This window comes from Eretmochelys imbricata, chromosome 24, assembly GCF_965152235.1.
Source record: "Eretmochelys imbricata isolate rEreImb1 chromosome 24, rEreImb1.hap1, whole genome shotgun sequence".
In the NCBI taxonomy this organism is placed as follows: domain Eukaryota; kingdom Metazoa; phylum Chordata; order Testudines; family Cheloniidae; genus Eretmochelys; species Eretmochelys imbricata.
Window position 1 is genome coordinate 9,593,374 of NC_135595.1, and position 70,247 is coordinate 9,663,620.

Here is a 70,247-nt window from a genome sequence, read left to right on the forward strand (position 1 = left end):
CAGAGGGAGTGTGGTTTAGTGGTTAGATCAGGCAATGAGCTAGGACTCCTGGGTTCTGCCCCCTGCTTTGGGAGGCAAGTGTGGGCTAGTGCTTAGATCTGGGAGCTAGGACTCCTGGGTTCTATTTGCAGCTCAGTCACTGACTTGCTGTGTGATCCTTAAGCCAAGTCTCTGCCCTCTTGTGACTCAGTTTCCCCCTCTGTGATACAGGGTTATTTATACCTGACTCCATATTGGATTTAGACCTGACCCCTGGGTGTTTTTTAAGCATCTTTAGGGTGACTGAAGGATAGAATTAGGGGTCAAAAGCCCCAACCCCCAGCTAGAGTTGAAGGAGAATCCCCGTTAGCAGTGACGGGAATTTGACACACAGGCGAGCAGTTCTGTTTCCATCCAGCAGAGGGAGATGGTGTGCCCATTACATCTCCTCCACCTCTCTCTGGCCCTGGGGTCTGAGCAGATTTTGTTTCCTAGCGCTGCAGCCCAGAGCATAGCTGAGACCAGCGGCCCTGGTTCTCCTGGCCCCTGGAGGGAGGCTGCAGCGGGGGTGTGTGGGGAGGGGGAACTCTCACTGCCTTTGCCAGCAGGAACATGCTTAATGGCAAGTGCTGTTTGTGAGAGGGGCTTTGGGGATAACAGCCTCGCAGACATGAGGGGCACTGACCCCTCGCTCCCTGCGCTTGTCTCCAGCCTGCAACACTGAGCTGCCGAGCGTCAGAGCCTTGATCTGTAAATAGGAACATTAAAAAGCTTTATTTCTTCTTTTCACACAGCGTTAAAGTGAGATGGGAATTGAACCCAGGAGACCTGGCTCCCAGCCTGTCCCCATTGCAGCAACTAGATGCCCCCCCCCCCGCAGAACTGGGGGTAGAACCCAGGAGCCCTGACTCCCAGCCCCACCCAGCAGTCTCCCCCCTCCCAGCCAGGGTAGAGGCTGCTGAGAAGTAGGTCTGCATTCTCGACCCTTTTTATGCCCTAGTGACAGGTGCCCATCAAATGCCCCTCCTCCACACCCCTCCCTTCACGCTGGGCCCCACCTGCACTAAGGCCGTGGCATCCCCTGCTCTCCTGGCACCGGCCCAAGGCTGCTTGGCGTGTCCTCGTGGGCTGCTGGCAGCGTTAGGCAACCCCGCCTTGCCCCTCTCCCCTGGCGCTGTGCCCCGCCCGGCTGGGTCGGCATGAGGCCACGGTGCTGAACGGCGGTTTGTTCCTGGAAAAGCCCTGGACACTGGGAAGTCAAGCGGCCTCTGGAGGGCTTGGCTGGGTCCCAGCTGCTGCGCAATAGCTGGGAAGGAGGCGGCGGGCAACAGGCTGGAGAGCGGGGAATGGGAGGGATCTGTGGGGTGGCCTGATAGGGAAGGATGGCACCCTGAGGCAGCAGGTTGGCACAGAGACCCAGACCGGGTTCCCTAGTGCTCACCCCGCTGGGCTGAGACACCAGGGCTGGCAGCTGGGATCCCCTTGGGCACGGAAATCCTCCCACCGTGGGGGAGCCCTCTCCCTCCTTGGCCCAAAGGCAGAGTTCCCAGCCCCACCCCGTGCCCAGCCCAGAGTGCCCCAGAGGCCGTGCTAGCCACAGGCAAGCTAGGCAGCTGCCCGGGGCTGCGGATTTCTGGGCCGCTGCCTAGGGTGGCAGATTTAGCCCGGCTACCCAGCCATCCTCAGTGGCGCGGTGTCCTCGTGTGCCAGGTCACCAGGCCCCTGGCTCAGAGCTGAAGGGGTGGCACATTGCAGCCTTGCCTTGAGCAGCCTCTCTGCAGGCTGGGCACATGCACCCCTCTGTGCCCACCTTGGAGGCATCAGTGCTGCCCAGCCCGGTGGGTGCATGATGCTCATCGCAATGCCCAGCGGCACACGGCGGGTGCGGGTGCCCACTGGGCCTGAGGATTTTCTTCCGTCATCCGGAGAGAGCCTGGGGATGGGAGGAATCGCAGCACCGGGGACACAGCCCCATAGAGGGAATGGGGGAGGGGCTTGCAGGATTCTCAGAAATGGGGCTCCCAAGCCAAACCCTTGGCCGAGACCAGCCTGCACCCACCGGCCTGCTGGGGGGAAGTGGAGGCCGGTCCCACCTTCACTCCATGCCGGGGAGGGCGGCTTGTGTCTTCCTCCCCTGGGGGGATAGCGATGACAGAAGAATAAACCACAGCACAGCTGTGGTGGGTGGGGGGGGAGGTGCTTAGTCCCCTGGCCCAGGGCTCCCCCCCGCTCCCCAATCCTGGCAGGGCAGTTTGAGAGGCTCCTTGGCCACATCTGGGAGCAGCCGATGAGGCCACAGGCTGCTGCGGTCTGCAAAACACAGGGTGATACGTGTCTTTCCAGCCCCAGCCTCTTGGGCCAGGGGGCTGCGTCCCGGCTCGTTCTTTTTGTCACTGAGGAGATGCTAAGGGCCGTGGGAACCGGGGATCAATGGGGCAGGGTTAGAGCCAGGGGGAGCTGCTGTGCTTGCCAGCTCCAGCCCAGACACAGGGGTCCCTGCTGGTTCATTGATGGGTCGTCCGTTGTGACCCTCGGGCAGGATTTAAACCCAGGTCTGCGGAGTGGAACGACCATTGCTTTAGCTCAAACTACAGCTAAACCCCTGCTCTCCCCACCTCTACCCTATAGGCTGCCCCACAGCCTCTACGCTAAGCCAGAGGTGGGATCTCCCCAGGTCTGGCATCTCCATAACCCGGACTGGGCAGCCCAACTTCAGACCCTCTCAGCTCACCCCTCAGCTGACCCCTGGATGCTTTTTGGTCATTTCCGCTCCCAGAGGCCTCGCTGGCCTAATGCTGTGATGTCTTGGAAGGCCAACCCGTAGAAAAGGCAATGCGGCCTACCAGGCAGGGTGCTAGGCAGGACACCTGGGTTCTTTTCCCGCCTCTTTTCTTTTCTTTTCCTGCCTTTGCTCAAGATCACCGGCTCTGTGATCTTGAGCAAAGCACTTTCCCTCTTGGTGCCTCCATTTCCCTTCCCGCCCTGAGGATCCTCTGTCTCTCACTATATGCTTGTCCAGCGCCTCGCGCCCTAGGGCCTGGATCGTCACAGATTCCAAGGCCAGAGGGGACCATTGTGATCATTTACTCTGACGTCTTGGATAGCTCGGGCCAGAGAGCTACCCCAAAGGAATTCCTAGCGCAGAGCTGTTAGAGAAACAGCCAGTCTTGATCAGTGACGGCGAATCCACCACGACCCTTGGGAAATTGTTTTGATGGTTAATTACCCACCTGTTAAAAACGTGCACCTTATTTCCAGTCTGAATGTGTCTAGCTTCAGCTGCCAGCCATTGGATCGTGTTTGACCTTTCTCAGCTAGACTGAAGAGCCCGTTATTAAATATTTGTTCCCCATCTAGGTACTTATAGACTGTGATCAAGTCACCCCTCAGCATTCTCTTTGTTAAGCTAAATAGAATCACCTCCTGGAGTCTGTCACTCTAAGGCAGGTTTTCTAACCTTTTAATCATCTTTGGGGGTCTTCTCTGACCCCTCTGCAATTTATCAACATCCTTGAACTGTGGGCACCAGAACTGGACCCAGGATCGCACCAGCGCCAGATACGGAGGTCAAATCACCTCTTTGCTCCTACTCCCGATTCCCCTGTTTATACATCCCAGGGTTAGCCCATTTGGCCACAGCATCGCACTGGGAGTTCACGTTCAGCTGATTATCCACCAGGACCCCCCTTCCCTCACCCCCGAACTTGTTCAGAGTCCCTGCTTCCTAGGACAGAGTCCCCGTCCTGTAAGTACGGTTTGTGTTCTTTGTTCCTAGATGTATGCGTGTGCCCTCAGTTTAGCCAGCGATCCAGATCACTCTGTATTAGTGACCCGCCCTCTTCATTAATCACCACTTCCCCAATTTTTGCATCATCTGCAAGCTTCATCAGTGAGGATTTTTTGTTTTCTTCATTCATAAAAATGTTCAATAGGGTGAAGCCAAGAACCGATCCCTGCGGGACCCCACTAGAAACACACCCCCTCAATGGTTTGAATTACATCTGGAGACCTATCAGTTAGCCAGCTTTTAATCCATTTCATCTGTGCCATATTAATTTGATATCTTTCCACTTTTTTAATCAAAATGCCGTGCAGTACCAAGTCAAATGCCGTACAGAAGTTTGTCTATTACATCGACACTATTACTTTTATCAATCAATCTTGTAATCACATCAAAAAAAGATCATGTTAGACCAGATTTATTTTCCATAAACCCATGTTGATTGGCATTAATTATATTACCCTCCTTTAATTCTTTATTAATCGAGTGCCATGTCAGCCACTGCATTGTCTTGCAGGGGGCAGTGTCAGACCGACAGGCCTATAATTACCCGGTCATTCCATTTACCATTTTTAAATACTGGCACATCAGCAGCTTTCTTCTAGTCTTCTGGAACTTCCCCAGTGTTCCAGGATGTATTGAAAAGCAATATTAATGGTCCAGCGAGCTCCTGAGCCAGATCTGTTAAAACTCTTGGATGCAAGTTATCCAGACCTGCCGATTTAAAAATGTCTAACTTTAGCAGCTGCTGTTTATCCTCCTGAGATACTAGTGGAAATAAAAGAGTCTTATCTTTTGTTTTTCTCCTAAATACAGAATAGAAATATTAGTTGAACACTTCTTCCTTGTCTGGATTGTTCTTGATAATTCTACCATTTCAATCTACTGATGGACCAGTATCATTGTTAAGATTCTTTTTTTCCCTATATACTCTAAAAAACTCGTTATGGTCCTTAACTCTGCTGGACATAGCAGTCTCCTTGTGTCCTTTGCTTCCCTTATCAATTTTCTACAGTTCCTAGCTTCTGATTTATTTTTGTTACTATCAGCTTCCCCTCTTTTCCATTTTATATATATTATTTTTTTATTTTTATAGCTGTCTTCACTTCCCCTCTAAACCAGACTGTTGGCTTTTTTTTAACTAATACAGCCTTCTTCCTTGATTGTGAAATTGTGTTTTCTTGGGCATCCACTAAAACGTTCTTAAACAATTCCCAATGATTGTTCACATTTTTCTGATTAAATTATTCGTCCCAGCTGATTTGGCTTATAATTGTTTTCAACTTTGTGAAACTGGCCCTTGTAAAGCACCAAGTATATCTGTTGCTGGTCTGGACTTTATTCTGTGTGTACATTATAAATGTGATCAAGTCTTGATCACTTATACCTCAGTTACCATTAACTGTTAGTTCTGTGATCTGTCCCTCTTTATCTGTCAAGACAAGGTCTAATACAGAATTCCCCTGTGTTGGCTGCAACATGTTTTGAGTTAGGAAATTGCAATCTATAATATTCAGAAATTCCGAGGATGTTTCGCAGCTGGCAGCGTGAGACCTCCAGTTTGTGTCACTCAAACTGAAATCTCCCATGATCATGCAGTTCTTGTTTTTGTTTTTTTGCTACACATTTTAGACAGGTGTGTAAGGAGCTGGTTGCCCTGTTGCCTAGTGTGATCAGGGGGCTTTCAGTTGCACTGTAAACCAAAGTAGGAAAGGGGTAGCCTTGTTGGCAGGACACTTAACGGGGACCCAGGAGACCCACTTCTATTCCCACCTCCAAATACATATATATATTTTTTTAAATTGTGGTGTGCCTCAATTTCCCCACCAGTTAAATGGGGACTAATCCTTAGCAGATAAATCCCAGAACTCTCCACTTGTTTATTGCTGTAGCGCTGGGGCTCAGCACCCCACCCAGACATGCAGCCCATTTCTCTACCTGTGGCACACTGATTTCTCTACAAGTTCCCAGCCCAGGTGACGCATCTGCAGTTAGAGATGATATTTAAATTGCAGCAAAGCACCAATTTGAGGCTGACACAAATTACCACTGAACGGGCCTGCGGGAGCGGTTGTTACTGGCTGGATCCTCTTTGATGCAGAGCTTAATTGTCTGCCATTAAATTTGCATTAAACCACAAAATATTGCTGAATGAGAGATGAGGGTATGTGTGTGTGTGGGGGGGGCAATTCTCTGGCCTCTTTGCCCCACCCTGGCAGCATAAAAGGACCTTGGAGTGGGTGGAAACAGCCTCTCTGTGCACCAGCCCTGCTGCTAGTCCCTGCTCCCAGCCCCTTCCCGCCCCCCAGCATTGGGGGTGTGGTCAGAGCACACTGCGCTCTGGCTATTCTCTGCCCCCAAAGGGATCATGGGAAGTAGAGAGTAAGTTAGAGGCACCTCGGGACTGCTCTAACTTATACCCTGGCTGGGGACTGATCTGTTGCAATGTGGGGAAAGGACCCTAGAGAGCGTGTTTGTGTCTCAACAACCTTTGTTCGGTGGGAGAGGCGGGACAGAGAGAGGGAAGCAACTCACCTAGGGCCACACTGGCAGAGTGAGGAAATAGGACCCAGGAGTCCTGGCTATCCCCCACCCCCGCCGCCTGGCTCTAACCATTAGACCCCATTCCCCTCCCAGAGCTGGGAACAGAACCCAGGAATCCTGGCTCCCCCAACCTCCTTCCTCTAACCATTAGACCCCATTCCCCTCCCAGAGCTGGGAACAGAACCCAGGAATCCTGGCTCCCCCAACCTCCTTCCTCTAACCATTAGACCCCATTCCCCTCCCAGAGCTGGGAACAGAACCCAGGAATCTTGGCTCCCCCAACCTCCTTCCTCTAACCATTAGACCCCATTCCCCTCCCAGAGCTGGGAACAGAACCCAGGAATCCTGGCTCCCCCGGGCCCCGCTCTAATCATTAGTCCCCAGTCCCCTGCCAGAGCCTGGGAATAGACCCCAGTCCCTATCCCATAACCTCTAGCGGCCCAAAGCCTGCTCTCCATGCTCACACAGTGAGTTCCAGGAGTGCTGTTCCGTGCCGGCGAGGGGCTGGGGGCAGCCGGGGGGCGGGGGGAGGAGGCTGAGCCCAGCTTTCCAGCCGCAGTGTAATTAACCGCGCTAATGACGCGTGTGGCAGCAACATCAGCGCTGGGATCTTTCTTTAAAAATAATAGAGCGGAAAAAGAACTGATGGATTCAGAGGGAGAGAGAGGTGGGGGGAAGGGCAAGACCGGCCGTGGCGGGGTGGGCCCGGACTCCTGGGTTCTCTCCGCAGCTCCGACACAGTCACTGGCCTAGGGATCCCAGCCACTGGTTGCTGGAAAGCAGCTACGTCCGGGCAGCGGCAACGAGCAATAACTGGAGCTGGGGTGAGGCCAGAGCTACTGACTCCTCAGCCCCTGGAGGATTTCGATCCGTGGCCTCCTGTTTGGCCTCAACGGGGCAGAGCAGCCAAGCCAGCCGCACGGTGGCACCCCCAACCCAACCTGTCTGCGCAGCCTCCCTCCCTCCAGCTCTGATGCCTTCCCTGCCCCCCTGCCAGCTGCCTGGAGCCCCTCGCAGGACCACCTGGAAGGCAAGACTGCATCACAGGACGGCACCGGGCAAGCTGGCAGCTGTAGAGAGCTCAGGTTGGTGGGGGGGAGCAGGACCCACTCTGGGGGTGGGGGGGCACAGCCTCAGGGGCCTCATGCCAGCACCTGCACCCTCAGCAGATGGCAATGGAGCTTCGCCAGCTTACGCCAGCGGGGGCTGCAGCCCTGGCGGCGCCATCGGACATGGGGGAACCTGTCCAACGGGTCCTCTTTATAAAGGGTTCAGAAATGATCGTCCTCAGAAAGTTTAATCAATCCCTACAGAGCCGAGTGACCAATCGCCATAGGTCGTGTCTAGCCATCTACAACCCCGCAGTGCCTATAACACGCCTGTGACACACCCCGGCATGCCTGCGACATGCACACGCAGCCTCCGGCCCTCCCTCCTTCCCCGTTTAACCAGAGGCCTGAATTCCAAGGCCAGAAGGGACCGTTGGCACCATCTCGTCTGACCGCCAGCGTAACGCAGGGCTTGGTCCGCCCTGAATTAATGTGGCCAAGCTCAGGTGGGCCCAATCCAACCCTCCCGCTGTGGAAAGGCTGGCCCGCCGGCGCCCCCCAGGGGGCAGGGAAGAGCTCAGACCTCAAGTGTGTGGTGGGATTGTTGCACCCCTGTGGCTCTTCCCATGCGCTGCCAGGATGCAAAGGCTGTGTAACCCCTGAGGGGGGTGTGTGTGTGTTGCAGCTTCCCCCCTTTGTGCCTGGTCTGACACAGCTGTGTCTCTTCTCACCTCGCCTCGGGAGCCTTCGCTCAAGCATAGCGGCTCATGCGTTTTGCTTCGGTGGTCGCTGGTTCAAATCCCCAGCACGTTGGCCGAGAGGGTGAATATCTCCGTTGCCACAGGGGTCGCGGATTGTGCGGGGAGACACTGCATAACGCTTCGGGGCTGTGCAAATATCCCTGATAACGGAGACCAGCATTATTGTCATTGCTGTATGGCGGGCTGCCCTTGGAGTTCACTCCCCAGGAAGGGTTGCTCCAGGCCCGTCTCTCTAACCTGGCCCTGGGGGTTTGCTGGTTTCCGGCTCGGGCTGGGTGATCTGTGCTGGAAGATGGGGTGATGCTCATCTGGCTGGGCTGGGGTATATTGCGATATAGGCCCGGCTGGTGAAAAGACCCGATCGCGTGACGAGAATGGGTGGTAAACTACTGCCCGGTGGTGTGATTTGGTCAGGCAGCTCTTAGGAACCGTATGTGGGTCCTTTGAATGCCCTGGCTCTGCCCCAGCGGGTTGCCCTGTGATGCAGGGAGAGGAGCTCACACTCCGTGGCCCATTCCATCCTTGGCCTCTCTGCAGCGCCTGCCCACCAGGGGGCACAGTCAGAGCTGGGTTGTCACTGGTACTGCAGGGCCTTGTCATTGGTACTGCAGTAGCATCTTTGGGGGGTGGGGGGGAGTCATTTTGCCCAGCGCTGTACAAACACAGGGGCTGCCCTTGCCCTCGCTTGTAGTCAAAATAGACACAGGCCAGGAGAGGAAACTGAGGCACCGAGTGGGGGAGTGAGTGGCCCAAGATTGCAGGGCTGTGTCTGGAACTCACAGCTCCCACAACCTAACCTAGTGCCCCACCCACCAATACACACAGCCACCCTGATTCCTCTGCCAAGGGTGGGCCTCCATGGAAGAGGATGCCTGTGCCCCATCTAATCATTTCCATGGAAGGCAATGACCCACCCAGAGATAAAGTTTGCCTGCTACTGGGTTATTATTAATGTCTATTAGATGTATTACGGTAGCACTAGGAAGCCCCAGTCATGGATCAGACCCCATGGTGCTAGGCGCAGTACATTACCTATTAGGTGTATTACAGCAGCGCCTAGGCGCCCCAGTCATGGCCCAGACCCCATGGTACCAGGTGCTGTACATTATCTATTAGGTATACTACAGCAGTGCCTAGAAGCCCCAGTCATGGCCCAGACCCCATGGTGCTAGGTGCTGTACAAACCCAGAACAAACAGAGAGTCCCTGCCCCAAAGAGCTCACAATCTAAGACAAGAGACAGCAGATGCAGACAGACAGAGGAGCCCAAGGATCCAGTGGGCAATCTCCAGCCCTAGCCTTGGAGGTGAAAGGCCCCGTGAGCTGTCCCCATGTACCGGAGCCACCCTGTCCCCCTCCGCCGCTGTCTGGCAGCCCTCCCATTTATCACAGCAGCTCGCTGGCGCCTGCGCCAGGCTCATTCCTGGCCTATCTATAGTGCCACCCAGGCAGGTGTCTTTCTCCCAGACAGATGGCATGACGGCGCTGCCGTTTCGACAGTTTCTCAGCCTATCGGCGGGTCGTCCTTCACATTTGTGCTTTTCCCCGCCCTTCCCTTCCCTTCGGCTGGGCTTTAAAATTGTGACACGTTTTTATGGCACAACGGGGGGGAAAAAACCGAACACCTCCCCCGCCCTGCAGAGCTAGACTGAAATCGGTCCACGCTCCTCCCCGGGCACCATGGGGAAGAGCCAAAGCAGAGAGGCCTTTGCTTAGGAAAGAAAAACTGTCTCCGGTTCTGACTTGTGGGGGCAGGTTACCCTACCTCCTGGAGGGCTTGTTATGCCAGCCTTTTCCATCTGATGCCAGCCACTGGCAGATGCAGGCTCCCGGCTAGATTAAGCCCCTGAGCCAGCCTGGAAAATTGCTACAAAAGGTTCCAGCTTAACAACTCTGTTCATCCACGGGGGAGCTTGTTTATGATGGGAGCGCCTGGTTTCCAACCGAGAACAGGGCCTCCTTGTGCCAGGCGCTGTACGGACAAGACAGCCCCGCCCTAGACGAAATAGACAAGACAGCCACGGGCGAGGGGGGCAGGGAAGGGGTTGAACGTGCATGCAGAGCGAGCGGGCAGATGCCATGGTAACGCCAGGGATCTTTGGGCTCAGTCTTGTTATTTAAATCCCTTTGGTGGGGGAGAGGTTTGGCTGGATGGGCAGGGAGGGACTGGGAAGGGGAGGGGGGCTGGAGGCTGGGAGGAGGGGCAGCAGCAGAAGGGGAAGATTCTGCACTCGCCACCCCACGCCAGGGCCTCTCGTCTTGGACACGTCGACCCGCGGGCTGACCAGACCGTTCGGCTGCCGTGGACCATGTAGTCCATGGCCCCTCGGCTGACGCAGCCAATCAGGGGCTGGTAGAGTGATGAATCCCCTGGGAGCATTTGTGGCCCGAGGTCCCCGCTCCCCCAACTCATTTCACCCACTGGCGAGTTACAGGGACCAGAGACGGCGGAGCCTGATGGACCCTCTAGGGGCCGGGGCTGCTCCCGTGAAATGCAATAAGGGAAATGCAATGGGACGTTGGCCACGGATCAGGCCCACCAGGGTACGGATATGGCCCAGAATTGTTATGTCTGTCTATCCAGCGCTTTGTGCTGCCCAGTGTTGTACACCCCCCAAGCAATGGGGCTCCCCCCAGCAGCAGGCCTGTCCAGTGTGCTCTAAACTCAGAGGCATTTGGGGGGCTGGTTCCTCCCCCATTACTCAGCTTCTGGAATGGGGGTTAATGTTACACTGGGGCTGAGTGGCACAAAACTCTCTGAGGGAGCTGGTAGGACTGACATGAGTCCAACACCCTTAGGCTGCCCAGGAGGCTGTAGCGCAGAGGACTGGGAGCCAGGACTCCTGGGTTCTATTCCCTGCTCTGGGAGGGGAGTGAGGTGTAGTGGGTTAGAGGTACGATGGGATTGGGAGCCAGAACTCCTGGCTGTGGGATCTAGTGGGTTTGAGTAGGCAGGCCTGACCAGCAGGACTCCTGGGTTCTAATCCTAGATCTGGAAAGGCGTGTGGCCTAGTAGGTAGAGCAGGAGGAACCATGAATCAGGACTGCTAGTCTCTTCACACCTGTGAGAGGGGAGCGGAATCTAGTGGTCAGAGTAGGGTATACTGGGAGCCAGGACTCCTGGCTTCTATTCCCAGCCGTAGGAGGCAGTGTGATCTAGTAGTTAGCACAGGGGCTGGTGGCTCAAGACACCCAGCGCTGCTGCTTCCTTGCCGCGTGGGTCTGGGTAAGTCACTTCCCATCTCTCAGTCTCATTTATCTCCATCTGTCAAGTGTGACAAATGATCCTCGCCCACCTTTGCAATCCCCCGGCGTGTATCGCTCTGCAGCCCACAGCCTGGGCAAGCCGCAGCCGGGAGAGCTGAGCGCTGGCTACTCTCTGCCCTGGGGTAAAAAGAACCCTTCTCTCCACATGACTCACTGTCTATTTTTAAATGGTGTTGAAAACATAAAAGGGCCCCTTCCCCATCAGTCTAATTATAAATCGGCTGGAACGTCAAGTTTATCAAAGGAGACAAACGAGAGCTCGGAGCGTGCCCCGCTGGGATTCTGGGAATGGTGCCGATCCAGGCACGGAGTTTGCGGAAGAAATTAATTTTCGGTCTATATTAAAAATGTGGCTTTGTGGTCTGTTTCCCGCCGCGAAATTCCCAGCTTTTCATATATCGTGCTGGCTTCACGGCACCTGGTTTGGAGCCTCCCATCAGTATCGGCTCCTCATCGGAATGGGATCCAGGGAAGGGATCTGGCCAGCTCTGCAGAAGCAGATCTCACTGCCCGTCATGCTGGCCCAATATTGTCTCCTGGTTTCCTTGTTCTCCCCCGGCTGTCTCCACCTGCTGTCTCTTGTCTTATCCTAAGGCTATGGCGACACTGCAATCGTGGGGTGTGATTGCATCATGTGTAGACGTACCCCAGCTAGATTTCCTGGGGCTTGCTCAGGTGCTGGAGCAGAGAAGCCCTGGCAGCAGCTGTGCAAGTCCCCCCACCCGCTGGGAATTACTTGGGCAGCTAGCCCACGCTGAAATCCATCCTGCCACAGCTTCGCTAGAGTAAAGCTAGCTTGGGGGTGTCCATACACGCTGCAGTTACACCCGAGGCATCCTAGGCCTCAGCTCCTGTTTGTAAAATGAGGATAAAATTCCTGCCTTTCCCGTCCCTTGATGAGTTTGGGCTGGGAGCCCTCTGGAGCAGGGATGCTCCCTGCTCTGTCTGTGCAACGCCTGGCACATTGGGGCTCGCATCTCAGCTAGGGGCATTCCACACTACTGTCGTAGCTTCTTGTCAAAGAAATCAGACCGGATCCAGGGGGAGCTCTGGGCATTCTGACGCCCTTTAACAGCTCCCTCTTTTCCACAGATCTCAAAGCACTTTACGAAAGAGGTCAGTACGATTATCCCCATTTCACAGATGGGGAAATTGAGGCACCGGGTGCCCAAGGTCACCCCGCAGGCTAGTGGCAGAGGTGGGTCTAGAACTCAGGTCTCCTGAGTCCCAGGGTAGCGATCCACCCACTAGGCATCACTGCTCAAGGTTAACAGTAAAGCCGTCCTAACTGTACCAAGCTTCTACAGGATGTTAACCTAGGCGCTCGGCTGTCTCCAGGCAGTGACGTACGGCTAAGCTGGCAAGCCATGTCAATGGAGTGATTTGACTCCCCCCTCATTCAGTGCTGTCTGGAGGTTCATAACCAGCGTTCTCTGGTGTCCTGGCTGCTGACAGGCAGTGAGCTTGGCGGGGGGGAGGGGGCAAATTCTCATCTCAGTCACTCACGAGTGAAACATATGATCAACCCCGGCGCCGTGTGTATTTTCATTGTAACTCAATCACCAGGAACAAGCGCTGGGAGACAAGAAAAGCAAAATGCAGTGAGCCTCCCGCAGGACCCTGCTGAGACTTCCTGGAAAACGCCAATAAACGGCGGATTCCCAGCCGGGCCTGAGGTTTGCTGCAGCCATCTCCCCCTATTACGAGGGAGCAGTTTAGATGCAAACAGAGAAACCGTGTGGCTCAAGGGCTTGCCCAGCTGCTGCTGCTTATTCCTGGCTCTGAGACGGCAGCTGCTCCATTTCATTGGATGCAGGGCAATTAACAAGGTTCTGGAGAAATGGCAGCTGGTGGTTTAAGGGTGACTTAAACCAGGATTTCCTGGCTTTTATAATGGCTTAGTTACCTTACGGTAGCAACTGAGGTAGGGGTAGGGACCCCATTATGCTGGGCACTTGACAGATGTGGAGTGAGAGACAATCCCTGCCGCAAAGCCCTCCCGAGCTAAATAGATGCAGGGGAGGGGAAACTAAGGCACGGAGAGAGGAAGGGTTCTGCAGCCCAAAGTTATCCAGCAGGTGACTGAGCTGGGGATGAGAACCCAGGTCCCCTGCATCCATCGGGAGCCTGGGGCCTCTTGTTGGCTGTGGGGGGTGATAAGTGTGATTGAGCAACCAGACCTGGGCGTGAATGGAGTTTTTTGATGTGGCCTGGGTGTTTCCCCTATTGGCAAAGGGCTCCTGGCTGCGCTTCATGCCCCAGTGCGTCAGTTCAGCTTTCTTCATGCTCACGAGTCCAAGCCAACAGACTGTACCTCCCTCCACTCCAGAGTCCCGGTCCCCCCGCCCCAGTATGGGGGACTGTGCGTCGGATCCATTGAGTAAACGGCAAGGAATAGCGGGGCATGGCTGAGAATGGCGCCCAACATTGGGGGGCGTCTTCGGGGGCCAGGTTCTTCCCCCACCAGCCCCTCCCAGCTACTGCCCAAGAAAGCAACCTGCAGAGCCGCCTGGCAGCCTGTCTTTGTTCTAACCTGGTGCCTCATCACAATCAAATTACAGCTCCCAGCTAATCAGTCCCAACTTCCAATTAGCAGGTGATTGGGATGGCGCAGCTCGTCATAATTAGCAGTGCAGCAGGGAGCTCCGGCTGACGGGCGGGGATGGGGTGCTGGGACTAGCAAACCTGCTGGCGAGCTCAAATCATTCCCCTCTTCCCAGCCCCTGCTCTCCCTCCACGCACACCCCACCCCAGCTACCTATCTGAGCAAGAATTAGGTTGCTGTGAAGACACAGGGGCCAGATCCTGCTGCCTGTAGGTTCTCCAGGAAAACCCATTGGTAGAGAAGCTTGTAGGATAATAGGTGGATGGAGAGAGGCGCACGTATGGCACTGGATGGATGGATGGATGGATGGATGGATGGATAGGTAGACAGAAAAGCAGGTATCCTGAGAGGTGGGTTAGATGAGTGCATACGGGAATGGAGGGAGGGGTACGTGTCATGATGAATTGGTACATGTGACACTGGACGGACAGCGATGAAGGGAATGGAGCTGTATGTACAGAACAGGATGGATGGAGGGCAGGAGGGCATGTGTGTGCGGCATGGGACTGAAGGGAGAAAGCGAAGGCTGTGAGTCACAATAGGTGTATATATATAGGGTATTATGCCATTGGACAGATGGATGGAAGAACGGATGGAGGGGTGTGTAGGTGATGGAGGGGATGGATGGATACATGGAGGGGTGTGTAGGTGATGGAGGAATGGATACATGGAGGGGTGTGTAGGGGATGGAGAGATGGATGGATACATGGAGGGGTGTGTAGGGGAGGGAGAGATGGATGGATACATGGAGGGGAGTGTAGGGGATGGAGAGATGGATGGATACATGGAGGGGTGTGTAGGGGAGGGAGAGATGGATGGATACATGGAGGGGTGTGTAGGGGAGGGAGAGATGGATGGATACATGGAGGGGAGTGTAGGGGATGGAGAGACGGATGGATATATGGAGGGGTGTGTAGGGGATGGAGAGATGGATGGATACATGGAAGGGTGTGTAGGGGATGGAGAGATGGATGGATACATGGAGGGGTGTGTAGGGGAGGGAGAGATGGATGGATACATGGAGGGGTGTGTAGGGGAGGGAGAGATGGATGGATACATGGAGGGGTGTGTAGGGGATGGAGAGATGGATGGATACATGGAGGGGAGTGTAGGGGATGGAGAGATGGATGGATACATGGAGGGGTGTGTAGGGGATGGAGAGATGGATGGATACATGGAGGGGTGTGTAGGGGATGGAGAGATGGATGGATACATGGAGGGGTGTGTAGGGGAGGGAGAGATGGATGGATACATGGAGGGGTGTGTAGGGGAGGGAGAGATGGATGGATACATGGAGGGGTGTGTAGGGGAGGGAGAGATGGATGGATACATGGAGGGGTGTGTAGGGGAGGGAGAGATGGATGGATACATGGAGGGGTGTGTAGGGGATGGAGAGATGGATGGATACATGGAGGGGTGTGTAGGGGAGGGAGAGATGGATGGATACATGGAGGGGTGTGTAGGGGATGGAGAGATGGATGGATACATGGAGGGGTGTGTAGGGGATGGAGAGATGGATGGATACATGGAGGGGAGTGTAGGGGATGGAGAGATGGATGGATACATGGAGGGGTGTGTAGGGGATGGAGAGATGGATGGATACATGGAGGGGTGTGTAGGGGATGGAGAGATGGATGGATACATGGAGGGGTGTGTAGGGGATGGAGAGATGGATGGATACATGGAGGGGTGTGTAGGGGATGGAGAGATGGATGGATACATGGAGGGGTGTGTAGGGGATGGAGAGATGGATGGATACATGGAGGGGTGTGTAGGGGATGGAGAGATGGATGGATACATGGAGGGGAGTGTAGGGGATGGAGAGATGGATGGATACATGGAGGGGTGTGTAGGGGATGGAGAGATGGATGGATACATGGAGGGGTGTGTAGGGGAGGGAGAGATGGATGGATACATGGAGGGGTGTGTAGGGGATGGAGAGATGGATGGATACATGGAGGGGTGTGTAGGGGATGGAGGGGATAGATACATGGATGGGCGCGTAGGTGATGGATGGATGGATACATGGCAGGGGCGAGTAGGTGATGGGAATGACAGCTGTTGTCTGCACTCCCACACATGTTGCCTGCATCCAGGAGGTGCACAGCAACAGGAGGGTGGGGGGCTGACCCTAGGCCAAACCCCGGGCACCCAGGTGTGGTGGGTGCTGTGCTGCTCAGCTGCTAGTGGGCTCTGTGTGGGGGCAGATTCGCAGGGCAGGGGCAGTCTGGGGCCCGTGCCCAGGGGCGCTCTGGGATTCACAGCAAGAGGGAGGCCAGGGTTGGAGCCCAAGTGCTCTTCTCCAGGATCCAGGCCGGTGAGTGGCTCCAGCCCTTCCCACTCAGCGGGTGCTGCTGTCGGACTGCAGAGCCCACAGCCCGGGTGGCCCATCAGCACCGCGCCAGGACTGATCAGCCAGGGCCTGGCATCTAGACTGCAGACGCCATCCCAGCCCGGCCGCCCTAGCAGCCACTGAGGGCACAGGGGCTGGAGCGCCAGGACCCGGAGCTGGAGCTCGCGCATGGCTATGGGGCTGTGTCCTTGAAACGGTGTTCCATTCATCCCCCGCCCCCCCAGCTAGACCCCCCCCCATGCATTGCCCCCGCAGCTGCACACACACACACCATGCATTGCCCCTGCCTGACACACACACACAGGCATCACCCCGTCCCAGGTAATCCCCTCCATGCATTGTCCCTGCCCAGCTACTCACACACACCCCACGCCATGCATCCTGCTGCCTGGATATACACACACACACGCTCCTATTCCTACGTTCACTGACACACACCCACGCACGCTCTTGTTCTCACACACACTCTCATTCCCAGTCATTTCCATACTCACACCCCTCCCGGCTGAGCTCTCCCCCCTCAGCTCCGCTCCCTCTTTCTCTCCCTCTCCGTCCCTGGCACGCTCTGTCTCTCCCCCCTCTCCTCCTCTCTCTCAAGCTCAGCCCAGCCTCCCTCCATTTCTCTGTCCTTAGTGCCTTATCTTCTCCTCTTTTCTCTCCTTCCTCCCTCGTGGCTAACCCCCGCTGCACCAAGCCAGGATCCCAGCCCCACTGCCCCCCAGGTGACACTCCCTGTAACTCCGGCATAATCATGGCTAATCACTGCTCACCACTCCCGCCTGACCGCGTCAGGTTATTTATAAAGCCTGGCATTTGGCTCCCGGCTGGAAAACCGCCCTGGAACGGGTCCCCCCCAGCTCACCCCACAAGCCTCACTGTAACTGTCGTTTTCTGCCGTCATGTTGGGCATTAATTGGGCTTTGGCAGCGATTTCCCGCTCCCGGGGCAGGTCTCCAACTCCTCCCATGGCCCAAAGGGAAAAGGGCGCAGCGCCGAGATAGCAGGTGGCATGGAGCAGTGGTTAGGGCAGGTGACTGGCAATCAGGACTCCTGGGTTCCTATGGCCAGCTCTAGGAAGGGAATGGTTTCTCGTGGTTTGAGCAGGGAGAGGGAAGTGTCAGGACTCCTGGGTTCTATTTTCGGAGCTCAGGGCGGGTAGTTGGGTCTAGTGGTCAGAGCGGAGGGTGGGGTGGGGGGGGGGAGCTGGAAACACTCGTCCGGAAAAGAATTTGTTTTCATGTTTTTCCTTTTAAAACAAGTCTGTCTGTCCATCCATCTGGGGCTCTGCTCCAAACTGCTGCTGAGCTGGGCTTTGCAATAGCATCCCCATGTCTCCCCCCCCCCCCAGTTGGCTAGTCTCTATCCCCGCTTGCCTGTGGTCTGGGAAGCCCTCCGGGGGATGAGCCAACATCCTGCCTGCATGGGAACTGCCTCCTCCCTCCCGGAGGGTGGGGAATTGTCTCAGATTCACCCCGGTGACTTTCCGGGGACGCCGAGCTCCGTCCTGGAATAACCGGAGAGATTTCCTGAGGCTCCCGCAGGGCCCAACCCACGTCAGCCCCCGTCAGCGCCACGCTGAGCTGACGCCAACACCTGCCTCTGCTCCGGGGCATTGGCTGCCCGCGGCACCCATGGGGGGCCCTGTGGGCAGGGCCTGCTAATTAGCAGCCCAGAGGATGGCTCTCCTGGGGTGTGTAGCTGGGGAGAGTCACCACCACACCTCTCACACACACCCCTTGTACACACACCACTTTTACACCCTCATGCTCCTCACACACACAGTCCTTGTACACCCCCCACAGGCCGTACACCCCCCTTATACACTCCCACACTGCCTCTCACACACAGCCCTTATACACCTTCACATTCCCTCACACACAGCCCTTGTGTACCCTCCCCCACACACGCAGTCCTTGTACACCCCTCCACAGAGCCTATACACCCCCTTTATACACCCCCTCTCACACACAGCCCTTATACACCTTCACATGCATTCTCACACACAGTCCAGGTATACCCTCACACCCCTCACACGCCCCCTTGTACACACACCCCTTTTACACCCCAGACCCCGCACAAACACACACACAGCCCGTACACCCCCTTATATACTCCCACACCCCCTCACACACACAGCCCTTATACACCCTCACATCCCCTCTCACACACAGTCCTTGTACCCCCCCGTACCCCTCACACACACCGCCCATCTATGCCCCCTCACACACACACCCTCACACACACAGCCCTTATACACCCTCATAGACACCCACACCTCCCACACACACAGGCCATACATCCCCTCACACACACAGTCTGAACACACACCCCTTATACACCTCCCCTTATATGCCCTCACACACAGCCCTTATACACTCCCACATCCCCTCTCACACACAGCCCTTGTACACCTTCACATCCCCTCATACACAGCCCTTTACACTCCCACACCCCCTCACATACATCGCCTGTACAACTCCCTTTACACATCCCACACACACACAGCCCTTATACACCCTCATAGACACCCACACCTCCCACACACACCATTATACACCCCTCACTCACAGCCTGTACGCACACACTTATACATAGACTCACACACACCCCTTACACACCTGCCCACAGGTCTACACACACAATCTTTACACACATATAAACATAGACACACACATGCACACTCTTTATACACCTCACACACACCGTTTTACACCCCCTTACACACCTTCCACACCTGCTCACACACAGGCATGCACACACACAGGTATACACAACCATTACACACACACACACACACCCAGGGGTCTACATAGCACACACCCCTTACACATGCAGTCACACACACATGCGCCTTCCATGCGGCCCAGTATCAGTGGGGCTGGAACAAGTTTTCCAGTGGGGTTGTTGTATCTGGGCTGTTGTTAATACTTCATGCCGCAGCACCCTAGCATTCATCCTGCAGGGGGTTAGCCATGATCCAAAGGAAAGGGGATCGGGGAAGAGGTGTGGGTCACCTGGCATGGGGGGAAGGGGGAGAATGGGGTTACTTCCCTCCCTCCCTCCCCCCCCCCCGCGCGCTCTCCCCCCTCTGATCTCTCCCTTCCTCCCCTCACAGCCCAGATCTTAGGCTGCAGCTCCCACTGTAACTCGACCCCCTGCGCCAGCTGCTAGTCCCTAATGCTTGCCAGCCCCATGTGCGAGCCAGGCCGGGTCAGGGTCTGGTACCCGCTTTATAACCTGGCCTGGGGAGAGCTCCAGCCCGCAGGACAAAGTGGGGGTTGGGGGTGGGGGGGAGTGTCCATGCCCCTGCCTGTCCCTGCTGGGGCTGACCCCGCGCTCCCAGCGCACCCGTGTCGACCGGGTATTCTGGGTGCACCCTGGGCAGGGCTTTCTGTGCTCCTGCCTGGAACAGGCCTGAGTTTTCAGCAGTCCTCAGCATCCCCAAATCCCAGGTGGCTGCTTGTAGGGCCCCTTGGCATTGGGCGTGGTGTCTAGTGGTTAGAGCGGGGCTGTGGGTAGGCTGGGAAAGCCAGGGCAAAATGAAGAGGCCTTAAAGCAGGGGTAAATTAAGCTGATGCTCCCTTTATGGACCCTTTATGCTGCCAGAGGGGCATGAAGGAGTCTTAATGTAAATAAGAATCAGGCTACAAGGTCTGGGACTCCTGGGTTCTCTCTCCAGCTCTGGGAGGGGAGTGTAATCCAATGGTTAGAGCAAGGATGTAGGAGTCAGGGCTTCTGGGCTCTAGGGAAGGGGAGTGTGATCTAGTGGTTATGGATTCTTTCCCAATATTTGCAGCTGACCAGCTGTATGGCCTGGGGTAGTCACACACCCGCCTCCCACCTGCCTCAGTTTCCCCATATGTATAACAAGGAGGTGATGCCTTCGCAGGGATGCTGTGGGCTTTAGTGAGTCAATGCTGGCAAATCGCCTGTGTCTGCCTTTCCCTCCGATTGACCTTTTGGCTCTGCTGTTACAATAGACCCTTACATGAATTTTTTGTTGTGGGGGGGCGGAGGTTGTGGGTGCGGATTGACCACCTTGCTCCCATTTGGCCTTACGGCTTTTCTGGAGCCTGCCCAGCCTGGCTCACGGCACCCGTGTGCTTCCCATTCCCTCCCCCCTGTGCCCGGTTGGACCGACCAGTGCCAGCTGCCCTGCACCCCAGGCATAGGGAGCGGATGGTCCTCTCTGTCTGCACAGCACCCTCCTTTCAGAGCCATCTCCCTGGAGGGATTAACCCCCGTCGTTCCTGTGCCATGCCCCACTAGGCATCAACCAGCAGGAACCTCAGGGGGGCGCTAGCTTAAGTTGAGGCGCTAGCTTAAGTTGAGGGCGCTAGCTTAATCCCTGGAAGGCAGGACTGGAGCGCGTCGGCAGGGAGGCAGAGTGTGCGGGAAGCTCACCTGGCACAGCCCCTTTGTCCACCCCGCCCTGGCTCTGGGGTGGAGCGAGGGCTTGTGAGGTACGGTGGGGGCGCGCCTCAGTCTTCTGGAGAGGAAGAGGAGCTGAATGGAGCCAGCACCGTGGGCTCCGAGGCGGATGTGACAGTGACAGCCCCCCCCCCGTCTCCGCAGGGCCTGCTGATGGGCGAGCGAGCAATGGTCCAGTCCTAAGGCCCAGCCGGTTCCACTCTGCTCTCCGGCTGGGAAGGCCACGAGGATGCCCCCCTCCTGCCCTGCTGCGGCCGCTCTGCTCCTCCTGCTGGGCCGATGCCTGCTACCGTCCGCGCTCTCCTTCCCCAAGGACCTCACTCCCCTCAGCACCGTGGGCCTGCCGAGTAAGCCAGCCCAGTCGCTCCCTCCACGCTGCCCCCCGGAGCAGGGAACCCACGGCTGTCGAGCCACAGGCCTGGGCTGAGACCTGCCACGCTCGGGTCGCCCGAGGCAGCCGCCTGCAGGACAGGACACTGGGCGAGCCATGTAGTGGCCACAGCCGCTAGACCGCATGGCCTGTGGCTGGGACCCGCCCCCCGCGCCAGAGGGAGAGCAAATGGCATGTTCCCTGCCTGGGCTGGGGTGTCCAGCTGGGGGTGTCTCCCCAAGTCTGGAATGAACCCCTGGGAACGGAACAGGGTCTATCAGTGGGGGTTGATGTATGAAGGGCACTATGGGGTTCCCCTCAGCCGCTGTCCCCACTCCAATTACACCCCCCCCCCCAGTGTTGGGATGTCACTGGTGGCCATCGTGCCGGGGCGGGGACCCTGTGCCAGGGGAGGTGGAAGTGTATAATGGCCGCTCTTGCTCTCTGCCACCAGCGACATCCCCCTACCCCTGCTTCCGAGGCCTCGCCGGCGACAATGACACGGCCCAGCTCGGCCTGGACTTCCAGAGGATGCTGCGGCTCAACCAGACGTTCCTCATTGCCGCGCGGTGAGTGAGAGAGAGAGAGAGAGAGAGAGCCCCCATGGGGCATCACGCCGGCGCACCTCACGTGCAACGCGGGGCCCCTGCACTCCTCGCCCAGCCGCCGGTGTGCACAGGCCCCTCGCCCAGCCATGTGTGCACGCCCCTCGATCAGCTGTTTGCACGCCCCTCGATCAGTTCTGTGTACACGCCCCTCGGTCAGCCGTGTGCACGCCCCTCGATCAGCCGTGTGTGCACGCCCCTCGATCAGCTGTGTACACGCCCCTCGATCAGTTCTGTGTACACGCCTCTCGATCAGCTGTGTGCACGCCCCTCGATCAGCTGTTTGCACGCCCCTCGATCAGCCGTGTGTGCACGCCCCTCGATCAGCTGTGTACACGCCCCTCGATCAGTTCTGTGTACACGCCCCTCGATCAGCCGTGTGTACACGCCCCTCGATCAGTTCTGTGTACACGCCCCTCGATCAGCCGTGTGTACACGCCCCTCGATCAGTTCTGTGTACACGCCCCTCGATCAGCCGTGTGAAAGCCCCTCGATCAGCCGTGTGCACGCCCCTCGGTCAGCCGTGTGCACGCCCCTCGATCAGCCGTGTGCACGCCCCTCGATCAGCCGTGTGCACGCCCCTCGATCAGTTCTGTGTGCACGCCCCTCGATCAGCCGTGTGCACGCCCCTCGATCAGTTCTGTGTGCACGCCCCTCGATCAGCCGTGTGCACGCCCCTCGATCAGCCGTGTGCACGCCCCTCGATCAGCCGTGTGTAGACGCCCCTCGATCAGCCGTGTGCACGCCCCTCGATCAGCCGTGTGTAGACGCCCCTCGATCAGCCGTGTGCACGCCCCTCGATCAGTTCTGTGTACACGCCCCTCGATCAACCGTGTGCACGCCCCTCGATCAGCCGTGTGTGCACGCCCGTCGATCAGTTCTGTGTACACGCCCCTCGGTCAGCTGTGTGCACGCCCCTCGATCAGTTCTGTGTACACGCCCCTCGATCAGTTCTGTGTGCACGCCCCTCGATCAGTTCTGTGTGCACGCCCCTCGATCAGCCGTGTGTGCACGCCCCTCGATCAGTTCTGTGTACACGCCCCTCGGTCAGTCGTGTACACGCCCCTCGATCAGTTCTGTGTACACGCCCCTCGGTCAGTCGTGTACACGCCCCTCGATCAGTTCTGTGTACACGCCCCTCGGTCAGCCGTGTACACGCCCCTCGGTCAGCCGTGTGCACGCCCCTCGATCAGCCATGTGCACGCCCCTCGATCAGTTCTGCGTACATGCCTCTCGATCAACTGTGTGCACACGCCCCTTGATCAGCTGTGTGTACAAACACCCCTCTCCCAGCTGTGCCCACACCCCGTCACCCAGCTATGTGTGCACGCCCCCTCGCCCAGCTGGAGTCTGCACACCCCATCCTACACCCTCACAACTACAGCACAAACCTCCCCTGGCCCTCGCAGAACCACAGCGTGTGCACAGCCCTCCCACACGCCCCCAGCCATGGCACACGCCTCACGCGCCCCTTGCACAACCGCGTGTGCACACCCCGCCCCACACCCCACAGCCACGGCACACGCCTCACATGCCTCCCACACAACCACAGTTGTGCACGCGCCCCTCGCCCAGCCACAGTGCGTGCATCCCCTCCTACGCGCCCCCCCCAGCCACAGCGCACACCTCACCCAGCCCTCGCACAACCGCAGGGTGCCCATGGCCTCACCCCCCCCCCAGCCTCAGCGCACTCCTCTCCCATCCCACGCAGGGTCCCAGCACACAGCTTGCACTCCCCTCACACAACCAGAGCCCTCTCACACACCTTGCGCATGACACCGATGCTCAGACACCATCACAACCCCCCTCTGCCCCCAGCCGTGGTCCTTGTGCCTCCTCACGTGCTCGGGAGATGGTCACGTTCCCTGCTCTCTCTCCACAGGGACCACGTTTATGCCTTTGACCTCAGCCAGACCCCAGAGGAGTTCTATCCCGAGAGGGTAAGGAGGAAGGGGAGTCGCGGCCGTGGTACGAGGGTGGGTGGGAGGGACTGTTTGGCAATCTTCCCTCATGTCAGAATGGGGTGCAGTGGTTAGAGCAGGGGGCTGGGAGCCAGGACTCCTGGGTTCTGTTGTCAGCTCTGCAAAGAGAGTGTTCTTCTGCGGTGAGAGCAGGGGGCTGGGAGCCAGGACTCCTGGGTTCTGTTGTCAGCTCTGCAGAGAGAGTTTCAGAGTAACAGCCGTGTTAGTCTGTATTCGCGAAAAGAAAAGGAGGACTTGTGGCACCTTAGAGACTAACCCATTTATTTGAGCATAAGCTTTCGTGAGCTACAGCTCATTTCATCGGATGCATACTGTGGAAAGTGTAGAAGATCTTTTTACATGCTTTGTGTGTATATAAAAAGATCTTTTACACTTTCCACAGTATGCAGCCGATGAAGTGAGCTGTAGCTCACGAAAGCTTATGCTCAAATAAATTGGTTAGTCTCTAGGTGCCACAAGTCCTCCTTTTCTTTTTGCAGAGAGAGTGTTCTTCTGCGGTGAGAGCAGAAAGCTGGGAGCCAGGACTCCTGGGTTCTGTTGTCAGCTCTGCAGAGAGAGTGTTCTTCTGCGGTGAGAGCAGGGGGCTGGGAGCCAGGACTCCTGGGTTCTATTTCACTTCTGGGTCGAGGGGTTAGAACAGTGGCCTGGGCGTTCTTGGCCCACCCTGCTCAGAGTTAAAAGCTGCTGGCCAAGGCTGTCCACAGAGCAGCCTGTGACCTCAGCTGCCATCCTGCCCTGCCCTGCCCTTCCTTAGCCAGAGGCCTGCGTGGTCCCATGCTCCCCCCCAGAACACCTTTGTGCCCCTCCTAACCCCCTTCCTTTGCCCCCCACCCCTTCTCTAGCATCTCACCTGGAAGACCCAGGACATGAAGAACTGCGCCATGCGTGGGAAGCTGCGGGTAAGAAATGTGGCTCTGCCTCCAGATGTTCCTGTACAGATGTTCCCTCCTAGGCCACCCCAGGGAGAGGGGGGAGCTGGAGTCTGAAAATGCCCCTGTGCAAGTCCTGGAGCCTCTCTCTCGCCCATAAGAACGGCCATCCTGGGTCAGACCAAAGGTCCATCTAGCCCAGTATCCCGTCTTCCGGCAGTGGCCAGTGCCAGGTGCCCCAGAGGGAATGAACAGAGCAGGTGATCATCAAGTGATCCATCCCATCACCCATTCCCGATGGGTGTCTGAGCTCCTATAGCAGGGGGCAGCTCTGGGCACCTGGGAGATTCATCCCCCCCTTCCTGGGAGATGCGGTCTAAGGGCTCAGTCCAAAACCCATGACATCTACAGCTTCAGGGGGGTTTGGCTCGGGGCCCCACCCCCCAGCTTTGTGCCATGCCCCGTGTGCCCCTCAGATGTTGCCCTCCACCCCAGGGGTGGCTGCATTCCAGTGGTGCTCTAGGCACAAGCATCCAAAATGCTTTGAGATCCTCCAGGCTGGAAGGGGCTAGGGAAATGTGATATCTCCTTGTTCCAGTCTCTTTTCCTTCTCACTCATCACTTAACCCAGGTTCCTGTGCCGGGTGATGTACACACCTGTTCCACCCCAGGTGACTCACTCCTCATCCCCATCAGAGCCAGCTGACCACGCCGCCTTCTTTGCCCCTCCATGCCACCTGATCACACTTCCCCTATTCCAGGAAGCCCACAGCCACCCCATAGACCCCTCCTTCCCAGTGCTAGGCAAACCCATGCCTCCCCCCCCCCGATGCCAGGTGACCCCCACCCCTTCCCCAATCCCCTTTAATTTGGATCATGGCTACCTCCCCCACAGGACGAATGCTATAACTACATCAAGGTGCTGGTGCCCAAGAATGATCAGACCCTCTTCGCCTGTGGGACGAATTCCTTCAATCCCATGTGCCGGACCTACAAGGTGAGGACACCAGCCACCTGTCCCCCGCACTGGTCTGTCTGCAGCATCACAGAGCCCCATGGGGACCAAGCTGAGCTCATGCAGGGGCTGAGGTGGTGGGGCTTGGGGGGTGGATGGACACTGGTTGCTGGCTGGATCCCTTTCTCACTTTGCACCCTGCACACACTCGGGGCTGTTCCTGGTGGCCCACATGGCTGGACAAACCTTTTAGGCGTCAATGAACTTCCAGCGACCGTGCTGCAGGGGCTGGCCCAGCTCAGCAGGCTCTTAGATTCCAATCCAGGCTCAGGGCTCAAAGGCTGGGCTGGCAGGCGGCTGCTGGGTGACCCCCAGGTGAAATGAGTTTGCTAGGGCTCAGCCCAGGTGTCCAGGACTCAGAAACCACCCCCTTGTGGGCAGCCTCAGCGGAGAGGCCAAGGAGAGAGTGGGTCCCACAGACTGGAGTCTCCCCCAGGTCAGGTATGAGCGCGCCTTGTCCGATTCTCCCAGGGTCAGAGTGGGGCAATGCATGCTGGGAGCAGGAGGCCCCATGGGCCGCGTCTCCCTATCAAAGTTGATGGGTGGCCATCAGCTACGTGGGCAGCACTCAGGCCACCCAGGACCTGGGAGGGTCAGGCCAGCCCAGCCCTCCCTTGACGGGGCCCCATGCATCGCTGTGGCGTGCTCTCCTGTGGGGCCCTGGGGTGGTGTTTGCATGGCTCGTGAGTTCACCTTGGCCCTTGGTTCCCAGATCAGCAGCCTGGAGCAGGAAGGGGAGGAGCTGAACGGCCAGGCCCGCTGCCCCTTCGATGCCAAGCAGACCAACGTTGCCCTCTTTGCAGGTACGCTGCCACACCCTCGGTGGGTGGTGGGACACAGGCTGAGTGGTGCAGCCAGCCTCCAGATGCCGTGCCGGGATGGGGGGGTGACAATCAGGGTCCAGACACCCCATGGGGAGAACAGGGGGTCTGATCCCCACTGAATACGCAATTGCACAGGCAGAGGGGTCTCTCTGTGCGGGGAAAAAGCCGCTTCTCCCTTTGTTTGGTCACAGACTTTAAAGCGTAATGTCAGTGAGCAGCGTAGTCCTGTAACGTGCACCCTCAGCTGAGTCAATTGCTTATTCTCTGGGGTTCGGACCCCTGTTCTCCGCCAGGGTGTCCAGACCTGGGGGTCGTTCTGGGGCTGCGGGGGGCGGGGGGCGCACAGTTCTGACCCACACGGGGGTTTGCATTCTGACACCCTGACGTTGGGGGGTGTGGGGTCTGTCTATCTATCCCCATACACCCATCTATCTATCTATCTATCTATCTATCTATCTATCTATCTATCTGTCTGTCTATCCCATACACCCCCCTCTATCTATCTATCTATCTATCTATCTATCTATCTATCTATCTATCTATCTATCCCCGGTCAACCCCTCTATCTACCTATCTGTCTCCATACACCCCATCTATCTATCCATCCATCCATCCCCACACACTCCCTCTATTTATTTATCTATGTATCTAATCTTCCCTTTACTCTCCCTCCCTCCCTCTCCTCTCTCTTGTTCTTCCTCCCCTCTTCCAGATGGGAACCTGTACTCAGCCACCGTGGCAGACTTCCAGGCCAGTGACGCGGTGATTTACCGCAGCCTGGGCGAGAGGAGTCCCGTGCTCCGCACCATCAAGTACGACTCCAAGTGGCTGCGAGGTGAGGGGGCCGGAAGCTGCGGGGAAGCCCTGGATGGGGGCAGGGGAGCAGCAGGAATACATCGTATTTGGGAGCCTTGCCTCCAGGCCAGGATTTGCTTGGAGCTGTCCCAGGGAAGCAAATGACTCATATCAAGGGAACTAGCAGGAACCTTAGCTCTAGCAGGGAGCATAGATTAGTGGTTAGAGCAGGGGGCTGGGCACCAGGACTCCTGGGTTCTGTTCCCAGCTCTGGGAGGGGATTGGGGTCTAGTGGTTAGAAGGGCAGACAGGCAGTCAGGACTGCTGGTTTCTCTCCCCAGTTCTGGGAGGGGAGTGGGGTCTAGTGGTTAGAGCAGGTGAGACTGGACTTCTGGATTCTATCCCTGGCTCTGCTACTATCTCTGGCAAGCCCCTTCCCCACCTTTTGCCTCAGTTTCCCCCTGTGTAGTGGGGATAACATTGACCCAGCCCTCGGTGGGGCGGGGCTCTGAGGCTTGCTGAATTAATATCTGCAAAGTGCTTTGAGCTCCTTATGTGGCTCCTCCCGACTTCACCCCCCTGTCTCTGCCCCTCCGCCCAGAGCCCCACTTCCTCCACGCCCTGGAGTACGGGAACTATGTCTACTTCTTCTTCCGGGAGATCTCCATGGAATACACCACACTGGGCAGGGTGAGTGCTGAGCGGGGGCCGAGGGGACTCAGCGTAGCCAGGCCCCAAGGGGTGGGGTGCAACCATGGTGGGTAGGGGTTGGCATGCTGATGGTCGGGGACACCGTGCCCTCGGGGGCTGCCTCCTGGTGGCACCCACAGCCCAGTATGGCCATACCCCGGTCCCTGGATATGTTAGCACCCTGATGGCCAAAGGGGCCGATGCCCAGCACCTCCCAGCCTGGGCTTTGCAATGGGGTCAAAGGGAGCTGGGCATCTAAATCTCATAGACAGAAAAGATGAGGGGATCCCTGAACCCTTTAAGCCACTTTCTAAATCCCTGCCCCGTGGCTCTCCATGGGGGGATGGGCAGGATTCCCCGTTGCTGTCGATGGGGGATGGGAGGGATTTTTTATTGCTCTTGATGGGGGGATGGGAGGGATTCCCTGCTGCTCTCAATGAGGGGTTGGGAGGGATTCCCCGTTGCTCTCCATGGGGAATGGGAGGGATTCCCCATTGCTCTCCAAGGGGGCATTCTCAGTGGGAGCTGCTGGGTATTGAGCAGCTTTGAACAGTCCACCCCCTTAGGCTTGGAGCCCACTGTGTGCCCATCACTGTGGCCTCTGGCCAGGCCCTGCTTCAGTTGAGCCCCACAGCAAGAAGAGAACGCTCCCCCACCACCCTTAATCCGAGGCAGCGTAAACACTCAGCCCAAAGGCAAAGCCTGGCCCCAGCTGGGCCTGCCTCAGGGCACCTCAGCCTGGCTGGAGCGGGGTGTCAGCACCCCCGGCAAGGCCAGCCGGCCCCTCCCCGTAACCAGTGCCCTGCCCCAGCAGGTGATCTTCTCGCGCGTGGGCCGGGTGTGTAAGAACGACATGGGGGGTTCGCCCCGTGTGCTGGAGAAGTACTGGACCTCCTTCCTCAAGGCCCGGCTCAACTGCTCCGTGCCCGGAGATGCCTTCTTCTACTTCGACGTGCTGCAGGCCATCACCGACGTCTTCCAGGTCAACGGGCGCCCCGCTGTCTTCGGGGTGTTCACCACCCAGTCCAACAGGTACCGCAGCCCCCCTCCAGCCCTGCCAGCTTGCTCGGTGGGGCGGGGCCTCGTGGGCCCTCCTGCTAACGGCCCAGCAGCACCCAGAGTACCAGGCCCTGGAGCATGGCGCTGGGATGCCATATGCCTGCAAGGCACCGTGTGCCTTCAGGGTCCTCCTGGGGGTGCTGGGGCTGGGGGGGAGGAGTCTGAAGGTGTTGACAGGAGAGGATGAGTTGGGATCCACTCCCCAGTCTGGGGAGGAGGGAGCTGGCTCTACTGCTGGCTTCCCATGTGACTATGGATAAGTCACTTGATCGCACCGTACCTCAGTTTCCTCTTCAGTACAATGGGGATAAGGAAATGTCTCTGCCTCCCCGGGGGGAGGGAGGATCAATCCATTCCTGCCAGTGGTGGGCTCCGATATGGAGCAGAGGAGCCTGCTAGAAAAGGCTGAAAAGGGCAGGCGCAGAACTGTGGGAGGGGGCCCGGATGTATAAATCCCCCTGCTGTGCCTCCCCCATCACCCTGTCACTTCCTGCCTGCAAAGCCCTTTGGGATTCTTTATAAATGGCCCTGCGATAACAAGTGGTGTGCACAGCCCAGAGACCCTACAATAACAAACCAGTGTGCACAGCCCAGAGACCCTACGATAATAATCCAAGCTGGGCCCAGCAGCAGCTGAGTGGAGGTTGGAGCCACCAGCAGCCCCATTCAGGCCTCCCCTCATCTCTACCACCCCCACAGCATCACTGGCTCGGCCGTCTGCGCCTTCTACCTGGACGACATTGAGCGAGCGTTCACTGGGAAGTTCAAGGAGCAGAAGAACGCGGATTCCGCCTGGACCGCAGTGCCAGAGGAGAAGGTGCCTAAACCCAGGTAAACAGCCCCCTCGAAACGGAGCAGGACGTGTGTGGGCTGTTACTGGGCACAGTCCCTGGCCTGGCCTTTGAGGCAATGGGCCAGAAGCCAGGACTCCTGGGTTCTATTTCCAACAATGGGACTAGGGGCTAGAACAGTGGCCTGGGCATCAGAGCAGAGGGTTGGGAACCAGGACTCCTGCGTTCTTCTCCCGGCTCTTGGAGGGGAGTATGATCTAGTGGTTGGAGCATGGGCGGGAGCCTCTTCGGAGGGGGAGGGCGGGAAGTGGGGTCTAGGGGGCTCTACCCTGGCACCTTAATTATGTAGAGATGGACACGTGGTTTGGTTAACACAACATCGGCTCCCTTGGGGGCTCCCCAATCCAACCCTGAGGATGGGACTGGGAGCTAGGCATGTAGAGCAGCTGCAGGATGGGGGGCACTGCCCCCTACCCACAGCCAGCTGAGGTGCTACCCCTGGGCCGCCCACACCTGCAGCTGGATTCTCTCTGTCCCTACAGGCCAGGCAGCTGCGCCAGTGTTGGCCAAGCGGCTGGCTACAGAACCTCCAACGAGTTCCCCGACGAGACGCTGGCCTTCATCAAGTCCTACCCGCTGCTGGATGAGGCCGTGCCCTCCGCCACGGGAAGGCCCTGGTTCACCAAGACCACCAGCAGGTACCACGTGGGCGCTGGGGCTGGAGGGGCAGCCGAGGAAGAGCCGATGCTTCCTGGGCAGCCAGTAGGTGGGGAACCATCAAGCCCAGCCAGGTCCCACCTAACCCATTGCCCAGGGCTGGGTTCTCCTGTGCCGGATTCACTCCCATCTACCCCATCAAGATCGTCCTCTGCCCTCCAAGGCATTGTCTCATCCTATGGCGAAAGGACCGCGGGGAGGGGGCTCCCAGCCCTTCCCCTGGGAGCTGATGGTGTCCAGACGTTTTCCCTTCTAAATTGTCCTCTGGCTCCTTTTCAGCTAGGGTGACCAGACAGCAAATGTGAAAAACCGGGACGGGGGTGTGGGGGGGTAATAGGAGCCTATATAAGGAAAAGATCCCAAAATCGGGACTGTCCCCATAAAATTGGGACATCTGGTCACCCGAGTTTCAGCCCATCCGCCCCAGTCCCTGCTGGCTCACCCTAAACAGCCCCGTGCAGCCTGATCCTCCTGCCCACCAGGAGTCAGCGAAGGGGAAGTGCACCAGGCTCTGTGTGGGATTGAGGGGCAGCCATCAGTGGCAGAGGCAACCGACCCCGGTCTCTTGCGGCTGGATCCTTTGGGGCCAGTAAACTATTACCAGCAAATGGTCTTTGACCAGTGATCAGTGAGAATAAACCACCTGGGCCCTGGCAACAGACCGGCCTCTGCACATGTACCGATGTGTGCCGATGTGTACGTCTTCGCACTGGTGGGGTCACGTGTGTGCACAATGGTGTGCGTGCGTTTGCATGTGTGTGCGCCACGCCCAGATAGGGTTCTGTGCGTGCCCATCGTGCACGTGCATTTGCAGGTGTGATCACGTGTGCACAGGTATGTGCGTGTGTCTGTATGTTTCTCCCCTGGGCAATAGTGCTTGTGCGGGGACGTGCGTTGAAGTGCACACACGTGGCCATGTGGGTGCACATGCATGTTCATGTGTCTGTGTGTCCAATGGCTTCCAAGTCCCCTGGGCTGCCACACCAGGCTCGTGCCCTGAGCTGGCTCCCTGCCACCCCGCACAGGTACAAGCTGACCCAGCTGGCAGTCGACCCAGCCGCTGGCCCCCAAAGGAACTACACGGTGCTGTTCCTCGGCTCGGAGGACGGGAAGGTGCTGAAGGTTCTTACGGGGACTAAGGAGAACTCCAGCGTGGAGACCCTGCTCCTGGAGGAGATCAGCGTCTACAGCCCGGCCCAGTGAGTGCAGCTGGGGCACCATGTGCTCGGCCTGGAACGAGAGATGGAGACCAAGCAAAGCACTCGCTAGAGAGAGTGGGACCTAGTGGTTAGAGCAGGACTCCTGGGTTCTAGCCTCAGTTTTGGGGACGCAGGGTTGAGTGGATTAGAGCAGGACTCCTGGGTTCTAGCCTCAGTTTTGGGGATATGGGGTCTAGTGGTTAGAACGAGGGGGAGGGGGATCTCGGCTTCAGGGTTCTGTTCCTGGATGTGGCTGAGTGATTAGCAAAGGGACCTGGGAGTCTGGATTCCTGCGTTCTATTCCCCTGTGCCACTGACTAGCTGTTTAGCCTGGGAGTCTTGCCATGCCTCAGTTTCCCCACCTGTCAAACAGGGAGAGCCATTCTGCTGTACCTGTGCTCTCGTGGAAGGAGGGGCGCGGGGCGTGGGGGCGCGGGCTCGGTTTTGACTCTGGCTCTCTGTGCTTGGCCCCAGGTGCAATGTGAAGAGGGAGGACAGGCGGATTGTGGGCCTGGAGCTGGACACGGCCCACCAGGCCCTGTACGTGGCCTTCTCCAGCTGCGTGCTGCGTGTGCCGCTCAGCCGCTGTGACACCTATGGGAGCTGCCGGAAGTGAGTGGGGGATGGGCCGTGGGTTGGGCTGCTGCCTCCTGGCGTGGAGGGACCCTTCCCAGCAGGGTCCCGAAGGTCCGGCAGGGCCGGGGCTCCATTCACACAGTGCGGGTGCTGCGGGGGTGAGAGGGAAGGGAACTGTGTGTGTGCCAGGTGGGAGTGTGGGTGGGGGTGTGCGCACGCAGGGTGTACAGCGTGTGTGTGTGTTTCAGAGAAGTGTGTATCTGAGTGTCAGGGAAGTGTGCACGTGTGTGGGGGGAGTGTTGGGGGAAGTCTGCGTGTGTGTGTGGAGGGCATGGGGGGGTGTACAGCATGTGTAGGTGTGTTGGGGAAGTGTTTGTGTGTGTGTGTGGAGGGCATGGGGGGTGTACAGCATGTGTAGGTGTGTCGAGGGGAAGTGTGTGTGTAGGGGAAGTGTGTGTGTGTGTGTGTGTGTCGAGGGCAGGGGGTGTACAGCATGTGTATGTGTGTCGAGGGGGAGCGTGTGTGTGTGTGAGTAGGGTGTGTGTGTTAAGGAAGTGTGTGTGTGTGTGGGTAGGGTGGGGGGGTGTACAGCATGTGTGTGTGTCAAGGGAGTGTGTGTGTGTAGGGTGGGGGGGTGTACAGCATGTGTGTGTGTGTGTCGAGGGGGAGCGTGTGTGTCTGTGAGTAGGGTGTGTGTGTTAAGGAAGTGTGTGTGTGTGTGGGTAGGGTGGGGGGGTGTACAGCATGTGTGTGTGTCAAGGGAGTGTGTGTGTGTAGGGTGGGGGGGTGTACAGCATGTGTGTGTGTCAAGGGAGTGTGTGTGTGTAGGGTGGGGGGGTGTACAGCATGTGTGTGTGTGTCGAGGGGGAGCGTGTGTGTCTGTGAGTAGGGTGTGTGTGTTAAGGAAGTGTGTGTGTGTGTGGGTAGGGTGGGGGGGTGTACAGCATGTGTGTGTGTCAAGGGAGTGTGTGTGGGTAGGGTGGGGGGGTGTACAGCATGTGTGTGTGTCAAGGGAGTGTGTGTGTGTAGGGTGGGGGGGTGTACAGCATGTGTGTGTGTGTCGAGGGGGAGCGTGTGTGTCTGTGAGTAGGGTGTGTGTGTTAAGGAAGTGTGTGTGTGTGTGTGGGTAGGGTGGGGGGGTGTACAGCATGTGTGTGTGTCAAGGGAGTGTGTGTGTATAGGGTGAGGGGGCGTACAGAATGTGTGTGTGTGTTGAGGGGGAGCGTGTGTGTGTGTGTGTGTGTGTGTGTGGGTAGGGTGTGTTTGGACCATAAGCAGCCATTGGCTCTCCCAGTGCCCCTGCCTGGCCCGTGTCCCAGCCCCGACAGGTGTGAATGCCCGACCCGAGCCAGTTCCAAGAAACCCAGAGCCCCTGCAATCTCTCTCTGACCTTTCCATGTCCTTTATCAGGCAATTAAGATCACCTATAAAAAGCCCCCAGCGAAGCCCTGAGCAACCCCCCTCCAAGACATCAGGAGAAGGGATAACAGCACACGGAGCAGAACTGGGCTGGCATTAAAAGCATGGGGGCCTGTCTAGTGGTTGTGGAGGAGGAAGGGAGTCAGGACTCCTGGGTTCTATTCCCAGCTCCGGGAGGAGACTGGGGTCTAGTGGTTGGAGTGGAGGAGGGGGAAGGGAGCCAGGACTCCTGGGTTCTATTCCCAGCTCTGCCAGTGATTTGTGTGATCTCGAACAGGTCATTTCTGCTCTCTGAGCCCCATTTTCTACGTGGCTGAAACTGGCCCTCTGGGAGGGTGCTCGGGGGCGGGGGGTGATGAGTTTGTGTTTCTGCAGCACGTGTTACCAGCTGCATCATCTCTGCACGGGCTAGTCATTGCAGCTTGGTGCTCTAATCCTTAGCGCTTCTGAGCTGCCTCATCCCTGCAGCTCCCAGTACCGTTCACCTCATTGCACAGAGGGGGGTCGGGCAGATGGCGGGGCCGGGAGCAGAACCCAGGAGTTCCCTGCTGCCTTGCATTCGTAGTTCCCTCGCCCGGTGCAGCCTGCCCAACCCAGCAGCACCCCTCACCCTCTGGGTGGGAGGAGCTAAAGGAGCACACTGGACATCCTGACCCTGCTCTCATGCCCGCGTGTCCTAGGATCAATCCATCAGTGACACGGGCATCAAACCAAGGTCTGATCTGACACCTAGGGACGTCCCCCCACTGACTTCACTGGCCTTGGATCGGGCCGTAAGTGAAGGCAGAATCAGGCCCCAGAACGCACCAGTGATCCACGTTGACTGGTTTCCTGACAGTGTCCCATGCCAGTTATTTTGGAGGCAGGTAAACCACCCCACCCCCCATATGAGCGTTAACTACCCCTGGGGCCAGGAGTGGGGGATTACTTCCTGGCCCTCAGAGGATGATCTGATGCTGGCTAGCCCTGTCATAGACTCATAGAATATCAGGGTTGGAAGGGACCTCAGGAGATCATCTAGTCCAACCCCCTGCTCAGGGCAGGACCAATCCCCAATTTTTGCCCCAGATGGCCCCCTCAAGTATTGAACTCACAACCCTAGGTTGAGCAGGCCAATGCTCAAACCACTGAGCTATCCCTTGCCCCTGTCCAGGCTGCTACCATTCATATTACGTAAGCAGATGGCTGAAGAGATCTGGGAGCCGTTAGTGACTATCTTTGAGAACTCATGGAGGACGGGAGAGATCCCAGAGGGCTGGAAAAGGGCGAACATAGTAGCTAGCTGTGAAAAGGGGACTAAAGACAATCCAGGGAATTACAGACCAGTCAGCTTAACTGTGGGGTACCTGGAAAGATAATGGAGCAAATAATTAAACAGTCGAGTTGCAAACACCTAGAAGAAAATAAGATGATAAGTAACAGTCAAAATGGATTTGTCAAGACAGACCATGTCAAACCAACCTAATATCCCTCACTGACAGGGTAACAAGCCTTGTGGATGGGGGGAAGCGGTAGGTGCGGTGTAGCTCGACTTCAGTCAGGCTTTTTATACTGTCTCACGTGACCGTCTCGTAAATGAACTAGAGAAATATAGCTTAGCGATGACTCTACTATAAGGTGGGTGCACAACTGGCTGGAAAAGTGTACTCCGAAAGGAGTTATCAATGGCTCGCAGTCAAGCTGGAAGGACGTGTCGAGTGGGGTCCCACCGGGATCTCTCCTTGGTCTGGTTCTAGTCAATATCCTCATAATGGATGTGGATAACGGCTTAGAGAGTACACTTATGAAGTCTGTGGGCATGCCAAGCTGGGAGAGGTTGCAAGCGCTTTCGGGGACAGGATTAGAAATTCAAAATGATCTTGACAAACTGGAGAAATGGTTTGAATTAAATAGGATGAAATTCAATAAGGACAAATGCAAAGTACTCCACTTAGGAAGGAACAATCAGTTGCACACATACAAAATGGGAAATGACTGCCTAGGAAGAAGTACTGCGGAAAAGGATCTGGGGGTTATAACGGATCACAAACTAAATATGAGTCAACAGTGTAATACTGTGGCAAAAAAAGTGAACCTCCTTCTGGGCTGGATTAGCAGGAGCATTATAAGCAAGACGCGAGAAGTAATTCTTCTGCTCTACGTGGCACTGATAAGGTCTCACCTGGAGTATTGTGTCCAGTCCTGGGCACCACACTTCGGGAAAGATGTGGACAAATTGGAGGAAGTCCAGAGGTGAGCAACAAAAACGATTAAAGGTCTAGAAAGCTTGACCTGCGAGGAAAGATTTAAAAAATTGGGTTTGTTTAGTCTGGAGAAGAGAAGACCGAGTGTGGGACATGATAACAGCCTTCAAGTCGGTAACAGGTTGTGATAAAGAGGAGGGTGATAAATTATTCTCCTTAACCCCTGAGGATAGACAAGAAGCAATGGGCTTAAATTGCAGCAAGGGAGATTTAGGTCAGACATTAGAAAAAACTTCCTAACCGTAAGGCTAGTTAAGCACTCAAACAAATTACCTAGGGAAGTTTGGGAATCTCGTTGTTGGAGGTTTTTAAGAGCAGGTTGAACAAACACCAGTCAGGGATGGTCTAGATAATATTTAGTCCTGCCTCGGTGCAGGGGATTGGATCAGGTGGCCTATCGAGGTTCTGTCCACCCCTGCATTTCTGTGATTCTGCGTCTGATCTGCTTCCCAATCCATCACAGGAGCTGCTTGGCCTCCCGCGATCCATACTGTGTCTGGCTCAGGCCAGGAGCGTGTGTGGGTTTTGGACAAGAAATCAGGTGAGTGGCTCTGGTTAGAGATTGGGAGGGGCGGGGGATTTCCCAGGGGTCTGCAGTCCCCGGTCAGTGTCTGCGCACAACACAAGGGACGGCTGTTGAAGCAAACCAGATGCGGGTTTCAAATGTGCCCTGACACAACTCAGCTGGGGGATGGAAGAATTTACTGTATGTCCCTGACTAGCTGCCCTGCCTTGGCCGACTCCACCAATCTCTGAGCCTGTTACACATTGTCCACCCGGCGTGCGCTCGTTTGCACCAGTCAAATCAGGACAGTGGCCTTTCACCCCCACTTCAGGGCAGCAGGGAGCCCGGCTCAGATTCTCCTGTCCTCTCCCCACCCCTCTGCACTGGTCTCCTTCACACCGTGTCGCTCCTCTGCGTCTCTGGTGGGCAGGGTCGGCCTCTCTGTCACTGCCAACTCTCGGGCTCCGTTCGAGTCGCTCTTGCACCGTCTGAATCGGCTCCCATCCCGGAAACCCCCACGGAGCTCGGCAATACGGAAAACTCTCCCCAAGCTGAGTCCCGAGGGTGCCGTGAGGCAAGCCCCTTCCCGTCAGCGGGGGTGTAACACCCACACGCCCACAGCTGTGGCGAGTGTGATCCAGTTGTCACAGCTGATGCGCACCTGTTCCCTGATTGCACAGTCGTTTTCCCCAACGCACAGTGGGTGTGACAGGCTGCCGGCGCCATCTGATAGCACCCTGCTCTGTGTACCCGCCTGTGCTATCCATGCCTGGCTATGGAGAGTCAGGCCCGAGGCCCCCTCGTTCCCCTGCCCATGTGCTGGCAAAGATGGTTAGCAGAGCTCCCCTTCCCCAGCCCCGCCCTCCCTGGAATGCCCAGCAGCTGGGTCCCCTTGGGAAGTGTAATGCACACGGCGCTGGGCACCACCTGATGCCAAAGCTGCCTCGCTCCAGCCCTCCGGGGGTAGTGGCTCCTTTCTCTGTGAGCTGGTGCAGTTGCCAGGCTGACCATTAGAGGGAGACAGAGTCGCATGCGCTAAGCCGGCGTAATGCAGGAGCAAGCTGAGTGCCGCTGTGCCACGGCAGAGCTGGCTCTGCGCCCATCCGGGAGCACTGTGTCCATGCAGCGGGTCCTGCCCTGTGTCAGCCGCTCCCTTCAATTCCTGGTTCCCCCATCCCCCCGGCTGGCCAGGACCCACTAGGCGTGTGCTCCGAAGCGCCCCCTGCTGGAGAAGACGCCTGTGCCAGGACCCACTAGGCGTGTGCTCCGAAGCGCCCCCTGCTGGAGAAGACGCCTGTGCCAGGACCATGAGAAAACCACAGGGCACAAACCCTGTAATTAGCCTCATTAGGGCTGCAGCACAAGTAAACCCCACCGCCGGCTCCTAGGGTGGGTGGAGCTTGGTGGCATTACAGCCCTGCCTCCCAGCTGCATCGGATTAGGATCTTGCGCTGGGGAGCAGCTGCCTGGGAAATAATGGGCTCTGGGTTTGGTTAGGCCTGGGAACACGCATGGAGAGGGAGACACAGCGGCACTAGCCAGAGGGCTCCCCGGCACGTTGCCTTCTGAAGCTGCAGAACAGGGCGCCTAGCGGGGGGACGCACAAAAGGCTCCATCCCTGAGAATGCTCGGGACAAACCCCGCTCCCCGGCTACACGGGCGGCTGGGCTCACCCGCAGAGCAGCCACCGCAGCTCCTGCGGCCCCCCGGACTCCTGGGTCCTCAGCCAGCCTTGGGAGTCCCGCCAGATCTGGGTGTCAGAAAGGAACCCTTGAAACCCAGCCTGTGCGGGGCTGGGAGGAGAGGAGGAAGGTGGAGCTGGTTGGAAGATTTTTTATGAACTGAAATTTCACGGAAGCTGAAATGTTTTGAGACAAGCTGTGACGAACCAGGTTTTGGAGCGGAGGGGGGACGGGGGGAGTTGTGTTCTGTAGCCTGGGGGAAGAGCCAGATTCTGCTCCGGGTCAAAAAATTCAGCTTTGACCCAGGGAAAGCAGGGACTCCCCCGTCCCCAGCCATTGGCCTCACGTCCTTGGACATTTCAACTCCTCTCTTTTGCAAAAACGGTCGGAGAGGCTTGGCTTCCGTCCCAGGCAGGACAATACATTTCTGAGCCTCGAAAGGGGATTGTCTGGTCGGCTCTGGAAAGGGTCCGAGTGGTTTGGTAGTGGGGGAAAGACAGAAATCAAGGCTGCTGGTTTGTCAGTGCCAGCAATCATGCGGGTGTTAGATGGTTTACGGTGAAACACTTCAGTGTCGACACCTGGGGGGTGGGGGAAAGTCCAATGGCTGGCGGTCAGCCAGGAGGTCAAACTAGATGATGTGGGTGGGGCCTCCTGAGCTGAACATCTCTCCGTATGGGTCACCCCCCATCTCGCCTGTTCTGTAAGCCCCACAGCCTTCCCCTAAAGAGATAGGTCTGTGCAAGTGCCCCCATCTCACAGATGGGGAAATTGAGGCATGGAGAGCCTGGAATGAATGGAGAGAATCAAACGCAGGAGTCTTGATTCCAGGTTCCTCTTTTCTCTAGTAACTTGGCGCCACTCCCCTCCCCAAACCAGGAGCAGAACCCAGGTGTCCTGATGCCAAGTCCCCCCTGCTCTAACCACTAAACCACACTTCCGCAGAGGCACTGTCTGTTCCATACAGGGTGTTTTATGGGGTCCTCATGACCCCACTAGCCCATCGCAGCCACAGGCTGGACATTGTTTGCCAAGTGGAAGCCTTAATGCCGGAGGGAGAGTGTGGATCTGAGAGCAGCCCAGCTCTGCCATGCGGTGACCCTGCATCCAGAAGGGTTGGAGGTGGGGGTGATAGTGTGAATGAGAGCAGTGGGGAGGGGGGTCCTTTTATTGAGCCTCATTTGCCTCTGAGCCCTGGTTGTAGGGGGCAGGGTAGAAGAGGCCTCTCCTAACTGCCTCTCACCTGAATTCTAGATCTCCTGGGTTCTTCACTCTAGCTCCTTCCCTGCTTCCCACCTCTGCCCCCTCCTACCTTTGGCACGAGACTAAGACTCTATACATCCATGCGGCGAATTGCATCCGAGATCAACCCAACTAACCAGCCAAGGGAAGACATTACAACAAAGCCCTGCACGTCAGGCTCCTCCAAGCAGAGAGATGGCTGGGGCTTGGGGCAGGGGGGGAGAGCTGCTTCGGGGGAGGGGCTCCCTTGCCTCTAGCTTTATCTCTGTATGGTTTTTTGGAGCCCCGATTAACGAGCAGAGGGTTTAATTGAGGCGACAGGCTCCTTCACCGCCGTCTTCCTTGGTTTCCTTCCAGGGCTGGATTCGAACAAGATGTTGAGAACGCAGCCAAGCAGCCGGGGAGCTGTCAAGGTAAGTGAGGCCAGGGCCGCCCCCCCGCCACCCCCCCCTTGCAGTGGCAGCTGAAGGGGCAGGAAGCGCTGGGGGTCTCCGCGGAGGAGAAACGGGATGAGTCAGCATCCCAGGCTGCCCATAAAACAGCCCTGGCCAAGCAGAACAAAAGTGGTGAGATGCAAAATTTGGACCTGGATTCTAGGGGGGGAAATCCTCGTGTTTCCGTTCTGGGGCAGTGGAGGGATCCAGGAGGCAGGGAAGGGGGTATGAGGCCTTTCGCTGCTAGGAGGCTCACACCCAGCTGGGCCCTGGCTGGGGCACTGGCTGGCTCAAGGGAGCTAGGAATGGGCTATGGGGACTTGCCTTTCTAGGCCTTTCACCTCCCGGGCTCTGGTTCCGACCGGGTGGCTGTCCTAGCTGTTCTTGCTAAAAACCCCATGTAGTCTGTGACAACTGAACCCACAAGAGCCCCAGTTTGCAAACCAAGCTCCAGGTCTCCCTGGCTGGGAGTGCTGGGCCCCGCGGGGCCGCCCAGATCCTTAGCGGTGTCGCTCCAGTGGATGCTGCTCAGACGCAGGGAGTGGGTGAACCAGGTGCTGGATTAATCCCTGAACCCGTCCCTTGCCCTGTAGTTTCCCACCCTGACATTCCCCCCAGCTCTGCTGCAGTCTCCCCATTCCTGCCCCCTCTCCCCGCTTTGTTCATTGTTGATATCTAGCTACCGCTCTCTTCTCCTTTCTGCAGACGCCGTGACCTCCATGGGAAATCACAACAGTGCCAGTGACTCCTCATATGGTCAGTGACCCCGTCTCCCCCCTCTCACTTTCACCCTCCCTCCAACCCTGCTGCCCCCCAAATCCCTCACCCCTAACCCTCTGTGACGTCTCCTCCCAAAGCTCTGGGAAGGGACGGGCCCTACGTGGTTTACTACTCATTGCGGTTCTGCTCTCACCCCTCCCCCTGGGGCCGGGAAGAGTTTGAGGGTGGGTTACAACACAGAGGGCTTGTCCCAGTTCCGCTGAGACCCCAACATCAGGACGTCCCATGAGCACACCATGCTGGGACACCGTATTGAGACAGCCTGTGAGGACAGGACAGTGGGACAGCCCATGCAGACGCCATGTTGGGATGCCATATTGGGCTGCCCCATGAGGACTCTATATTGGGATGTCACGTTGGGGCATCTCATGGGGATAACCCTTGGCAACGCCACGTTGTGGAACCTCAGGGGGATACCATGTTGGGACGTTACATAGAGACACCTCATGGGGATGCCATGTTGGGTCACCTCATGGGGATGCCATGTTGGGACGTTACATTGAGACAGCTCATGGGGAGGCCATGTTGGGACGTTACATTAAGACACCTCATGGGGAGGCCATGTTGGGACACCATGTTGCGATGCCGCTTGGTGACGCCATGTTGGGTTACTCCATGAGGGTGCCATGTTGGGAATCCCCTGACCCCCCAGAGTATTAGCATTGTGCCCCTGTCTGCAGTACCACCATTGCTTCCTGTTGGGTAAGGGTAACACCCTCCACGAATCCCCCTCACCATCCTACAGGGGCAGCAACAAATTCCCTCAGGGCCAGGGCCGGTGTCTCCTCCTCTGGGAGTCCGGGCCTGCTGAAGCCTGGTGTCCAAAGATGGCTCCCACCAGGCCCGACCACGTCCAGACAAAGAGCTCCCCAGCCAGTGAGGCTTGGCAAGTGGGCAGTTGGGGTGCTGGGGAGGTAAGCAGCCACTGCCCTGAGCGGAGCTCATGGAGAGAGGCCAGAGGGTGCCCACCATGGGTGCCGGGGGTTGCATCACTAGTCTGTCACCATCCACACCGACACGAACCGCGTCCCCTAACCACCATCGCTAACCCCGTCACCTCTCATCACCCCACCCGCCATCTCTGCTCGTCATCACTCAGAACATCCCGCATCACCCTCCGCTGTGGCAGGGACGGAGCCGCTGATCCTCAGGGCTCCGATGAGAGGTTGGGATCCCAACGGCTCGAGTCGGGCCCCGCCACAACGGCCCTCACCCCTAAGGTCGTGCTGTGAATCCAGCGGGCCAGATCCTGGTTCTGTGGGCAGCAGCAGAATTCCTCGCACACCCCAGGCAGCCAAGACCTGACCTGTCTTCCCCCGGGGCCAGGTCTGGAGGAGAAAGCAGGGGCGGACAGCTGCGTGCATAGTCACTGTTCGAAAGCAGCCAGGAAGGGGCACAAATAGGAGCTGGGTTTATTGAAGAGCGGGGTTAGATTGCAGCAGGCGATGCCCCCTGGCATGGGGTGGGGGCTGAATCTGTCCTGTGGAGCGTCACAAAGAGCCGTGGCAGGGGGCAGAGCGCGGGGCCGGTGTCTCTCTCTCATCTTCTCACCCCTCCGGACTGGGGCTGAGGACACAGGGCCAGCCATGCAGCACCGTAGCAAGTGAGGTGCTGGGCCCAGGCTCTGAGCGTGGTGCTCACGCCGGGTGCTATGTACACGGAGCCGGGCACAGCATGGGCAGGTGCCATGCAAGCTCCTCCTGGGCAGTGCTGGGCTTTTCCCCACCTCACGCACACCTCTGCTGGTGCCCCTCAATCCTGACCCGCAGCCCCCTGCTATCCCAGCCCTGGGCTCCCCCCGCCCACAGCTCTGCCGGTGCCCCTAAATCCCGACCCGCAACCCCCTGCTATCCCAGCCCTGGGGTCTCCCCACTGCTCTGCCGGTGCCCCTAAATCCCGACCCGCAGCCCCCTGCTATCCCAGCCCTGGGCTCCCCCCACAGCTCTGCCGGTGCCCCTCAATCCCGACCCTCAGCCCCCTGCTATCCCGGCCCTGGGCTCCCCCCACAGCTCTGCCAGTGCCCCTCAATCCCGACCCGCAGCCCCCTCCTATCCCAGCCCTGGGGTCTCCCCACTGCTCTGCCGGTGCCCCTCAATCCTGACCAGCAGCCCCCTGCTATCCCAGCCCTGGGCTCTCCTGGGGCTGTATCACAGGCTGGGCTTCTGCACCTAGGCCCACCCTGCAGTGATCAATGGGGCCAAGACTGAATGGAGCCCAGCGAGTGAGCTCCTCCTTCCTGCTCCCTCAAGGGGGGGTCTCTCCAGGGCAGGGCCCGGACAGGGGGGCAGGGTGTGGGGGAAGCTCTCTCTGCGTATTCTCTGTGCAGAGCCGGCGTTGGTCTGTAGGGCTCCTGATGCAGCCTCCAGTGGGATGGATCTGGGAGGGGGTATTTTACCATCCAGCAGGGGGTGCTGGCCTACCTGCTTTGCCGCGGGCCTCTGGCCCCTTGTGCCGGCACCGGGAGTCACTGGTGATAATGCAGTAGGTGGAGGGGGGTGATCCAGCCCTCCAGCAGGTTGGAGGGGGACCCCCTACCCGGATCCCGCAGGCGTGCGGGCTCATGCTGCTGTCACCAGCCTGCTGTGTCCCCCTGACGTTTTTCTTTGTCGTCGGCAACGCAGGGCAAGTCCGACCCGCTGGCTCCACCGCCAGTGCTGCGCCCTTCCCGGCGCCCACGGGCCGTACCCAGGCGGGCACGGCCCGAGACGCCCACCCCGCCCCTGGCGCCGGCGACCCGCGCTCCACCTTACGCGTGGCTGTAAACACTCAGGGTAAGAGGGGATGTGCCCGCATGGAGCTGCACGACGGGCTGTCACCGGCACCATTAACTCAAGCCCCGGCTGCGGTTCCCCAGAGCGAGGATTAACCCATGGGAGCATGGCACCTGTTTGCAAGCGGAGAATAACCAGCTCTCTCCCTTTCAGTGGCGTTCGGTGGGGGGCGGGCAGAGGGGGCAGCTTCCCTCAGCGCCTAACCCCTGGTGTGCAAGGAGAGGGGCAGGATCGGGAGGCGAGGGGGTGTGTGCGTATGAGAGCGGTGCGGGGCCAGACTCAGGGCCCGTCTAGCCCAGTGTCCCATCACTGGATGCTGCAGGGGGGGCGGTGAACGCCACCGCAGGAGGGGGTGCTGCTGGACCGGGACGGGGGGGAGGTGACGCAGCAGGGTTTTCATCAGACACTGAAACTTTTTGCAAGTTCGCGCAGGACGTTCTCTGAGCCAGGCTGGGATTTCACGAGCTGGGGGAGAGAAATATATATATAGAGAGAGAGAAGCCATAGCCCAGTGCCCACCGCGGTCACCTGGCACGGGGAGACCTACGGTCAAGTCCCTGCTCTGAACCTTGGTCTCCTGCATCCCAGGCGACAGCCCCGATCACTGGGCTGCTGGCTGTTCCGGGGAAGAGCGGAGCCGCTCTCCCGGCTGGGTTTTCGTGAAGAATGGCAAAAGGGCGCGGGGTTAGCCCCAGGCCATGCAGGGGTCGTTCTGAAATCCTGAACATTGTCAAGGGCCAGGAGAGAGAGTTCCCACCCGGCTGTAGTGCTCTGTGTGTGAGAAAGAGAGAGAGAGCTGTGTGCGCAGGGTGCTGGGGGGGGCGTGCGCACAGGGTGCTGGGGGGGGCGTGCGCACAGGGTGCTGGGGGGGGCGTGCTCACAGGGTGCTGGGGGGAGCGTGCTCACAGGGTGCTGGGGGGGGCGTGCTCACAGGGTGCTGGGGGGGCGTGCTCACAGGGTGCTGGGGGGGGCGTGCTCACAGGGTGCTGTGGGGGGGGCGTGCGCACAGGGTGCTGGGGGGGGCGTGCTCACAGGGTGCTGGGGGGGGCGTGCGCACAGGGTGCTGTGGGGGGGGCGTGCACACAGGGTGCTGGGGGGGGGCGTGCGCACAGGGTGCTGGGGGGGCGTGCGCACAGGGTGCTGGGGGAGCGTGCTCACAGGGTGCTGGGGGGGGGCGTGCGCACAGGGTGCTGGGGGGGGCGTGCGCACAGGGTGGTGGGGGGGGCGTGCTCACAGGGTGCTGGGGGGGGCGTGCGCACAGGGTGCTGGGGGGGGCGTGCGCACAGGGTGCTGTGGTGGGGCGTGCGCACAGGGTGCTGGGGGGGCGTGCGCACAGGGTGCTGGGGGGGCGTGCTCACAGGGTGCTGGGGGGGGCGTGCGCACAGGGTGCAGGGGGGGTGTGCGCAGGGTGCTGGGGGGGGCGTGCGCACAGGGTGCTGGGGGAGCGTGCTCACAGGGTGCTGGGGGGGGCGTGCGCGCAGGGTGCAGGGGGGGTGCGCGCAGGGTGCTGGGGGGGGGCGTGCGCACAGGGTGCTGGGGGAGCGTGCTCACAGGGTGCTGTGGGGGGGGCGTGCGCACAGGGTGCTGTGGGGGGGGGCGTGCGCACAGGGTGCAGGGGGGGCGTGCTCACAGGGTGCTGTGGGGGGGGCGTGCGCACAGGGTACTGTGTGTGGGGGGGTGTGCGCACAGGGTGCTGGGGGGGGCGTGCTCACAGGGTGCTGGGGGGGGCGTGCGCACAGGGTGCTGGGGGGGGGCGTGTGCACAGGCTGCTGGGGGGGGGCGTGTGCACAGGGTGCTGGGGGGGCGTGCGCACACGGTACTGTGTGGGGAGGATGTGCGCACAGGGTACTGTGTGTGTGGGGGGGTGTGCGCACAGGGTGCTGGGGGGGGCGTGTGCACAGGCTGCTGGGGGGGGGCGTGCGCACAGGGTGCTGTGTTTGTGTGTGTAGGTGGGAGGGGTGCACATGTGTGGTGAGAGGTGCGTACGTGTGTGTGTCACGGAGCGGCTCATCCTTAGCTCGTCTCCCCTCGATCCCCCAGGCCACACGCAGCAGAGCCAGTGTCATGATGGGGAAACAGGCGCAAAGAGGGGCCGGGACTTGGCCAGGGTCCCAGAGGGAATCAGTAACAGAACCAGTCCCACACCCTGTCCCCAGCACAAGTCAGGACTCCTGGGTGCTGTTCCAGGTGCTGGGTGGGAGGTGGTTAGAACAGGAGACGGCCCGGTGTCCATGCTGCCGTCGGTGGGACCTTTGGCCCCGCTACCCCAGTGTCCTGCCCTCTGCCATCAGAGCGACCGCTTGGCACTTGCTGCTGCTCTCTTAGTGCCAACAGGGAAGGAGCCATCAGGATTCGGGTCCTGGGGCTGGGAGTTGTGCTGCACAGACAGATCCGCAGCTGGTAAAGACTGGGGTAGCTCCTCTGAAGTCCAGTCCCTCACCCCCCTCTAGGCATTGGGCTGCACCTCCCCCCACCAGAGCCTGGGAGAGAACCCAGGAGTCCTGACACCCGCTCTAACCACTAACCCAACGCAGGGACCCAGAGCAGAACCCAGGAGTCCTGAGTCTGCTCTAACCACTAACCCAACGCAGGGACCCAAAGCAGAACCCAGGAGTCCTGCCGCTCTAACCACTAACCGAACACAGGGACCCAGAGCAGAACCCAGGAGTCCTGACACCCACTCTAACCACTAACCCAATGCAGGGACCCAGAGCAGAACCCAGGCGTCCTGACCCGAAGGCGGGGGAGCTCTGATGTCTTCCCCCACCTGAGGCTTGTGGTACGACAGGCTCCAGGGCTCTCAGTCCATCCCTCATGCCCCACGCAGAACTCGCCTGCCGAAGACAAGAAAATGAGTCCAACCCTTTGGAGAGGGGAGGCACAGATGCCCTTTGCCTGGGAGACAGCTGAAGGGCCAGAGCCGAAATGGCTTTTAAAAGCCAAGCCATTTGGGGCATTAGGACTAATGTCTGTTTAAAAAAAACCAGCCAGACACACGCCAAGCTATGAAAACAAAGCCAAGCAGCGAGAGACGTTGCTGCTCCTGGCAGGAGGGAAGGCAAGAAAATAGCCGTCAAATTGCAGCGAGCGCTCGGAAGAGGGCTCTGGAGTGAGCGGAAATGGGTCGCAAAAAGCAGCCAGATTATCTTCTCCGCCCGCTGCAAATGAAAGGCTTGTCTGGCCGTATCCAGTCAGCACTGGCACCAGGATGGGCAGGGGGAAAGACCACAGATTGCTGGCAGCTCCGAGCCCTGGATAGAGCCACCGACCCAGCAGGGTACTGGAGGATCAGAGGGGATGATTTCAGGGGACCCTCCCCCATCTCCCAGAAAAAACGGCTCATCACACACGCCCCTTATATATACTGCCTGGAAAAATCAGTGGTGAGGCTGTGGTCTAATGGTTAGAGCACGGGACTGGGATGCAGGACTCCTGCGTTCAATTGGCGCTGGGAGGGGAGTCTTCACTTGTGGTTAGAGCTGATAAATGGCAGTCACGAGTCATGGTGTCTGTTCACAGGGAGGCAGTGGTCTCTAGTGGTTAGAGCAGAAGGGGCTGGGAGTTGGGACTCCTTGGTTCTAGTCTTGGTTCTGGGAGAGGAGTATGGTCTAGTGGTTAGAGCAGGGGACGGGGAGCCAAGACACCTGGATTCTCTTTCTGACTGCTGCGAAGGGCTTGTCTGTATGGGAAAGTTATACCAATATGAGATAAGATGAGAATTTAAACCACTGGGGAGATACCAGGATAACCTCCCTGAGAAAGCTCTATTTCTTTTCGGCTTGGCATATATCACTTTGGACAGGGATTATGCCAAATCAAAAAAAAAAAAAAAAGCCCCTCATATTGGGATAAAACGTCCCCTCGTCAGTTATATATAGCTAGCATGGTTTGAATTCACACCTGGTCTACACATAAAATGCAGGTCGACATAGCTGCATCGCTCAGGGGTGTGAAAAATTCGCAGTCCTCCGCTCCGAGGCTGTGCCAGCCTAACCCCCGGCCTAGATGCGGCTAGGTCGGTGGACGGATGCGTCAGTCAACTAGCTACCGCCGCTCAGGGAAGTGGTGTTCGTACGGCAACGGGGAAGCCCCGTCTGCCACTGCAGGAAGCGTCCCCACTATGGTGCTACAGCGGCATCGCTGGGCCGTGCTAGCATCCGTCATATGGACGAGTCCTGACACCGGGATAACGTTCCCCTGTGAACAAGCCCTGACTCCGTGTGTGGCCTGGTCTCTGCCTCCCTCTGCACCTTCGCTTCCCCGGCCATCAAGGGTGGGAAATGGGACGCATCCGTCCCGGGTGTAAGCCAGGGACCGAGCAGGGCGCCCGTGAGGCTGAATTCATGTGAGCAGGGGCTGGCAGGGCCAGAGCAGCAGGGTGAGCAGTTCTGCGTGGGCACGGCATCTGACCCCTGCTAAGTCAGTGGGGCGGGAGCCCTGAGGGGGGTGTCCCAGTGTATTGTCACTCACGTGACCTTCTAACCAGGAGTCAGTCGAGGACCATCTGTTGTCACTGCTCCCAGAGCCAGGCGAAGAGAGCAGCTCCTGGTGAGCCTTCCCCAGCACGGAACCTGTCCCCAACTCAAGGGCCTTCTGCAGCAAAAGGAGGAGGGTGTTTGGTGCCATTCTAGGGAGACTGAGCAGAGGCCAGGGTTGTTAATAACCAAAATCTCTCAAAGCCTCTGAGAGTGACTTTACTGCTACAGTTCTTACTTCAGCCTCCTCTGACATGCAGCCACCTCTGGGGTGGAACACAGCAGCTGTTTATAAAGGACCCAGTCATTCACCACTAACATGCAGCCACCTCTAGTGGGGGAACACAGCAGCTGTTTAACAGCCCCGCAGACCAGGCTGGGACACAGAAGAGAACGTGCAGAGGTAGGGTAGACAGTAATTACGCAGGTTAGCGTTCAGGCTGGAGAGGGGGGTTAACCCCCTGACACTAGCTGAAAGTGCCTCAGGATCGTCACCAGCCACAAAGGGTTATGCCTCCCCTGAAATACTGCAGCTCCCTGGACATTGGGGTCAGCACCCCCCTTGTATCCATCAGGCTCTTTGCCGGGGGTGTGGGGGGTCTCTCCTCCAAGCTCCAACCTCCCCAGCCCTGCGGAGCCAGGACCGCAGCGCAAGGCAGCTCAATGCCAGCCCCTGCCCTCCAGATGAGCCAGCCACTTTCCATCAGCAGCACTTCCGCCGCCTTGCTTCCATTGCCCAGGGTTACTCATTGCTCTGCCTTGAGCCGTAATGGATGAGGGAATGAGACGGGAGCCGAGCTCCCCCATCACCCTTCTGCTAAACGCGGGCGCCCCAGAGCCCTTCGCCTGCCCCGTGGAGTTTATCGGGAGGGGTGTCAAGGAAGGGGGAGCTTAGACATGAGCCTGATGCCCAGACTGTAACGTCCAGTCTGAGGCGCCAGTTCCACCGGCTCGCTACGTTTCCCTGCCCAGCCACGCAGCCCCCGTGGCTTCCCCGGTTAGCCGTGCTGGGACAGGCTCCGCGGCGCAGATGGGCGGCCCCAGCTCCCCTGCGCGCGAGCAAAGGGGCCTGCCCTGGGAAATAGATCAGAGATGGAAATGGCAGGTCCCAGGGCAGAGCAGGGTGCCCCATACCGCAGCCTCGGATAGCCAAAGGCGCCTAAGGCAACCACAGTATCACCCCCCCGCCCCCCCATACCGCAGCCTCGGATAGCCAAGTGTGCCTAAGGCAACCACAGTATCCCCCCCGCGCCCATCCCTATACCTCTCCCTGAGGCTGGACATGTCATTGGGGTCAGATTCTCAGCTGGTGTGAATGGGCATTGCTCCATCGGAGTCAGAGGGCCAGATCCTCAGCTTCTGTAGCATGGTTGGCTCCGATGGAGCGACGCCCATGTACACCAGCTGAGGAACTGGCCCCTTGTGGCACGGGGAGACGAGCTCGGCCCCCTACAGCTCGTCGCTGGCAGGCTGGGGAGACGCTTGCCACACTCATAAAAAAGCATCTTTCGCACGTAAATTGTGCTCTCCCCGCTGGGGGGGCTGAAGTCCTGAACAGCCAAAGGAGGGGGTTCAGACCCCCAGGGAATTTGGAAGCACAGATTCCCTTGAACTTTGGCTGAGTAACAGATTGATTCTGCATAGACGCGGATTTCCTGTGTCGTTAGTCAAGCTCCCATTTTTAACAAAATCAAGAGGGTCCCTGTGTCCAGCAGTCCTGCCCCTTGCTCCCCACAACGAAATGCAGCGGATTAAAGGGATACGCTGTCTTCTCTTTAAAGGCCTTGCGTGGCCTGGCGTTTGTAAAGCGGGCAGCACGCGGGCGGGCGGGAGGGAGGGCAGTGGAGGGGGGCTATCATAAGCTGGGAGCTGCATCTGTGGTAAGAGCACTTAGCGTGTGCCCCACAGGGACCCAGCTCAATTAATAACTGTGCCCCTTGTGTCTCCCCCTTTGAGCACAGAGCAAACAATAAAGTACAATCCCCTCAAATGAAAGGCATTGGAGCTGCAGGGCTCCTAGGTACCAGTGGGTTAAAAGTCCGTGGCGAAGGGGCTGTGGGATGGATTGTGGACCAGTTCCAGCCTGTGATGTGGCGCTTTGGTGTTTTCCCAGCCAGGGAGCAAATTCCTGCTCGATGGAGCTAAAAAAAAAAGAAAGGAAGAAGAAAGGAAAAGAAACCCAGTTCTCTTCCAGCCTTCTCCCCTTCCCCCTCTTCAGGGATTTTTAAGATTTACAGCCTCAGCCCAGTGGAAAGGCTGATTTCAGCAGGGGCTGGGTTGGGGGTGTTAACTCCCAAAAGCTCGGGTGCAAAGGAGCTGTTTTGATAGCTTTGCTCTGGGGAGACGTTTGCCTTTGGAAGATGCTGGCCGGACCCAGTTCCGGTCCCCCTTCCCTCCCGGCTGCTTGGATAAAAGAACGACAGATGTCCAACTCTCCTGGCCCGAGTAGAAAGAAATGGTCCGTTTCCATGGATACTTTATTACCCCCCCCCTTTTTTTTTAATGGAAAAAATCATTTTTTCCCTTGACTCAAAGCGTTTTGTACCTGGTCACAATAATCAGCCCCCTCCCGTCTCTTTCATTTCTCACGCCATATGTGAAAAATTCAAGGCATGACTGGGAAGACGGTGCCTTTCTTCCTGACTCCTGTGGTAACATAAAATGCCTCTAGTCTGGCCGAGCTGTGGGAGACCACGCACGACCACATGACTTAGCATCGCGATCCCCCCACAGTTCATCTGAACCCTGCCGGAGCTTGGGAGGAGGAGTCAGGACACCTGGGTTCTATTCCAGGCTTCGAGGAGTAGGGGCCTGGCAGTCGGGACCCTGGAGTTCTGTTCATGGCACTGAGAGGAAGTGTTTTTCTAGTTGTAAGAGCAAGGGAATAAAAGCCAGGACGCCTAGGTTCCTTGCCTGGCTTTGGGAGGGCAGGGGGCCTCGACGTTAGTGTGGGGGTCTGGAATCCAGGACTCCTGGGTTCCACTGGTGGCTCTGGAGGGTATGTGGTCTGGCAATTAGAGCCAGGGAGGGAAAGAGGATATTTTTAGGAGACAGAAACATGGATCATGGCTCTTTGTTCTCTTGGTCGACTGACCAGCTGTTGGGTGAGTGTGAGTACTTGGGGTAGGGCCCCCCGATCCTGTGTCATGCACCAGCCCCTCCACATGGGCAACATCCCCCAGGACTGTCGTCATTGCTGCATGGAACGCGTTACTTGCCGCTGTCACCCGCACACGCTTTCCTGCCACGGCCGGCTGACCAGCTCCCCCTGCAGCTCCAATTCCCCAGTGGCACAAATGCTTCTCATTTAATTACTAACTGCACGGAGTGTGATGAGTCCCTCGGGGCTGGGGAGGGCTGGGGAGGGTGCGTGTGTCTGGGCAGCATGCTGTTCCCGTGCCGTCAGCCTGGCCTGCGCAGAGCCCTTGGTGTCTTGCGCCGTTTCAGGACAGACCTATGCTCATCACGTGCTCTTTGGGATAACTGCAAAACAGCACAGCCCTGCCGCTGACCCCCATGGCCCCAGCTGGGTCCCCGGGCTCTATTCCCCTACTGCCTTCCCATGGGAATCTCCAGAGTGGCTCAGGACGGGGCTCTGTCTAGCCGCAGTCTCCTCTTGCCCAGTGGCTGGTACCAGCTGCATCAGAGGAAGCTGCCAGGATCCTGCAGCGATGGGAGAACCTGCCCACAGGGAATGCTCCCTCCTGACCCCACGAGTGGTGGCTGGATTATGCTCTCCAGCTTGAGGGTTTCTCCTGCCTCTGAGTCCTGAACCCTCCCTTCCCTAAACCCGTCTTCCCAGCAGGACCCACTTGGGTCTCTCCACAAGCTGCAGGGATGGGACGGGCCCTGCGGCTGCTCCAGCAGTCAAATCCCGCAGGACCCTCCCTGCTGCCCAACTCGCCTTCTCCCTTTGCTACCTGGCACCCCCAGAAAGAGCTAAACCAGCAAAGACCCACAGGGGCCATACAGCCAGCCTGGGGCTCTGGGCAGTTTATACAAAGCGGCCCAACCCAAAGGCCTTGGAAGCCAGTGGACAAATTATGGACAAACTATCCCCATACCCCCCTCTATCTATCTATCTATCTATCTATCTATCTATCTATCTATCTATCTATCTATCTATCTATCTACCCCATACACCCCCTCTAGCTAATCTCTTTTCTCTTATCTCCATGTCTTTCTTGGGGCCCAATGGTGCCCCCTCCTCAGTCCCCCTTGTTGGCCTGATAGCCAGAGGGAGCAGGGTGGGGGAGGGTCCTTTCCCTCTCTCTCCGTGTCTATGTTTCCTGCTCTCACTTTTCACTAGTTTTCCATTCCTCTGTCTGGTCTTTGTCTCTCTCTCTCTCTCTTTCTCTGCTGCCAGCTTTCACAATTAGCCATCCGGCAGCCTGATTGCTTTCCCTGCCACTCTGTGCTTTAGGCCACTCATTGCTCTCCACAGCCGCCTGCCTCCTGGCTGTCTTGGGCTCGGCGGCTCCATTCCCTGTTTGGAGCACGCAGCTTTGAAATTAATCAGCTCCCTCCGTACGGTGCCATTAGAATAAATCCTCAGCGGCTTGCAAAGGGGAGGAAAAGAATAAAGGAGCAGAAACAGCTGCAGCGGCCCAGCTAACGGGATGATTGAATTTCAAGGGATTTTCCCACAGGAAGCCGACACGTTGCCGTCCCTAACTGGAGCAACTGGGGAAGCTGGTGAGGGCCCATCACCTCAGCCTCCACCAGAACCCACTCGGGTTCTTCAGGCCTCCCCCGGCTGCTGTTTTTCTTCTTCTCTTGGCAGTAGTTCTGCCCCCGCCAGAGGCAGGGACTGTCCTACATCCCCCATGTTCCCACAAGATTTCCATCCATATTGTTTGTGAGCCCAAAGTTCAAAGCAACAACATTCAAGATGTGGAGCAACATCCAAAACTTGAGTCGAGTGCAAGGTTTTGGTGAAGCCAGGGGGAACTGGGTGACAGTATCTGGCCTGTGGCCATACGGGAGGCCCAGCTGCATGATTGAATGTTCCCTTCTGCTCTTAACCCCTCTGAATCTATGACCTTCAGATGCTCATCTGAACCCACCGCCTGAATCTCCTCTTCATTATATCACTGTGACTCCATTGACTTTAAAGAAGTTGCTCCCAAATGAGGCCTTCAGGTGGCCTTCTTGGCATGCCCATCACTAGAAATAATAACCCCCTCTCTCTCCCACCCTGGGCACCCTTGGAGTTTCGCACTGGCTCTGCGCTGGCATAGCTTTCCATGCGGGACAGGAGCCACTGGGCCAGATTTCATCCCTGGGCAAAATCAAAGGAGTTAGTTCCCGCGGGAATCTTCCATGTTGCACCTTCATTGACTCCATGCTGGCCATCCGATTCCATTCCCCATCCCATGTCATTGCCCCTTTCTGCAGTCCCAGAGATTATTCAGCAGGAGCACAAATTTGGCGATTTCCTTGGCTTGTCCCTATTTCATTGTGAACAGAAAACAAAAGAGGAAAGGCGCTGTGAGCTAAAGTCTCCATCCTCTCCAAAATGGGTCCCGACCTGGGAAGGGTATTTCACTCAGCTCCAGCCCACAAAAAGGACATTCCCGCCCCAGCCAATTCTTCTGAGACTCTTGAGGATGTTGCTGGATCGATGGGTTAACCTCCCATCTAACTCTCTCTTTGTGTGCGTGTGTTGTGTTTCTAGGCGTGCGGCAGGACTCCGAAGACAAAGACAGCTCCAAGAGCGTCCATTTCACCTTCCTCATCGGCTGCGTCTTTGTGGCATTCGTCCTCGGGGCCTTCTTTTCCGGCTTGCTCGTCTCCTGCTACTGCAGCCACGTGTTGCAGAAGAGCAAGCACGTCAGCAAGGACCCCGAGAACACGATCCAGCGCCCCCTGTCCCTGCGGAGCTTGGCTAAGATGAACGGGCTGCTGGACAACCCGTCCAAGGATGGGCTGACGGAAGCCTCCTCTCCGAAACTGTACACCACGCTGCTGCCCAGTGAGAAGGAGCTGCACAACGGGACAGGCAAGGCCGGCGTGAAGGAGCACCCGGAGCTGTCTGGCTTGCCCACACCCGAGTCCACCCCGGAGCTGCCCATGAAGGCCATCAGGAACCAATGGGAGAAGAACCAGAACTGCAACAACGCCAAGGAGTCGCAGGGCAAGGGCCACCTGTTCCCCGGCCCCGTCTCCGGTGCCCAGGTCTTCCAGTTCCCAGGCGCCATGGTGCTGCCTAGCAACCTCCAGGGCTACAACCCGTCGCTGGCCGGCTCCCCAGAGGAAAAGAAGATCCCCAACGCGGACCGGGCGCTGGTGCGCCACTCCCAGTGCTACCTGCCCAAAGGGGTGGAGGTGACGACGTTGGAGGAGCTGCTGACGCACCTCCACGAGGCGAGCGGCTCCCCGAAGAAGCTGCTGAGCCACCAGCCGGCCATCAGCCCCCACGCGGCCGTGTCCTTCGCCAACAGGGTGCAGCCCAAGATCCCGGACACCGAGAGCGCCCCCTATTACAGCTCCTCCACCCTCCCCAGGGACAGCTTGCCCCGGAGGTTGGACGTCCCCCCCGGCGTCACGCCGCAGTCCTGCCTGGAGAAGCAGAGGCCCTCACTGTGCTCGGCGCAGAAGCTGATGAACCTAGCGGTGGGCGGGGGGCTGATCTCCCGGCAGCCAAGCCTGAGCCGGGCAGTCCGGCAGCACCCGCCCCCCGCGCTCCTGACCCGCATGCACTCCACGGGCACCCAGGTGCCCCTCGAAGGGCCCGGCCTCTTCCAGAGCTCACTGCCCAGGCCCGGCGGCATCAAGAGATCGGCCTCCATGAAGCCCGACGTGCCCCCCAAGCTGCTCTTCATGCCCTCGTCCCCCATCAAGCCGGCCGCCCAGTTCAACTACTGACCCCGCCAGCATGAGCCGGGGGGGGGGGGGGGCACTGCTTGCCGGCTCCCCCTGAGCCCCCGTCCGCTCCGGGGTGGGGGACGGGAGAACAATCAGCAGCGGCCGGACAAATGGCCCCGCCTTCGGCCCCCTGGATTTGTAGTTTTGCCTCTAAAAGAGCATGTTTTTTTAACATGCATTCAGCACACGTCCCCTCCTAACGCCCGAGCAAAGGGGCTTCAAGACCATGGGGCGGGTGGAGAACACGTCCCCTGGGCCCCCTGCCACCACATCCACCCCCCATGAAAAGCTGCCAGGGGGGCGACGCTGTCAACCAGCTGCCTCTTCTCCCGCTCGGCCTGTTACGATTTGCGGGGAGGCAGGGCTGGTGGCGCCCCGAGAGACATGAGCGCCTCCTTGCCGTCGCCTGTGGCTTGCCAGGGCCCGAGGGAACGGAAGCCAGGCCAGCCTGCCGTGCCGCAGCTCCATGAAGCCCCCGGTAACCTGCCGCTCGCTGGTTTTATTTATTAGACAAAACTCATTTAAACGCCCAGGCCTCGTTGTAGCATCAGCCCATGCTGGAGCCAGTGGTTTGACACCCGGCGGCGTTAACGTTGCAGCGAGGCCGACTGCGTCCCATCACTGCGGCCAGGCAGATTTCAGAGCCCTCAGCCCGTCATGGGGCAAAAATCAATTGGGGGGGGAGCTCAGAGAGCTCCCAACCCGGACAGCGACTTGACAGGGTTGCAGGGGGCTGGGAAGCCTCAGCCAGATGGCCCTACGAGCCTTGTGGAATATATATATAAACACTGTACATAGCTATAAATATATATATCTATCTTTCAAGGTAACTTCACATAAGAGAAGTCAAATTTATCCTACCGTGTAGGAGAGCGAACTGTGCACAAGCCAATGGTGCTGCAGCCATGTACATGCGGTGTCAGGACAGACACAGCCCACGCTGATGCCTGAATTATAGCATCTCGTCATGCCCCGAGTCTTGGGTGGTTTTTTGGGTGCGGGTGGACAGGGTCAGTTACCCTCCAGTGTGCTTTGTACCAGAGCGTCCAAAACAGGAGTTGGCCCCGCCAGAGAGCGCCAGGGTTCAGGCTGGCGTCTGACCCGCCGGATAAGTGCAGGGGGGATGTGTGGTGGGGAGTCTCAATGGGGGTCCGGGTCTGATCCATCTCACTCCCCCCACGGGAGTCCGGGTCTGATCCATCTCACTCCCCCCATTGGGGTCCGGGTCTGGTCCATCTCACTCCGCCCACAGGGTTCCGGGTCAGATCCATCTCACTCCCACCCCCATTGGGGTCCAGGTCTAATCCATCTCACTCCCCCCACACGGGTCTGGGTCTGATCCATCTCACTCCCCCACACTGGGGTCCGGGTCTGATCCATCTCACCCCCCCATGGGGGTCTGGGTCCGAACCATCTCACTCCCCCCACTGGGGTCTGGGTCTGATCCATCTCACTCCCCCCACTGGGGTATGGGTCTGATCCATCTCACTCCCCCCACTGGGGTATGGGTCTGATTCATCTCACTCCCTGCTCCCCCCCCCTGCACCGGGGTACAGGTCTGATCCATCTCACTCCCCCCACTGGAATACGGGTCTGATCCATCTCACACACACACACACCCCCTGCGATATGGTCTGATCTATCTGATCACCAGCTGCACAGGGATGTGGCTCTGGTCCAAAGCCCAGGTCAATGAGAGGCTTCCCATCACCTCCAGCCTGCTTTGGATCCAGCCCCAAAAGCTAGAATTTCAGATGTGTCAGCACCCAGCCACCCGCACTGAGAACAATGGAGTATCACACACACACACTACTATTGAGAACAATGGCTTATCCTTCCCCCCTGCCTGTAGAGAACAACGGCTAACTTGGCATAGAAAACAATGGCGAATCCTCCCCACGCCCGCACCGAGAACAATGGGAGCGGAGCACTCTTGGAAATCTGGCCCTGCACAAGGTACTGGGCTGGCAAGAACCAGGCCATGGGAGCACTCGGCTTGGCCCAGCTTCAATCACAGGTAGGAACTGAAACCTGAACCATGGGCGCGCTCCGATTTTGGCTGAAGTCAGTTGGGAGCAGGGTTAATTTACACAGAAATGAACCCCCCTCTTCCCAGAATCAGAGTGAAACCAGCTTGACTGGCCCGGTGCAGGCTCCTGGTGTTTAGCCTGCTCTTCAGGCCCAGGGGAGCGCCACTGAATTCGAGAGCGTTAACCAGCGCGAATGAGTCTCAGCCCAGTGGAGTCACGGCAGATTCACGCTGAGCGCAGAAGCCAGCCAGTGATTTTAAAGCAGAGCGCGTGGGGGCGGAGGGGGAACCGTGCTGGTGAGTGACTCCCAGTGGGCCGTGCTGGAATCCTCAGCAGAGCTGGATGTGAAGCAAAGGCCATGTCTTCCGGACAGGGCGCCCGATGCCAACCCAGTGCACCGCTGGAGTGTAAAGAGAACTGAACCTGCAGGAGACCCAAAGGGTCTGTCCCTGTTAAGGGAATGTGGGGCAGTCCCGTCTACACCATAACTAAGTCAGGGGAACCAGGTACAAAGGCAGACAGGAGCTCATCTGGTCCCTCTACCTGGGCTAAATGCTTAGCCTGCCTGCGTGAGGGGACCCGGTAAGACCCAGTCTCACTACAGTTTTGTGCCACATAACTCATTGCAGGGTGATGCGCCATTGGTTTTTAATGGCCAGGTGCCTGCAAAGAATGGGGCAGGGATTGCCAAGGGGTATGCTGAGGGGGAAAGCCCCTGTTCCCCGGGAAGGCTGCTGCTTATATTCCCTTGGCATTCCTTCCCAGCATGCACTGCTGCTGAGTCTACAACACCCACCAGTCCTCCTGGACTACAAGTCCCAGGACGCTTTGCCAGCCCCCTGTACCGGCTCACCCCTCAGGGCTAGTCTCTGCGGTTGGTCAGCTGGTCAGTACAGGGCCCATCGACCTCACCTGCAGGGCATGCAGTGGTGGCCAGGTGAGAAAGAAATTACCCGCGCACCTGCCTTGGCCTCTGGTGGGGCCAGGCCGCCAAGCTAGAGGGTCGATTGGCCTGCTCCGAGTTCAGCAGCTCTGAGTGCGTGTGTCAGGCCCCGTGTCACGTGCCGCAGTGCGATCCAGCCCAGCGCGAGGGTGTGTGCAACCCTCGGTGCCTTAGACGCTCTGCTGCCGCGGCTCACAGCCCGGAGTCCAGCCGCCAGTGCCCCTGTGCAGCCCTGGGTCAGCCCTCTGACCAGCCTGCCTGCAACACGGCCGCCCCGCCCTGGTTTCCACCAGCCTGGGTTATGAATGCACCGTGACCCTAGGGTTGCCAGGCGACCCGTTTCCGACCGCAACGCCCGGTCGAAAAGGCACCCTGGCGGCTCCGGTCGGCACTGACAACTGGGCCGTTAAAAGTCTGGTTGGCGGTGCAGGGGGGGCCCGGGGCTAAGGCAGGCTCCCTCCTGCCCTGGCTCCATGCTGCTCCATGCTCAGGTCCCACAGGGAGGCTCCACACACTGCCACGGCCCCGATTGCTGGCTCTGCAGCTCCCATTGGCTGGGAACCGTGACCAACGGGAGCTGCCGGGGCGGTGACTATGGGCGCGAGGGCAGCGAGTGGCGTCTCCCTGGCTGCCCCTGCACCTAGGAGCCGCAGGGACCTAGCAGCCACTTTCTGGGAGCCACAGTAAGCACCGCCAGGACCACAGCCCCTCCCACACCCCCACACCCTGCCCCAGCCTGGAGTCCTCTCCCGCACCCAAACTCTCTCCTGGAGCCTGCACCCTGTACCCTCTGCCCCGGCCCTGAGCCCCTCCTGCACCCCAAGCCCCTCATCCCCGGCCTCACCCCAGAGCCCGCACCCCCAGCCAGAGCCCTCACCCCCCCAGTACCCCAATTCCCTACCCCAGCCCCGTGAAAGTGAGTGAGGGTGGCGAAGGGTGAGCGACGGAGGGAGGGGGGATGGAGCGAGTGGGGGCAGGGCCTCTCAGAAGAGGGTGGGCCTTGGGGAAGGGATGTTCGGTTTTGTGCGATTAGAAAGCTGGCAACCCTAGGTGACCCCAAAACACTGCCCCCCCCCCGTCCTGCATGATCCCCCCCCCCCCCCCGCCACTGTCTGCCCCAAAGCGCCCAGCCCTCTCCTGGAGCACACTGAGCGTTAAGGTCCGTGTGCCTCCTTTATAAAGATAAAAGCACAGCTTATTCCTGGCCCTGGAGGTAACGAGCCCGTCAACGCACACACAGCACTGGCAGGGGTCGGATTAAATTTACAACACATTTCGTGACAAAAGCTGGAGGTTTGAAGTGAGCCCCAGTCCAAGGGATAAAGATAAACCAGTGACAAGCAAATAAAAGTGACGAAGTGGCTGAGACGTCATAAGCTACAGCCTTGGGTCGAGGCGGATTTCCAGCCTAATCCTTTTCCTCCCAGCCATGGCCGACCTCTCCGTCAGGCCCATGCACAGAAGTGGAAGGGGCTGGTTTCTCTTGTCTTCCTAGGTGAACCATCTTTGCCTAAGCAGGTTTCTCACCTCTCTTCAGTGCCTGGGGACTTCAACCCCCCTTTGCTTGAAGGATCCATCTGTCTGGGCTTGCAAGAGCTCTGACCCCTTGCATCTGTCCAGGTGCCCGGATGGCTTCGTATATCGTCCTAAACTCACGGTTTTGTCCCCAGATCCCCTGCTGTTCTCCCCTGCCTGGGGACTTCCCGCCTCCTGCCGATTCGTATATAAATGGGGTTTGCATTGGGGTTGGCCTCACTTTTGTTAATTTCATTGGAGACAGGTAGCAGCTGCCTTCCCTCCTGTCTGGGAGAAATCCTTTGGGTCCAGACCTTACAGTGTAACACCAGTGAGGAGCCATAATTCCTCCCCTAGTGTTAACACAGACATGTTACAATATTCATCACCATTAGCACTCATAAGAGAGCTGACTAGCTACTGCAATCAGTTCATTGACCTGCATGTCATTTGCAATTCTGCCTCCCTGTCTTTATCATCCAGTTAACCACTGCCGTGCGTTCTCAGATGAAGTCCCTTCTCTCCTCCTGGGCAGGGAAGATTTCATGCTCTCCACCCCCGCTGGCGGTGGGTGCATCGTTACCTCCTCCCCTCGTTAGCTTGATGGCTTTGTTTATCTTTTATACCAGTGCCCCATCCTTGTGTCAGCCTGAGCACCAGGCTGCTCAGCCAAGCAAATCCACAGTCCTTTGTCGAGGACAAACCTGTTCTTTGCCTTGACCAGGGCTCGGCGTCTGGTTTTAAACACGTTCCAATGACATCACAGGGAGAGAATTTTATCTAACGCGGTCACAGAGATTTTTACAATGACAGCATTGACCGGTGTGTGAGCGGTTTTCACATGGTAGCTCACAAGGCAGATTTGGTACAAATAGCCTTGCAGTAGCGTGTACAGGGCCGTCCTTAGGGTTTCTGGGGCCCTACGCAGCATCATTAAACTGGTTCCCCTTACGCCCGCGCAACTGGTGCATTCGGCTCTGGGAATACGGCCCCTGCCTTCTGCCTAGTAAGGAGACTGCCGCGTGCACTGGATGTGCGGGAGCTGACCCGCTCTTAGCTGCTGTCCTGGTCGTAGGTGCGGACTCCGTGGGTGGGTGCTCCAGGGCTGGAGCACCCACAGGGAAAATTTAGTGGGTGCAGAGCACCCACCAGCACCAAGCTCTCCACGTCTGCCCCTTCCCCAGGTGCCTCTTGCGCATCGGTGGCCCCACCCTTACTAACTCCTCCCCCTCCCTCCCAGCGCTTCCAGGGCGCAGCAAACAGCTGATTCGCTGTGTTTGAGCTCCGGGAAGGAGGGGAGGAGCAGGGTCGGGGTGCACTCGGGAAAGGAGGCAGGGAAGAGCCGGGGTGGGGGTGGAGCAGGGGCAGGAAGAGTTGGGGCAGGAGCTTGGGGGAAGAGGTGGAGTGGGGCCAGGGCCTGGAGCAGAGCAGGGGGGTCGAGCACCCCCCGGCAAGAAGTCAGAACCTATCGTCTCCGAGGTGCCCCAAATTTTCGGTTGCCCTGTGCAGCCACGTATACTGCATATGCCTAAGGATGGCCCTGAGCGCATAGGGTGTGAAGACGGATGCCTAGGGTAATACCGCATCATCCCCCCCATTCTAATCAGCTTCTATCCGAGCCATACACCCTCAAGCAAAGTATTTGGGGTACAGGCACCTCCAGATCTGCCAACCCAGCCAGTAGGGAGTGGGCTGCACGTGACCATAGGCACTCTGTGCCTCAGTTTCCCACTCTGAAGAGTGGGGACCGTGGTAGCTCAAGCCCCACGGAGCAGAGCTCTGTGAGTGCTGCTCAGTGTGACCCCAGCCTGCCTTAGCGATGGGTTTTGCCCAGGATGGGGTGTGGGAAGGAAAAGAGCGGTGATCACACCTTCCCAGCCCAAGGTCTCGTTGGGATCCTTTTGTCACCCTGTTTTCAGAAAATCCTCTCCCCAGCGGTGGGTTCTGGGTGATTTGCCGGTCCCATTATGAGCTCCATTCGGTCACTTAGCCCAAGGAGGCTGGCACTCCGGAGATCCTACCTGAAATTCCTTCCAAGAGCAGAGAGGTTTTTTAAAAATAAGCATGTGTGTGTGAGCGAGACACAGCGTATCTGATTGGCTGGCCTTGGCTCTACGAGTTAGCCAAAAATTACTGAGCCCGAGCAGGAGCCATTTGTCCGGGCAGCGAATTAGACACTGCAGCGGCAGCCAGCCAGACGTACCAAGCCGCATTTGCCCCAGCGATTTAATGGGGATGATTTCCATAGAGAAGGCCCAATGGAGGCAACACAGTCCCATACACCCACACAGCGTGCCCCTCTGTAGCCATGCCCACGGGCTATGGCCCCACCGGTCCAGGGGGGTGCAGTACAGCAGCAGGTTTCAGAGCTAACAAATGGGGCAGTTCACACCTCTTGGAGCTGTCGGCTCAGGCTGGCTGCAGACGCAGGCAGGCGTCGGTTACACTCCGGGCATATTTTCTTGGCATCCCCGAGGGCTGGAAACCTATTTAAAAAACCCAAAAACGTTGTGATTCTGCTCTCATCACAGCAGTCCAGGCGCGGACACTCCGGGCCTCAACCCAACTCCGGCTGGCTCCCAGATCAGTGGGACCAGGTTCACAAGCTGGCCCTGCGGAGGCCTGAGTGCTGCCCTGCACCCCAGCCCCATCTGGGCCTCATTACACATAGGTCCCTTCTCTTTACTCTTTGTGTTAAAGCAGAGGCTACAAGCCTCAGCTGAGATCACGGCATCGGCATGCCAGGCACGTGGGGAGAGGCCGGCCCTGTCCAGACAACCTCAACACAACTGACTTCGGCAGAGCCACCGCGGCAATTAACCCCGGCTGAGGAGCTGTCCCAAGGTCTCTCCGTGCCCCAGGGCAGCCTCCTTCCAGGGTCTGATCCTGTGATGGCCGCAGTCATCTGATGAAGCCAACAGCAGCTGTGCACCGGGGAGGACACAGGAGCAGGGCCCCTTTGGCTTTCCGGTCTGGCCAGCGTTATCCTGGGAGATCCCTTCTGCAGCCAGCGCTGACAGGCCTGGTACAGGCCCTGCTCTACTGCGGAGCAGGCAGCTAATCCCAGCCCCGTGCTGTGGAGCGAGAAAACCATTCCAGCTCCTCGCAGTCTTTAATGGATTCAGCCTCCCAGCCCCCAGCCCCACCCCCGAGGCAGGGCTATTGTCCCCAGGGGACAGGTGGGGACACTAAGGCACAGAGAGGCTAAGGCTACGTCCACATTGGGCACTGGTCTCACTCAGGTCTGAGCCCTGGCCCCGCTGCTCAGTCTGACTGTTGTCAGCACGCACCCAGGTCCCAGGATCCTGCTGGGAGCAGGTCAGAGCCCCAGTCCTGCTGTGACTCAGGTCCGAGCCCTGTCATTTCGCAGTGCGGACGCAGAAGGGCTGCGTAGTGCAGGTGTGGACGCGTTAGCTCAGGCTGGGAGACCCGGGTGCAGCAATAGGCCCCTAGCGTGCAGCCGGGGTCTGACAGACCCGGAGCCACAGGGAAGTGCAGACAGACCCGCAGCAACATGCCCAGGTCACGCAGGGGGCCCAGAGCTGAGCAGCGAATTGCACCCGGGTCTCCCAGGGCTCGTGCCCCGCTCGTGGGCCATCCCGCCGCTCCATGTGGCATAGTCCATGCCCACCAGTGGGAATCGACGGCAAACAAACCGTCAGCTGAGCGACGATGGCGTGGAGGGCAGCTGGCCCTGCTGCAGGGTGACCTCGCTGGAGGCAGAGCAGCAGGGCAGGGGTGCATGCTGCTTTGGGAAGGGGAGGAGCCGCCCGACCTGCTCTGACAGTCGCAGGAGGGCTGGTGGGGGAGGGCAGACCCATTGCTGAACCCGGCTGTGCCTGAACATAATGCAGTCAGACCACACCCCCTCCGCCCCCCCCAGACCCCAGGCCATGCAGCAGCTGCCTGCAGCCCTCCCTCACCCAGAGTCTGGGACGTCAGCTCAGGGAACATTGCCCCAGGTCTGCAAACAGGCAGTGCGGTATAATGGATAGTGCCCTGGCCTGGCACTAAGGTGTCTATTCCTAGCCCTGCTGGTGAGCTTGGGCAAGTCTCTGTGCCTCAGTTTCCCTTCCCACCCTTGTCTACTTAGACTGTGAGCTCATAAGGGCAGTGACTGTGTCTCATGCTGCGTCTGTGCAATGAGTCCCTGATCTCAGCTGGGACCACTAGATGCTATGTTAATATGAACATAAATACCAGACATGTGGCTAAGCACTTGGGCTTCCCAAGCCACCACCTGGAAAGGCAGCTAGCTCTACTTATGGGAAGCACATAAATAACCTGCGGAACCCACTGTTACATGATAAACAAAGAACTGAGCAAGATTTAAAAAGAAAGGAGTGAGAGGCAGGTCCAAAGAAACAGCGGTGACGCTGGCTCGGCTGAGACACATAATCATGAGCTAGGGAATTTGCAGCTGCCCTGAACAGGCTGTGTCTATTATACACACTACAGAAACAAAGTGGCTTCTGTGCAGCTCAAGTTCCAACACTGTCTCCTTTGTTTACCAGGGCTCACACCCTCTACAGCAGACAGAGTCCTCTAGTGGCTGAATAATGCATTACATGCAAACCTCTCGTCATCCATCCTCAAGCTTCAGGGCATAAACTGAGCCCCAGCAGGAGGTCAGGAAGAAATGTTCCTAACCTGTTTTCTTCTCCCCACTGGGTGTGGAACTCATCTGATCAGTCCAGTCTGCTCTGGGAAATAGTTTCATGGATTTTAAGGCCAGGAATCTGACTCCCTGCATAATACAGGCCACCCATACAAAGCTGGGAGTGGGAAGTCTCCCTGTTTTTGGAAAGGGGAAACTGAGGCACAACATGGGTAAATAATTCACCTGACAAGTCAGAGCCAGGAATAGAACCCAGGGGTCCTGCTTCCAGTCTCCTGCTCTGATCTGCAGGCCCCCACCCCTCCCATGGCCTCAGACAGGTGGGCATAACAGTAGCAGTGCCTGACCCAGTGCCAATAGAACTGCACATCCCCACATGGTCAAAGGTGAGGGGTGACTCATCTTCCTCAATACACAATTACACACACAATCCACACACCCCGACACATAGTCACAACTGATATACAATCACAGACACACACACACAATCCACACACCCCGACCCATAGTCACAACTGATATACAATCACAGACACACACACACACACACACAAAATCCACACACCCTGCCACACAATCACAACGGATACACAATCACACACCTCCCAAAACATCATCACTCTCACCCACAGTCACGCCCCCAAAACACACATTCAGACACTTAATCGCACCCCAATCCCACCTCCCCATAGTCACACCTCCCAACACAAAGGTGCACACTTTGCCCACAAAAGCAGCCTCTCCATGCAAAGATCCACAGAGAACTGGGGGAAACAATTGATCGTGCAGGTGGAACCAACTAGACAAACGCACAAGGGTCCCACGTTGCAAGGAAGTGAAACACTTTTCTCCGCTGATCATCCAGGCTTTTTCCTGCGTGCCTCATATTTCGAGGGAGCACCCAGAGCCCCTCACTGACATCGCCCCCTTGTGCTGCCCCAAAGAATCGACAGCCCGGGGAGCAGAGGGTGAAACACGACTGCAAGTTGTATTTTCCTTCCCAGCCCCCCATGCAGCTCCCCGCCTCCCCCTGCTCCAATCTGCTTTGGGTTGTTTTCCTAGCAGCTCCGCTAACAAGTGCTATTTATAAAGTCTCCCCCCCCCCCTTCCCACCATGCCCGAATGCTCTTAGATTTTAAATGGCTTAGTTTAAAATAATAAGAGGAATGTATATACACAGCAGTGCGACTCGCTGGCTAGTGGCCAGGCGACGACAATCGAAAGCAGGTGTCCCTCGCTGGACGGATCGCAGCCAAATAAGGCCAGGAACTGAGCGAGCCTCGCCAATTTCCCCTCTCCTTTCCTGTGGCCAGGGCCAGAGTGGAGGGCTAGATCCTCAGCTGGTGGAAATCAATGCAGCCCTGCTGAGGAGCCCTGCTGATTTACACCAGCTGAGATCTGGCCCAAAACCTCTTGCACGTGTTTGCGCTGGTTGTTCTTTAGCTGTCCAGGCTAATGGGGCTCGTCTGCCCTTCGAGGGCAAAACGGACAGCTACACTGCGCAGGGTGGGTTGTTATTGTAGGGTTGCGCCTCAGCACGGGGGCTGAGCCTGTCTGTTTTCGTAGGCTCATCCATCGGTGCGAGGGCTGTGCACGCTGGCTTGTTATCGTCAGACTACTCGCGAGTGCTGGGGCCACGAACGCCGGTTTGTTTTCATAGGGCTGTGCAGCAGCGATGGGGCTGGTTTGTTACTGTAGGGTCAGTCGGCGCAGGGGCCGTGCATGCTGGTTTGTTATTGTAGGGTCATCCGTGTTGCAGGGGCTCGTTATGGGAGGATGCGCTCTAGGGCCAGCAGGGGTATTTTTGCTGCTCCCTTGCTGGAGTCCTGTTTCAAAGGAGAGCGGTGGCTCGCCATGCGTCACCTTCGCCTCTTACAGCGTGGCTGATTAATATTCTGCGGCGGGAGGCCCAGCTGTCACAGCTGAGGACTGCAAGTGGAACGAGTGGGCTCCGGAGGATTGGCCTGGGAGCGTCCCGAGTTCATAAATAATCCGGGACTCACTGCTCCTTCTTAAATATTTGAAGCAGAGTTTTTCCAAAGGCAGTTTAAGTGCTCCTTGCATAATTCTGTATTTAATGGCACTTCAGATAAACGAAACAGATTCAAATCCTGGTGTGGGATTCAGAGGGACTGGCAAAGGAACAGCCTCAAACCAAGAAACCACTCCATCAGTGTAGCTAGGCCTAGGTAAATGCTGGTTTGTTATTGTAGGGTCTCCTGCTCAGTCTGGCTTTATTGCAGGGTAAAAATTGTCCCAATGTGCCCAAGCCCCATTTTCAAAAATAACTAAGGCCAAGATACTCCAAGGTGTGTAGTTTCCCTATTCCCACTGATTTCGCTGGGTGTTAAGCTCCTAAATACACAGGAGTTAGACACCTAAATACCTTGGAGGAACTTGGCCTTAGTACTTTTGAAAGTGGGACTTAGGCACTTTGGCAAATGTGACCCAGTCTGGTGACTAGGCCACTGGACTGGGAGTCAGGACACCTGGGTTCTGAGCTACAGTTTCCCACTAGATCTGCCCCACGCAACTGTCCATTTTCATTCAAATTTTCAATTTGCTGAGAAGGGCAAATTCAACCGAACAGCATCATGCTGAATCCACATTGCCAGCCCCAGCACGGTTTCGTCTGCCGTTCATTTGGCTCTTTGGCCGTGGCAAACCATTGGTTTAACCATTGCACTTGCGGGAGTTTTAGATTTTTTTCATCCACCTTTTCCAGTGGAAGAGCAGGGAGGTTAGAATCAGGACAGGAAACAATTTTTTACACTTTTTTTGAACTGAAAAAAGCGAGAAGAAGAAGATGCCAAGGCCGGAAGGGACCACTGTGCTCATCTCGTCTGACCTCCTATGTAACCCAAGCCAGAGACCTGCCCCCAAATAATTCTAGAGTGTAAAACGGCCACTGGGAGCTACTTTCTCTCCTTTTCATAACTTCTCCCAACCATTCTGCAGTGGCAATAATAGACAAGGGCGTATAAACCCCAAAGCCCCAAACCAAAATGGAAGTGGACGTTTTTGATTTCCCAAAATAAAACATTTTAAAGACAAAACAAAACCAAAAATTTGTCCCTTCCTAGCGGACTGCCATTGTGAAATGTTCCTTTTCCCGATGTCCCACGATAAACTGGGGTTTTCCAGTGGGAAAATCTTGCTGGGGGATTTTTTCTAGTGTCCCAGCTGGCTCTGACACTGGCCTGCAGGGTGACCATGGGCACTTACCCGCTCTGTGCCTCAGTTTCCCCTGCTACCTTTTATTTACACTGTGAGGCCCAGATCCTCAAAGGTATTTTGGCGCCTAACTCCCATGCACCCTTGAGGCTCTGGGCCTAAGTGCTTTGTCTCTCACTCTGTGTCTGGGCAGAGCCCTGCACAGTGGAAGTCTGAGCTCAGTTAGCGTTACCATAATACACCTAATTGTTCTCTCTGGAGGGCTGGTGACACACATTTCCTTTGTATTTTTAAGAATGGACAGCAGTGAAATATTTGTCTGGAGAAACCGCAAGTGTTTCCTAGGGCCTGGGGATCCCAGGGAATGAGGTGTGGAGCTTTCTGCCACTGGTTTTCCAATCCGGTTTGGATTTGATTCAAAGTCATCAGACCCGAGTCTCTGCTGCAGGGCCCAATTTCCCTGCGCCCTGCCCCTTGTGCACTCAATTACACCAGAGCCCAGTGGGTGGGAAAGCCACCCGAGCCAGTGGCTGGCTGCCTATGCTGCACTGCACAGGGCAGGGGAGAACCAGGCCCTTCACGAGCCTGCTGCTGACATGAGTTTGCAGGGTCTCAGCCCAGTTCCTCGTGCACACAGGCCAATGGCACACAGCCGTCACTCCAGCTGGCTCCCTCATGGACAGCCCCAGCAGAGAGGCCAAGGATCCAATGGGACGCAGAGGCTGGCTGCCCTCAGGCCTCGCTAAGGGGGTCCAGCAGGGCAGGGGGTGGGGCAGACACTTCCTGGGGCCAGCAGAGCCCTCTCTGGAGATGCAGCTGCAGGGAAATTTGACCAGGCCAAATTAACTCCCTGGCCTGGATGGGGTGTCGTTGAGTCCCCATTGTGCAACCTCCCCTCCCCAGCATCCTGTGACACCCCTTGCCCCGCCACCACCTGCCTGCAGGAAGCTCTGCTGTGAATGCAGCTATTGCGGCCCATTCATCGCCCAGCAGGGGAAGGAACTGCTCCAAACAATGCATCCACACGGGGAACAATGCCTGGGCCCCGGGCACTGGGCAGCCAGGCTAGGAGCCATTGTCAGAGCTGATCTGGGAGAAACAGGGGAGTGGGGGGAGCCTGGTACAGCCCTGCAGGGCTCCCCCATGAGCCTGTGCCCAGCTACACACGTCTGCAGCTCTCCTGGCCCCATGCACTGAATGCACCCGAGGGCTCGCTCAGCCATGCGTTGGGGTGGAGACCAGCCTGTTGTTGTGTGTGGATGGGTGGGTTTGTCTGTGTGTCGCTATGGGTGTCTGTTGGGTGGGCATCAGGAGCAGAGGGGTTTGTGTGTGCAGAGCTGGGTGTTTTGTGGCTCTGAAAGGAAGGGGATGTGGATGCGGAAGTGTCAGGGGTGGGAAGGGTGTGAGCGTGTGTGGAGCTGGGATGGACAGGTGCGTGGTGTTGGGTGTTGATCTACGGAGAGCGCTGTCGGGCCTGGTGCACCAGGACTTTGCACTTCTAGGGCAGAACCTGACAGCTGTTAGATAGCTGCCCCAGCGATACCAGGGAGTGGCAAATACTGTGCCCAGGGGCGGGGCTGTCATGCAGAGGAATAGGGTAGTATCCCTTTAAATAGCCTGTGAGCCTTCTAGCTGCACTCGCTGTGTTCTGTGTTTTAGAAGCTGCCAAATAGCAGCCAGAGCAGCGGTGTGACTAGGCCTGGCACATTTGAATGTAGGTAGGGTGACAAGATGTCCCGATTTTATTGGGACAGTCCCGATATTTGGGGCTTTTTTCTTCTATAGACGCCTATTACCCCAATCCCCTGTCCCGATTTTTCACACTTGCTATCTGGTCACCCTAGCTGTAGGCAGCATAATCCTCCTTGTCCCTACCCCTTACCTGGGTAGGGACAAGGAGGATTATGCACCACCACAGAGTTCAAAGTGCTTGGCCACAGAGCTGGGGATCATCATACAAATGGGCAAACTGAGGTACAGAGCGGGGCCGTGACCTGCCCAAGGTCACCCTGGAATGCACTCGATATGATTTTATAAAGGTATGCTGATGAGTGAATATAATGTCACTAAAATATGCTTTGTGCAAAAGGTCTCTTGTAAAGTATCATTACAAAGCTTATAATCCACTGAGTGTGGTCATCCTATTTGTATAAATGTATCACTCTTGTATCTGAAACTACAAATATGAAATATAACTCTGAGGGCCTGTTGTAGTTATGCAAAGGGTGGGCCATTAACGGTGGCTTGGAATCTAGGTGGCTCCCATCAGCCAGGACAATTGACTGTGGATGGCTCTGGTTGCAGGCAGGCCTTCCTGTGAGTCAGCTGGGAGGAATGAAGGCTTGGGGTCTCACAGGACATGTGATCATGTCAGCTGGTACCGGAATCCATCTTTAACCTGGTGCTTTTCCACTGAGAAGGAGGGGTGGGAACCCAGAGGGACAAAGGATTCCCGCCTTATGCAAAAGATATATAAGTGGGTGGAACAGAACAAGGGGGGTAGCCATCATGAGAAATCCCCAAGCTACCACGTGAGCTGGAACAAGGGCTGTACCAGGGGAAAGGATTGTGCGCAGACTAGGAAGGCATCCAGTCTGTGAAAGAAATTTATTGAAACATCTCTAAGGGTGAGATTTTATCTGTATTCAGTTTTATTACTGTATTAGGTTTAGAGTTGCGTGTTTTATTTTATTTTGTTTGGTAATTTACTTTGTTCTGTCCATTACTACTTGGAACCACTTAAATCCTACTTTCTGTATTTAATAAAATCACTTTTTACTTAATAATTAATCCAGAGTATGTATTAATACTTGAGGAGGGGCAAACAGCTGAGCATATCTCTCTATCAGTGTTATAGAGGGCGAACAATTTATGAGTTTACCCTGTATAAGCTTTATACAGGGTAAAACAGATTTATTTAGGGTTTGGACTCCATTGGGAGCTGGGCATCTGAGTGTTAAAGACAGGCAAACTTCTGTAAGCTGCTTCCAGTTAAGCCCACAGCTGTTAGGGGACGTGGTTCGGACCTGGGTCTGGGTTTGCAGCAGGCCAGCGGGCCTGGCTCAAAACAGGCAGGGAGCTGAAGTCCTAAGCTGACAGGGCAGGAAAGCAGGGGCAGAAGTAGTCTTGGCACATCAGGGGGCAGCTCTCAGGGGGTTTCTGTGATCCAACCCGTCACACATCCAACAGGCCAGAGCCAGGAATTAGAGCCCAGCCCCCCACAGGTCCTAGGGCCCTATTGCCTAGACCAGGGGTCGGCAACCTTTCAGAAGTGGTGTGCTGAGTCTT

General features: G+C 57.5%; 1 protein-coding gene across 1 annotated transcript; it reads left to right on the forward strand.

Moving 5' to 3' along the window:
- Positions 1–20,998: 20,998 nt before the first annotated feature.
- On the forward strand, positions 20,999–54,679 carry SEMA6C (semaphorin 6C). The gene is made up of 18 exons (XM_077841119.1): positions 20,999–21,116; positions 21,594–21,708; positions 23,627–23,684; positions 24,569–24,625; positions 25,491–25,592; positions 26,323–26,413; positions 27,147–27,269; positions 27,831–27,919; positions 28,734–28,951; positions 29,678–29,809; positions 30,312–30,467; positions 31,512–31,685; positions 32,160–32,297; positions 36,387–36,464; positions 39,710–39,765; positions 40,492–40,542; positions 43,188–43,337; positions 53,490–54,679. Exons 1-18 carry the CDS (start codon positions 20,999–21,001, stop codon positions 54,677–54,679), a joined length of 3,096 nt encoding a protein of 1,031 aa, XP_077697245.1.
- Positions 54,680–70,247: the final 15,568 nt, after the last annotated feature.

Excerpts from the sequence above, each read along its gene's own strand:
- SEMA6C (XM_077841119.1), top strand. The coding sequence starts at position 20,999 with ATGCCCCCCTCCTGCCCTGCTGCGGCCGCTCTGCTCCTCCTGCTGGGC. Across the intron at positions 27,270-27,830 it reads CGACTCCAAGTGGCTGCGAG|AGCCCCACTTCCTCCACGCC; the intron begins GTGAGGGGGCCG and ends CCCTCCGCCCAG. Across the intron at positions 43,338-53,489 it reads CGTGGCTGTAAACACTCAGG|GCGTGCGGCAGGACTCCGAA; the intron begins GTAAGAGGGGAT and ends TTGTGTTTCTAG.